Source organism: Pagrus major, chromosome 4, assembly GCF_040436345.1.
Source record: "Pagrus major chromosome 4, Pma_NU_1.0".
Lineage (NCBI taxonomy): Eukaryota > Metazoa > Chordata > Actinopteri > Spariformes > Sparidae > Pagrus > Pagrus major.
In genome coordinates, this window is record NC_133218.1 from 1,451,536 (window position 1) to 1,512,483 (window position 60,948).

Below are 60,948 nucleotides of genomic sequence, written 5' to 3' on the forward strand. Positions count from 1 at the left end.
AAGCGTATTCAGTCGGAAGCTTCAGGGACAACATTTCCATATTGTGTCAAAGGCTTACTTTTTTGTTGTCTAATTAAGTTATTTAAGTAGAGAAACAATTCCTGGAGAAAATGTCCAATGTTAGGTAGTGATTAAGAACATTTGTTTGTGAATAATAAATGGTGCATATGGAATAACGAAAGAATCTGGATTATGGTTGTTTTTAAGTGTTTTCGAGGTCCCTGGTTACCCATGGTAACCCTGTGTATAGTGTTAATGCTATAAACTGTCTACAGGAGCTGACAAAGGAACTCCAAATGATAAAGAGAGAAAAATCAGTTGTCACGGGCTAGAAATGAGAGATTTATTTCTGTGTAAAATCCAGGTCCCATCATTTAAAACCCAATTACCAGTGTTATTATTGTAAACAGCATATGTGCAGCCCTAGAATGTAAAGCTTTACTTGCATAACAACAGTAGCTCAGTGGGGTGGGGATTGGCAATTGCTCAATTTTATGGTTTTTGTTTTGTGTGAAAAACATTCGAAAACTGTAAGACACAAAAGCCAAAACTAATTAGATTTGAGTTGAGGTACTTTCATAAAATTATTAAAGATGTACTCACACCTCACACAACAACTAGTTTTGGGGAATACATTTTAATCAGAAAGGAAAGATCTTCATTGGCTGATTTTTTTTTTTCTGCCTAAACAAACTTAATAAACAAACTCTCTTTGTTTTCATGACTGAATAAACAAACTGACTTTAAAGAAAAACACAATTTCATACTGTTTTACTTTGTTTATATGTGGCGGACCCTTTCTAGCTTCAAACAGACCTTCTTTTCTACCTTGACTTCCTATGCAAAGTGTCACTCTGGCCGCTGTGCTCAGATTATGAAAAATAAATGAAAGTATCCTACATATTTAGGTAACATTTTTAACTCACAAAAATAAAACGGCATAAGCAGTGATTTATATTATTATTATTTTTTAAATTTATTTTTTCTTAAATGTTTTTTTCGCTTGAAATCCCTGGCGGACCAAATTGAACCTTGTCGTGGGCCAACTTTGGGCAGCCCCACATTAAAACCAGGAAAAGACAACCCTTGTGCCATATCACGATAAAATGATGTACAAAATCTAAGATGATTAATACTCTGATATAATAACAATAAAATATTGATGCATTTGCCAGCCATAAGTCTACATACTTTTACAGTCTGCCATTTTATCTGTGTTTCAGAATTCTAGTGTATGAATTTATCCATAATACAGTGCCCTCAAAAATTCCACAATGGACCAAAAAAGTAAAATCCATATGTACGTATGTGCATGTTTTTGTGCTTACAGTCTCATGGTGCAATCTTCCACATTCTAAAGATGTGAAAAATCACTGTTGTACAACTCAAAAGCTGTCAATGATGATGCAAAATGATGACGATTAGTGCAAAATCTAATTTTTCTGCTCAATACTGTTATATAGGGAGTAGTGACTGAGTGAACAATGGAGTGATTTTAGACACAGCTTAAAGAAGAAAACAAATCTGCAGATGAGGAATTAGAAAGAAGTGATCTTACTAGACCTTGTTGCCTGCTTGTCATCTCTGCTGCAGGCGATGGCTCCAGGCTACATTAGCCACGAGCATAACACACCTGAATCTACAACCACACTGTCGGTGGTCAAGTTGCATTGGATTATGAGTTGGATTATGTAGACACCAGGTTTTGACAAGTAAGGTAAATGCGTGGCTCTGCTGCATTGATTTCAATCTTTCTTTTTTTAAACTGTTCATCATGAGTCTGTCAGTGTCACAGGTGTTTAATGCTAATCTGTGGAATACTATTTAAGTAAACTATTAATCAATTTAGAGGGGACAAACCGTTTTAATCGTGTTTTAAAATATAGTGAGGAGACACTTTTAATTATATTTGTATCATGAGTTCATTCACTCCAAAGTATGCAACAACTTTATATAACATATTCACAGTGCAATATTCATTATTCTTTTCTGACCTGATATATTATTTCAGTGTAACAATTTAAAAGTGTTACACCCAGTAATACATTTGCCAGTTTATGTAATAATGTATCAAATTATGAGGAAAAAGTTGCATGCCAAAGGGGCACTGTGTGCAGTAAAGTCATCTAAGATTACAGTGTGAATGATTATTGTCCTCTTCTGACTGGTTTTCAGAGCATCGTGTGCTGCTAATGACATTATATTTCTGTTAGAAATGAAAATTCTGCCACTTATCAAGTGTTCTTGTGTGTGTGTGGCAGAAGTCCTCCAAGCTGTCGAGGATCTCTTCAGGAGAGGATGACCTAGAGAAGGATGGGAAAGATGACGACCAGAAGAGTGGCTCAGAGGCAGGAGACCCTGACAATAACATCATCCAAAATACCACCGACAGTAAGGTGTGATTCATAAACGCCTACATATTCAGCACTGATCATTCATTAGTGCTCTCTTGGCACATGTGCACAGGAACAGGCCACAGTTAAAGGTTGAAATTCCATAATGCCTGGCCTTAAATCTCACACTTTTTGAGTATCTTCCTAATTTTTCTGACCTGAAATAATTTAATACTGCGAATTGCAAAGCAGCTTTGTGAGGGTTAATTCTCTGTTGAAAGTCTCTAGTTGAATAAGACAGCTGCGATAACCTATTCGATGAGAAAGTTCTTCTCATTTCTCTGTGGATAACTGTAGATTTGAAAAACTACAGAACCACATAAAAGTTTATCATGATTTCATCAAGATGTTGTTTGAATATAGTTTATTGATTTTTAAGTTGCCAACTTTACACCTGGCCAGGGACCACTGATGAAAAAATAGCCACTTGGCTAATTCTGGCATATTTACTGTAATGTTCATCAATATGTATTGTCCCTGAGAAATAAACTAGTAGAGTAAAATAAGACAATAAAAAACATTAAATTACTATATCAGCATATCAGATTATCAGCGACCCACACATGCAGCCCCTCTTTGACTACTTTAAGCTGCTGCAATCAGGGATGTGTTTTAGATTACCTGTATGTAAAACAAGTAGAAGGAAGTTTGGTTTCGAGTCCACTATACTTGTGAACAGTCACAACACAAGATTGGACAGTTTACCCTTACCTTGTGTAGACACTCCTAGTCCGTCCCTTTGTAAGTGTTTTTTTTTTAATTTGTGTAAATTAATTGTCTATTCTGTTTGGGTGTACGCTTATGAATAACCCTTGAGGGACGAATAAAGTATTTTGAATTGAACTTATAAAAACTACATAGTGCTTATTGGAGTCCCAGAAATTTTGAGTGTGCACCCCGGTCCCGGTTTTTGACCTTTGAGTACTTGAGGTCACAAGAGGTCGCTAGCTATCTATTTCTGACTAGCAAGCTACAATAGAGTACACACACATCCAGACATCGGGGTAGTGTGTTTTTCAAAGTTTAAGGAAAAGTCAGCAGTTAAATACATTGCTCCTCTGTGAGGAGTCCGGTGTCTGTGTGTGTGCATCAGGGTTCATCTTACAATTTCAGTTTTTGTGTGCATGTTGATTGGCACTGTAAATTAAATCAGACAAATTCTAGTGAACCAAATAATCTCCTATCACCTACTTTATTCATGCCTGTATGTCAGATTTGTGCCACGCCTATTCTGAGGAAGCTGTCAGTCCCACATGGAGTCAGATCAGATCACAGTAAACCCAACCACCCTAGATCAGGCTCATTAGATTCCTTTTCTTTATTATATTTTCATAAAAATGGAAATCAAAGAAATAACAAAACTCTAAATGTAGTTCAGACAATAAAAATAGAAATAGATGTTAGCACAAAGCTGACTCTAACTTTTACAAACTACTTTTCTAAATTAATTTGACTTTCAAATTTACTCTGCTATAATGGTTGGTAAATTAGATAATTTGCCAACAAATGGAATGTGATTTTAGTCATTTAGAGTAGATGCATTTAGATTTTTAAGATAATACAGACACCAAATACTACTCTTTATCTTTATCTGGCAGATTAAATAACACCACAATCCCAGCTTTTATTTTGACAGTAGAAGGAAGGGTCTAAAAAGATGAGCTCCACTTCCAGGTCTATTTGTGCAGGTGCTCTCAGTTAAAGGAATAGTTCACTCTAGAACGAAATTCAGTCGTTATCGACTCACCCTCATGCTGATGAGAAGTCCAGTGTAGTTTCTTATTCCTCAAAGTGCAGCTGGAGACCCGCGGGGGTACCCTCCTGCAGCAATAATCCATATAACGGGCGTCAATGGTGTCCGCGACGAAAAGGTCCATAAAACTACACAAAAACTTTGTAATATTCCTCCATACTGCTCATCCGCTGCAATCCAAGTGTCCTGAAGTGGCGACATCCAGAGTTTACTTGAAACGATGTCATTTAGTAAATTTTTCTAGCTTAAACAGTCACTATGCTATATTTGCCTGGAGGCACGCTCCCACGTGCACGCGAGTCTCCCTCACAGCCGCTTGCACTACGGAAGCCGCGCCAGACAAGATCAACGAGAACTCGCGATAGATACACACCGGTATTTACATCCAGCTGTGAGTTTCAAAGTTTCAAATCACTAGTGCAAGCAGATCCCTCTTGTGTTTGTGTGTCGCTCGGTCGCTCACAGCTGGATGTAAACTGCACTTTGAGGAATAAGAAACCGGACTTCTCATCAGCATGAGGGTGAGTCGATAATGACTGAATTTCGTTCTAGAGTGAACTATTCCTTTAAAGTTCGATCTGAGGTTTCTCAGGATCTCAGATTCAGACTGCCATGAGTGAGAGCAAGCAGCGTTGAGCGTGAGAATCCCTGTTGCTCGTTCAAATGTAGTTACACAATTCCTCTTGAATGCTTAACTCATCTGTTACACTCATGATTCTGTCCTCCCTCGTGCAAAATCAAATTCTGTTTTTACAAATCTGTGCCTGTGTGTTCTCAAAGGTTGTCTTACAGGCTTAGTGCTACTTGAATTAGTTTTGTGCTCTCCCAAATCTTCTGTCATCAGTATCAGAGCAGCTGTGGGTGTTGTCCACCACTGGCCACAGGAGGCGCCTGTATACCATTTTGGCTGCACTTGAAACAATGCAGGGATGGGCCACCTTGTAGGCAGAAGTAAACAAGCTGTTATTACTGCAGTGGCATCTGTCCCTGGTATAACATCAAAATGCATGCCAAGGATTATACTACACACACTTTTGCTAAGAAATCTGCCAAGGACATGTCATTGAACCTGTTACATGTTGGAAATGTATTCATTAAAATGGCAAAAGATAAAAGCTTCTGAATTTAGTCAACTTTAAATGGAATGCTACATGACATTTCATTTGCTTATCACCAAAGCCACACTGACTTTTATGTGCTAAACTTAAACTTTGGGTAAAAAAAGAAAACAAAATCCAAAGATCTATGACCAGGGACAGCTAAACATCGAGCTGCCTGCCTCCTGGGGTGGCATGAAGTTGGTCTGAAAAGCTGTCTTTGGGTTGCCACTGTAAGCTCCCAGATATTTAGAGACCAAAACAGATAAAGGAAGAGTGAATACTGGACACAAACACAACTCTAAATGAATGCTAATGTTTCTCTCCATCTGCATGATCGTGAGTTGTTTCTGCAGCCCCCAAAAAATCAGGTGTTGAAAGTTTAACAGCTTACCATGAGATGCACATTTCATTATTAAATCAGTTAACTGTGTAATGTAAACATTGTATTTAAAGTACAACATGTTGTCTCATTTGTATGGTTTACTATTTGTCTATCACTGTAGTTGCTACTATCATTACTGAGCCTTCTACTTATAACACAGTTACAGTTATTATCCTATTTATATTTGTTTTAATTATTAACTCTTTTAAATAACTTTGCAAAGCACTTTAGTCTTCATTTTACTTAATTTGACTAATACTACTACCAACAATGCTAATAATAATTGTATTTCTTTATTATTGGTCCCGTCAGAACCAGCTGCTCATAGAAGAACATTAAGAGATGAGAGCCTGAAGAGGAAATCATTCTGTGTAGCTGTGATGTTGGAAAGGTGAATCTACAAAATGATTTCTCATCAGCACCATCTACTGGCTGCCATCGTCACCTCCACTTCTCCGTGGGACTTCCAGTATGTGTTTTGTGTGAAAGATGCACCCATACTGCTATACATAGCACTCATGTGGATGCCAGGTTATAACTGGGCATTATGTCACACTGTTTTTTCAGCACATAAACTTAGTGCCAATATCTGTGTCAGAAATCAAAGCAAAGCCGTTGTCATCTTTAAATCTCTCAATCATACATTAAAATAGTTAATCACTTTTATTGAGTGACTCTGAAAGCTTGTAAGTTTATGTTGTTGAATAAACAAATTCTAGGATATTTAAAGGGGCATTAAGTACTTGAAGACTTTTATCATGCTCTATTGGCTAACATTAGCACTGATAACATTAGCAGTGTTTATATAAAGCCTTTTTTCTACTAGGCTCTGACTGATAGCCCAATCAGAATAAAATGTTTGGAATTGTATACTCCTTTCATAACCTGTTAAGTGACACTTATTTATAAAGTCATTTGTGGGTAGTGTGGGTGGCTGCAAAAGTAGAACTAAATCTGTTGCGTCACGAGAAAACATTGCAGTAAAATGTCTTTCCTATCTTTTGCTTTAGTTCATTTAAAGGTCCCATGTTATGCTTATGTCCAAGCATCTGGGTGTCTACAAGAATAGGTGTAAATGCTTTAATCTTTAAAAAAAAAAACACATTATTTTTCTCATGCTGTCTACTGCTGCAGCACCTCCATTCATTCTCTGTCTGACCGCTCCGTTTTAGTGCCTGTTTCTTTAAGGCCCCCCCTCCTGAAAAGCCCAGTCTGCTCTGATTGTTCAGCTTTTAGAGTCCTGAGCAGGCATCCCACTACATTTCCACATCAGCTCTGTCTGTGTTTTTGCAAACATGGCCATGATGACGGCGGTGACTGTGTAGTCATCACAGCTTGTTTAAAGGAACAGTGTCTGAATTTGGGCTGTGTGCATTTCTGTGTGGATTGAGCATTTTCACCCTTTCACAGTATTTATGCAGCAGCTAGACCTGCTTTATAATAAAAGAAGACAGAAACGCATATCTCTCTCTATAGTATGGGATCTTTAAAGCCTTGACATAATAATCTTAACTCAAGGTCTGCTTCCTAACTTTTTTCAGAACTACTGTATCCCTTGTTGGCTCAGTTGTCATATAAAAATAAATTGGAAAAAGTCATTTTTGCAATTAATGATTGTGGAAAACATTTTAACTTACAGCCAAGTCACAACGCAAAGTCACAGTCTGACAATAGTAAGAGGTAGGCTAGCTAGAGTGAAGTCCAGTGAAGAAATAATATTTCCGAATGCTCAATACTACCATCACTGTGTTTTGTTTTAGCTTGAGAATGAGGCTGTTCACGACGTAATTTCTGTTGGTAAGCAGCTGAATATACCCTGTCGGCACTGAGCTAACAGAGAGACAAAAATGAATAACATTGTATGTACAGCAGCCCAGAGGGTAGCTCTTCTTTACTAGTTGTAATTTTGGATTTGTACTAAAAAGAGTGTAACAGATGTCCATTAAAACTTAATCTTCACAAAACTATTTTTCAGCAGGTTTCAAAGGACATGAAAAAAAACTAATGTCAGTAGCACAGCTTCTTAAGGTTTAGGCTAATAATATTTAAGTAAAGTGGAAATAGACAACTTTTTGACTTTGGTATTACATTTGGCACTGCAGTCACAAACAGTGTTAACAACATGGCTACCACTAACAGCTTGGCTACTGTCTAAGCAAAAATCCACCATAAGAATCCCAAGTTGACCTAGAAAGCCTGATCTCAGTGCTATGAAAAGGCAGAGCAAAACACCCGGTTGTATTAATGAGTAGGCAGGTTTCGTTACTTATTGATCTAGTAGAAAGAATGACCGTTTGAATCGTCTCAAGTCCCGCTGGTCAGGGGAAACATATCAGCGAGGAGACAGGCTTTGCAGACTGAAAAGCATAGTAAAAGCAAGACTTATATGTGATGGTGTCATTTTTCTACAGCCATTACACTGTGCAATCAGTATTTACTTCAGAATGATAAGTTAAAGCAAAAAAAGTTGTCTACTGCCAGTTTAATTTAAAAGTTTAATGGAGCAGATGAAACCTAAATGCCTTCTTACGTTGGAATAACTTCTTCAGCTGAAAGTTCGCTGGTATTTATTCTTAACCCTGTCACTCCCTACAGTACATGCGGTATACGTGTCTGTGCTGTGGAACAGTGAAAAAAATTGCTTACTGCCTCTTTAATTATTGTTGATAGTTATTTATTATATGTGCTCAGAAAGCCAGTTTTACGGTCGATTGCAAAATGTTTGTCACAATTAAAAAACAGTGTTGGTGCATCTCTACTCCGTATGTGACATGATATAATAGCATCATGTCACTACATGTCACATTTAGGCCAGATGAAACAGGGAATTGTGGTGGAATGGGTTCTTCCCAGTAGTTTATAATCATATATTGTAGATAGCCATCATTCAGTATTTATACTGGCCCATGCATACATATCTGTATTGTATCACTCATGATCACCTGTCACTGTGTTCAAATGCATTTGACCTCCATATATATATATATATATATATATATATATATATATATATATATACTCTCCTACCATCTAAGATATATGTTGGGTATTACAGTGTACTGATCACTCTAGTTGTAGCCTGAAATTGCTTTTTGCAAGGATAATTATGGGAGGGACATATGGAATGTTCTGTCAAACATTATCCATCACCCTATATGTTACTCTTTTATGTAACCAGAAAAAGAAGAATGGAAGTACATAGATCAATGTATGAAGTGTTGTGCACAACTGGGTTACACATTGTAACTCAATATTAACTATATCTGTATATTTTACTTTCGCCGTAGAATATAGGACCACTATTCTACTTGGACTGCTTTAGGTAACAGCTCATCTTTTTATGGAAAGTGATACATCTGTTCTTTTGTGTATCTGTGAAATAGATCACTGTATATTTCAAAGCTTTTTATAGTGGCATGCTCTACTGTTGTACTCCAGATCATTCTTATATTAAAGTGTCTGTTGGTTCTTAGTTTAAAATCACATATTTGTTGGTATGTGATGACTTAGAGGAAAAAGAACACACAATCAACCTCTTTCTGTTGCCTAGTCTCAACATCTAAACCTGACAGTCAACTGAACCACATTCATTTCTTAACTGTGAAAGAGCTGTAAAGAGGGTTTAATCTGAAAGTGGTGATGCTTTCTGAAATTGCCAAACCGATCACTTTCCCTATGAGAGAGTTGACTTAGTTTGATTTAAGTTGACACCAGAGTGCTCTGTCTTTTAACCATGTGCCAGTTGCCTTTACTTTGCTTCTTCTGTTGTTTTCATGAGATATCGACCTATTTATTTTTTAATGGTAGCTGACACATTCTGTACGTAAACTCATGTTTTTTTTATTTCCTTCAGATTTTTATTATGCTTGCATTTGGAATATTCTTTGCATTTTCAAGGTTTGTAATTTACTGTAAACTGTTTTTGCTGTTTATGGATGAGACTTTTACAAAATAAACTCATTGGAATGCATACTGAGGTTGTGTAGTACTCACTACACACAAACAAAACATGTTGCACGGGTATGAAATGGAGACACCTCTTACATTCTTTGGTCCTCTTCACTAGTGGGGGGAAAAAAAAAAGTTTTCCTGAGGGTGGTCCCGCTGGAAAAAGCTATCAATCCAATCAGCTTTGTCAGCCTCAAATGCATGTGGGCTCATCTGTGCTTTGAGCTTATATGAAACATTTAATCAACCTTTGATTAAATCTCAAATAATCACTGAGGGCTTGCCCCTACAGAAAAACCACACATAGCCTAATGTTGGAGTTTAGCATGATTAACATCATTTTGTTAAATCAACAAAGAGGGCAGCACAGTATTTCCCTTTGTCAGTGTGGCACCCTGAACATTTTATTAGTTCAGATTATGTCCAGAATTAGTATTTTATTAGTTCTTGTAATTAACTTGGTCCCCCCACTATTATTTTTCTGATTAATCTAATTTAAAATGCCTTGTGTCACTACCAAAAACAGGGGAAACTCACCTGCTTCACCTGAAGTACCTGTAGGACAATACCCGTTTTCGCCAGTAGGTGTCAGTATAGGCTTTGCAGTGTGAGTGACTGGCGCTGTAATCCGGGCAAACAAGGAAGTAAACCCAGTTGTAAAGTGTAGGACAGTCAAGATAACAGCACAGAGAGCCTATACTCACTCAAGACTGTCTTCTTGTTGTATTTGCAGTTTTTTTCTGTGCAATAAAGTCACTGGCACCTGGATGGACACTGTCATCATTGTGCAAGTGTGTAACATCAACAGCAGATACAATATGTAACCAAAGTAATAGTGGTGACAGTCTGATAAACCCTGACACCAGATTGGTGTGGATTTAACAGAATTTCTTACGATGAATGATTTTAGCAGGACGGACAGACCAGTCTGAAAATCAGCCGATAGTTATTACCATCAGTTTTATCAATATCCTTATGCAGTGGGACTATATGCAGATGACCAGGCCTGAGGGATAACTCCAGTAGAAATGGAGAGATTAAATACATGCGTGATTTGTCCAGCAATAATTGGAACACTAAGAATTAAACATTATGGTCTAGTTTATCCTCCTCCCCAATTGCTTTCCTGCAATCTATGAAGTGCCTCCTTCATAACAGAGGAAGTAAAGGCCTGTAGGCTGAACACTACCATGTGCTTCCACTTAATACACACTAACATTAGCATGCCAGCTCATGTCTTTCTAGGCATCTCACCACGGTACTACTTTGCCTGAGAAGAAACACTATGGACTATGGACGACACCACGATTTTTATTTTTTATTTGGTGAGAGCATTCAACAGAATCTAAGCCCAATACAACAGAAAATCATCAACAGACGAAAATATGAATTAGCCTACATTACCAGCAGCAATCCTCCAGCAGCACAAAATGTAAGTGCTGTGCACTTTTACGCATGAGGCACATCTGCTTAACTTCAGTGATTTTAAATCTCTCGACAGGCTGACAGGATCAGTCAGAATCTAATGTTAATGAATGTTCCTCTAAACATCCAAAACGTCACACACACAGTCCAGGTTAATAAAATAGCCATCATCCTGATAAATCCTAAACTCCAGAGGTGTCTAAACATGTTTATTTCAGAATGTGCCAAGAGATTTGCTGCAGTGACATTACTGAGGCGATAATATTCTAGTCTAGCAAACAAGCGACTAGTCTATTGTAGTCAATGCATTTGAAAAAAAGAGAAAAAGAGAAAGCCGTCAGCTCAGTCGGTGACTGACGCCTCATATGAGCTATGCTGGCATGTGGTTTAATACTTTCTGCTGTCTGATAACAGTTTAGTTATGCAAATAACAACGATGTCCTCCGTGATGATTAAAACAAGTCTGATCATTCATCTATATCAGCCTTCCCTGTCCTCAGCCTCACCGCCGCCTATGACTCAATGACTGTGCAGACATGCATGATCATGTAGCTAGTGATCAGTGTGGGGACAGAATGAACGGCTGGTTATTAACTTTTACATATTTCTTAATTTAATAATAAAAAATACTAAAATGATTTAGGGGGCTTAACTGGGGCTTTACAGATTTGTGTCGTGTAGCGCCGTCCCTGCTATGAACTGAATATAATGTCACACATTGTTAGTTGTAGGATGTGCATCATATACCGAGCATTAGTGATGGTACACACTGCATTATTCATTACAGCACAATTTATACACTGTGATGCACACTGTTATGATAACAGTGTGCAAACGCACAAACTGATAACAGTGTTATCTGTTTCAGTGGGTATCAAACATAAATGTTTGAATTGTTTTTTCTCCATTTTGTGGAGTGCAAGTCAAGTGCGTTTTAGAGGTGGAGTCAGAGTGAGAAGCTCCAGCAGGGCCTGTTTGTCTGCGCACGCCCTTCTCTAATGCGCAGTCTGCGCGCAGTGTTGGCCCCCGTCGGTATGCTCGTACTGACGCATGCGCAGTAGGTATGGAGTAATTCGGCGCTGAAAAGGAAGGAGTACCCGGGATACAAACCAAGCACTACTAGCTAGGAGGACAGCGGTGTAAAGTAAACACTGACTACCTAGATACTTTGCCTCCGAGCACTGTGACACATCGCAGAGTTGGGAACATGGCTGATAAAGAGGGTAGGTTCACTGAAACCACATAGCGAATGAAGCGGCGGTCCGTTTTCCCTGTGTGCGCACCGCTGCTGTTTGAACTCTGCCGTGGATGCTAGCATGATATGTTAGCTCAGGAAAGTCCTATCAGGAGGCGTGTTGGCTTTAGCCAGTCTGTATGTTCCTCTTGGTTGTACTTTGTTTAAAGACCGCCTGTCAAACCTAGACTCTGTAAGTTCAGTATACACCGAGGGCACCAAACCACGCTTATTTCAACTTGAGAAACTGTACTTTTTACGGCGCCACAACCCTCTTCACCAAAATACGCCATAGTGGGTGGTAGCGAGCAATACTCCAGCTCTGAACCCGTTGAAGATATCATAACTAGCTAGATGATGGGTAAGATAACATCATAGAATATCCGTCCACCTACTATTCTTGAACTTTTTGAGTGTCGTTAATGTTATGTTGTGATGTTGTCTTGTCTTTTAAGGAATCCATGAGCCCCCAATTGATCCAGTGCAGCTGTGCATTGTCAGCAGTACTGCTTATACTTCATATATAGCCGCACACTGATTGAGGTTAGACAGGTGGCAGGGTCCGCCACATATAAACAAAGTAAAACAGTATAAATTGTGTTGTCCTTTAAGGTCAGTTTGTTTATTCAGTCATGAAAACAAAGAGTTTATTTAGTTTGTTTAGGGAGAAAAAAAATCAGCCAATGAAGTTTCTTCAAACTTTATAGTGCACCTTTTAATTTAGTTTCCCTGAGAAGATACTTCAAATGGACTGAAGAAAATGTACACTAGCTTCCATAATTTGCGATTATACCTGTAACTTACACCGTGTTGTTCTGCTAAAGTGTATGACGATGCAGTGGAAGAAAGGGTCATCAATGAGGAGTACAAGATCTGGAAGAAAAATACACCTTTCCTGTATGACCTGGTGATGACTCATGCGCTGGAGTGGCCCAGCCTTACTGTCCAGTGGCTTCCAGATGTCACCAGGTATTTACATTGCTTCCATCTTACTGCTTATAAAACTGTGGTTGGTTAAATGGTTGGAATTCCATGTCAAAAAGTATCTGTCTTACTTTTCAATGATTACACTGTGATGCCCTAGCCCTCATTTGTTCTACATTCATATATAACAGAAACAAAATAAAGTATCAAAAAAAAAAGAAGAAGAAAATTGTGTGTCAAGTGACTCATTAAAGTCAGTGTCCACCAGATCTGGCTGCGTTCCTGTCTTAGAGACAAACCTTTGCCAATTTTAGTCATGTGTCACTAGCCCCATTCACACTGCCGTTTGCATGCGGGGATCCTGCGCCAATTCTCCGCATCCTGCTCTGTGTGAAAGTCTCAGATGCGGCGAGGGGTGAAATTTCGCTGCGCCTATGATGCGCCTCCGGAGGTAGTATCAGAGGCGCAGTATTGGCAAACTGAACCAGTGTGAACGGATAAGCCGGCGCGGCGCGAGGGCGTATCGGTCTGATGGTGTTCACAGTCTGATAACTAAACAGGTCCTTCACTCAACAAAATATAGAGAAATGACCCACAAAGCAACGTTACATGACCAAACAACAGTAATGTAGTAACTGGTCCTGTCTTTGGCAACTTATATGAGGAAAAAAATACAGCAGTTATACGTGGAGAAGTGTCTGTCATCCTAACTGTCCTCATTTCCACATTTCTGCCTGAAAAACAGCGTCTGTCCCCGGCAAAAACCTTTAACTCATCAAGTGTTTGTCTACTTCACTATTGTGTTGTTGTAGTTACTGTCTTGAAAAAAAACAGCCCTCCCGACCGAGACTTCAGTGAACTTTCCCCCAGAAAACAGGATCCCTCCCCACGAGTGAGAGAGTCAGACAGCGTCCTGTTTACTGATGGTGATTATGCAATTATGTAATTTAGAGCGAAAAACTTAACTTTGTCATTTTCCAGGATGTTTGGTGGGTACATTTTTAGATTAACTGGAGGACACCGGGGAAACACGTTGAAAAAAACACATAGACGTCATCATCATGACGTGTACCGTCACGCCTCTTTTGGATCCGCGGCGCCGGCTTTCTGTGTGGATTACACACTGGTGCGTCTTTACGCTGGAGCTGCTTGGTTCTGTGTGAAGAAACGACAGCGGAGAATTGGCGAACCGCCGCTGCGGCGATAATGCGGCGTCTCTGTGTGGAAAGGGCTACAGTCAACCACCTGCATTACCCGGCAGTTATTCAGAATCAGCTTTTTTTCGGCTTATGTGTACACATACAAGGAATTTAACTCCAGCTTTTATTTGCTGTCGGTTTCAGTAGAAATGGAGATCGAAATAGACATGCAGATAAAAACAAGGACATCAAACCTGAAAGCGAAAGCTGAAAAGTGAACAGTTAAACAAAAAACAAAAAAAAGGTTCCAGAGGATACAGCTCTAAGACTGCCACCTGCTGCACAATCTTGCAATTCTCTGTTCTCTCTCTCTTTTCATCCTTGCTGGCGTTTTCCTGCAACTTCCATTTCTTTTGGTCTTCTTTTCAAGTAAATTTATTTTAATAGCCGAAAATCACAAATCACATTGCCCCAGGGGTCTTTACAGTGTATGACAACCTCTCTCTTAGACCTCAAGTTGAATAAGGACGGACTCCCCAAAATCAACCCTTATAACAGGGAAAAGTTGGAAGAAACTTCAGAAGGAGCCACAGAGGAGGGATCCATCAGAATATACAGATTACCATTACACATTTCTGATACAGGGACGTTATAAATCAGATGTGATAAATCCTGTTGTGGTCCTCTGCAGGCCAGAGGGGAAAGACTACACGGTTCACAGGCTGGTTTTGGGGACCCATACCTCAGATGAGCAGAACCACCTTGTGATTGCCAGCGTCCAGGTACCAAATGATGATGCCCAGTTTGATGCCTCGCACTACGACAGCGAGAAAGGAGGTAAAAACACTGACGAGTCGGCATGAGTACTGCAGTAGAATACTTAAATATACAATGGAATATTTGCTCGACTATGAAGAATGTCTTTGTAAGGTCAAGGGAGTAGGTCTGCACTTGATACAATATACATTGTGTGCATCTGTAAGACACCCAACTATTGAAATCTTTAAAGTCATTGTAGTTTGCCATGTTTTGATTGGCTGGGTGGATGCTGCCTTTGTCAGAAACTGGTTACACGTTGATAATGCAAAGGAATATATGATTGACTCAAGACCAGATTCATGTTCCATTTAATTTTTATGCTGAAACTGTTCTGTCTTCCAGCAGGTATGTTGATGGCTACCCAGCTGTGTGTGAGTGTGCTGAAGACTCAGAGGTAGTATCATTATGTTAGTTTGGCCACTGAACAATCCAATGGTACAGTCTAATGCTCAATACACACAAAGCCAATCTAGCCATTCATATCAGAATAAATAGAGACATTGATATGTTAGCCGCTAATATGAATGAGGAAGTGGTATATATCATTTTAGATAAACACATTTATTTTTGTTTAGAGAGCCCTCATTATCTCTTCAGTCAGTTTATTTTTTCTTAATGTCTAGAGTAATAAATCAGCTTCAGACCTTATCTGTATTTATATTGACAAGCATGTATGGGCTATATTACAATAATTTTGCATGCTCTTGCAATAATTAATTGTTTTCCAAAGTCCTTATACCAGGTGTGCAAGCCTTTTACAATAAACCAGCCATCAGTCCTGTCACATCATTCATCCTCTCCTCTCCATCTGGTAGTGTGCACCAGTGGTTTAATCAAGACCACGTAAACTGAGATCAAGTTATGACCAAGAACAGAGTGTTTCGACACTGAAATAAGACTAGGACTTTGAGGGCTTTAGACCAAGACAAGACAAAACAAAATTCAGTCATTATCGACTCACCCACATGCTGATGAGATCTCCGGTGTAGTTTCTTATTCCTCAAAGTGCAGCTGGAGACCCGCAGGGGTACCCTCCGGCAGGAATAATCCATATAACGAGCGTAAGTGGCGTCCGAGACGAAAAGGTCCATAAAACTACACAAAAACTTTGTAATATTCCTCCATACTGCTCGTCCGCTGCAATCCAAGTGTCCTGAAGTGGCGACATCCAGAGTTTACTCGAAACGACGTCATTTAGTACATTTTTGTAGCCTAAACAGTCACTATGCTATATCTGCCTGGAGGCACGCTCCCGCGTGCATGCGAGTCTCCCTCACAGCCGTATGCACTACAGAAGCCGCGCCAGACAAGATGAAGGAGACTCGCGATAGATACACACCGGTATTTACTTCCTGCTTTGAGCGACCGCACGACACACAAACACAAGAGGGATCTGCTTGCACTAGTGATTTGAAACTTTGAAACTCACAGCAGGATGTAAATACCGGTGTGTATCTATCGCGAGTTCTCGTTGATCTTGTCTGGCGCGGCTTCCGTAGTGCAATCGGCTGTGAGGGAGACTCGCGTGAACGCGGAGCGTGCCTCCAGGCAGATATAGCATAGTGACTGTTTAAGCTAGAAAAATGTACTAAATGACGTCGTTTCGAGTAAACTCTGGATGTCGCCACTTCAGGACACTTGGATTGCAGCGGACGAGCAATATGGAGGAATATTACAAAGTTTTTGTGTAGTTTTATGGACCTTTTCGTCTCGGTCGCCACTTACGCTCGTTATATGGATTATTGTTGGCGGAGGGTACCCCTGTGGGTCTCCAGCTGCACTTTGAGGAATAAGAAACTACATCGGACTTATCATCAGCATGTGGGTGAGTTGATAATGACTGAATTTTGTTTTAGAGTGAACTATTCCTTTTAAGTTAATGTTCTGCGCGTTCAACAGGTGTTCTATACATTTCTTTTCCTGTCTCCCTCCTTTTGTTGCATTTTTGGATAACGAGCATTGGTGTTGACGATTCAAATATAAGCAGGTAACCACACAGAGAGAAAGGCATCGAGGCAAAAATTCAGAACCAGATTGATGTTCCTAATCTGCAGTCAAGGCTCTGCACTATTGGATGCAATAATTGGCTAAACTTCCAATGTCAGAACAATAACAATAATTTCTTTGTTATCTACCAATAATATCAGCCACTGTTATATAGAGTGGTGTAGTAATGAGTCCTACAACCCAGAAATTGGTTAGTATTTTTGCATATCCGGTTCCCTAATCTCAAAGTCTATGAACTTTTAGAATTGTTTTTTGATTAAATGCCTAAAATATAAATACGTTTTGTTCTACGAAATAAAATACATCATTAAATGTCCCACAATTTAATTATAAAGCTCTTACGTGTCTTAAAAACGGCAGTGTCTAAATGAGACTACAGAGGTTGTCGGGGACATTAAACGTCATCAGACTCATCTACTCACTAGTCACTAGTTACAGGCCGACTTTAGTTACAAACTATTCTAACTCTAACTTTACAACATATACATTGATCAGTTTATAGAAAAACGTGTATATAAACTATGTAGTAAGATGTTTACTGGTGGTGATGTTTTCTACCGCAATGTAGTCTGTTTATAGCCTAACATTAGCTTTTTACGTCTAGAGATTTAATTTAAGCTTTGAAAATTACAAAGTGGTGTTCATCTGTGAAGATTATCTTGATGAACAAAATGTGCAAGTATCTTAAACTTGTGTTTGCCACAGAGATTATTTTTGGCAATATTCCAAAATCCAATTAAAAAATCCCATAGGCTCTTTGTGGAGGGAACCAGGGCGATACTAACTTCAGGGTTAGCCTGCAAAAATATGTCATCCCTACAGCACTCTATTATGCACCTCAAGTGAAATTTTACAAATTGACCCATCACAAGCAAGTTTAACCAACAGTTGTCGAGTGTCTGGTGTCCATTTCTTAACTTTGATGTCATAACAGTCTGAGTGTGTTCTGTTGTCAGAGTTTGGTGGATTTGGTTCAGTGAGTGGGAAAATAGAGATCGAGATCAAGATAAACCATGAAGGAGAGGTGAATCGAGCCCGCTACATGCCCCAGAATCACTGCATCATTGCTACCAAGACTCCCACCTCTGACGTGCTGGTCTTCGACTACAATAAGCACCCATCAAAGCCAGGTTGGATCACTGCTGTTCCTATGTACTAATGACTACATGCACCTGAATGCTCACACTCGTATCAATCGCACCATATGTAGGTAATTGCAGTGTGTATTTATGTGTTTCAGATCCCAGTGGAGAATGTAGTCCTGACTTGAGGCTGAAAGGCCACCAGAAAGAAGGGTATGGCCTTTCCTGGAATCCCAACCTCAGCGGCAATCTACTCAGTGCCTCTGATGACCATGTAAGTCACTAAAAATACTGTGAGGTGGTACAGTCTGAAACAACCAATCATATTCTATGAGCTGATTATGTGTTTTGTTAAAGTAATGTTTCTCTACAGCTGTCAAATAAATGTAGTGAAATATTCCCAGCTGAAACAACCAGGAACTATAAAATGGAAGTACTCAAGTGAAGTTCAAGTATTTTAAAATTGTACTTAAGGACAGTACTTGTAAATGTACTTAGTTACTTTGTCTACCGTGCTGTGAGGTTTTAGTCTTTCTTGCATTTCATGCAGCTGTTGATTTCATATGTTAGATTTAGTGATCGTCGATTGTGAAATTTTGGGCAAATACTGATTTAAACTGATTTAAAATAACAACTTGGCTGATTGCCAATGCCAATACTGATGTTTTTTTGTTGTTCTTTATTCTTCGTTTTGTGCCAGGAATGAAAGAAATCTTTATTATAAAAACTAACTGAACTGCTTTAAAGTCACTAAGAGCAAAATCCAGTCATACAAATGTATAAAACGAACATAAAAATAACCTTCTGTCACATGAAAAAGTTTTACATTTTAAAAGTAACTGCTTTAAAAGTTGTTTAAAAGTGTGTACTTAAAAATGATCATTGTAGTGAGTGGATAAAAAATTGATTGTGTCCCTCCTTTATTTCTCTTCAGACGATCTGTCTATGGGACATTGGGGCCGGCCCAAAGGAAGGGAAGATTGTGGATGCCAAGACCATCTTTACTGGTCACACAGCAGTGGTGGAAGATGTTTCCTGGCATTTGCTCCACGAATCCCTATTTGGCTCAGTGGCTGATGACCAGAAGCTCATGATGCAAGTGACTGATACACATAGCTAGTCTCTTTTCTGGTTTTGTGAGTAGGGACAACAAATTAATCAAGTTAAAATTGCTCTTTTTTTAAATTTGTATTATTTCTAAGCAAATAAGTGATGTCCATGCTGTCCCTCCTTAATTCTCCACCAGATGGGACACGCGATCCAACAACACATCCAAAGCCAGTCACGCAGTAGATGCTCACACTGCAGAGGTCAACTGTCTGAGTTTCAACCCTTACAGCGAGTTCATTCTTGCTACTGGTTCTGCGGATAAGGTAGACAATAGGAAAAAATACATTTAACTGTAAAATTGAATAGATGGAAATTAATATTAAATACAAAGCTTGTTATGTTTCTCTCAGACTGTTGCATTGTGGGATCTAAGGAACCTCAAACTGAAGCTCCACTCCTTTGAGTCCCACAAAGATGAAATTTTCCAGGTAGGAACTTAAATTGCTGTACTGTACTTTAAATACTTAAAAGTGTTGTTATTATTTGTTAGTCCAACATAGTTTTGTATGAATGTACACAGATCAGCCACAACCTTAAAACTACTGACAGGTGATTGGGTCCAGGCATGTACGTGGACTCTTGACACACACCAAGTTCATTCCACCATGGCAACAACAGTCCCCACTGGCAGTGCCATTGGGAACTGTTGGGACTGCTGGGAGTCATTTTTCTGAAATGCTGCCAAGCTGAAATTTGGGGTTTAATTGTGCTTAAGGATATTTTTGTTTGCAAAAAAGTTCATGCTGACTCTCACTACATCAGCCTGCCAGTGACCAACTGTCCAATTCATTAGGTCCAATGGTCTCCTCACAACGAGACAATCCTGGCCTCCAGCGGGACCGACCGACGTCTCAACGTCTGGGACCTAAGGTAAGAAGTGTCCACCGTACCTCCTATTAGTTTCTAGCAAAATATGATGAAGTGCTAATTTAATGGCAAACAGTCTGATCACAACATAAATGTCCAAACTCATGCTGAAATGAAACTGTCAGAAACCTTCTGGGTGGGCGTGTGGCTCAGGCTCATCAAAGAACAACTCATGGCTGTCATGTCTCCTGAGAGCTCAGTCAATTGTTTAATCTCACTTGTCAGGACCACAAATAGTATTATAAATCAGTAGAACACAGAAAAAGCAACTACAGCAAAATCCTCTTCTGTTGAGTAAAATGAGTAGGTTGCATGACAGACAAAATACACTGTTTATGGCTTTGATATGGATCATGTAACAAAGATTACATCATTATCTTCAGATGATAGTTTAATAACTAAAGAAAAGATCCTCAATTTGGTTGTGTTGTTTACCTAAATTATTCTTAGATGTGAAGTTTTCCCACTAAATCTTAACTAGCCACTGATCGTCCCCTTAAATAAAGATCCATATAATGACATGCTATTAAATGGTGGTTTAGATGCCTCTATCTAAGGACCATACAAAGCTGTAGTGTTCATAAATGCCCTTCAATCTCAAATCCCAACAAAAAACTTGGTGATGGTTAGCCAACACTGCTCACACAATGTGGTGTTTTTATTAAAGTGGAAATCACATTGGACATATAGTTTGTTGATGAGTAACTATGCCACACAGACTGTTGTTTATTCTCTTCTTTTTTTTTTAGTAAAATCGGTGAGGAGCAGTCAGCAGAAGATGCTGAGGATGGCCCACCTGAGCTGCTGGTAAGTGATGGTGCTGGGCGGTATGTCAACTTTGTATGGTACATCTGTATATTTTAAAACGAGGTATAGGATGCTCTTCCATTGATCTGTTTTAATACACAAATTCCATTGCACTTAAAGGGGCACTGTGTAATTTGGAGAAGAAATTCAAACTCAGAATTTTAATATTTACAATATTAATGAGGTCATAATGCAATATTTATTTTTTCCATATGTGAATAAATAAGCTGTTCTCAGAGGAAAATAAGTTCCCAGAACGCTGTTTGGAGCTAGAAAGGTGGCAGGGTCCGCCACATATAAACAAAGTATAACAGTATAAATTGTGTTGTCCTTGAAGGTCAGTTTGTTTATTCAGTCATGAAAACAAAGAGAGTTTGTTTATTTAGTTTGTTTAGACTGCACCAACCCAATGAAGATCTTTCTCTGCTCATTAACATTTCTGTCCCAAAACTAGAGAGTGCTCCTTTAATAAACATTGAGTGGAAATGTTGAATATAAAAAAATAAAAAAGTTTTAAGTTTGGCTGATAATAAAAAAATAAGTAAAGACCTGTAAAACAATGTCTGCATTATTTTGGCTACTTAATTATTTTGGAGCTCATGGAAAGCGATTTTTTTAAACTCCCCCAAAACAAAACTTATATTTTCTCAAACTACAATAAAGTTATTTGATGCTTTAATACGTATGATGGTACACTTTTGTGGCCTGTGCAACAAAACTTTCAACCTGTAGCACCACTGCTAAGTGCCAAAAAACATTCATGTTCAGCCCAGCTGTTTATTTGATATTAATTTTCATCTCCATGTTGTGCAGCTGTATATTTCCAAACAGGGCAAAAAACCTGTCTTTGATCAAAGTGCTTGTGACATCACACATGTGGCTTTGACTTAGAACTGAACATTTAGACCATTGGTGGAAAATAAAGGTTTATGTTGTATATTACTGTATGATTTTTACTCAGTCACATTTAGCTCTTTCAGTCATCATGAGATCCATAGTTCTGACAGAAGCCATAAAATCTTCCATCACGTAAAAACAAAAAACATTTCATTTAATTTTTTATTTTACTGGATTTTCAAGTGAAAATAAAGAATAAAATTGAATTTAAAAAATCTGGTATTCCTGTCACTTTATCCAATCAGGACAGATTAGGTTTGCGGCTATGTCTGGAGATTACGCTGCAAGTTCATGTGGTGATATAGAGAAGAGGAAGGGGATTGCCAACTGCAAATTGGACAGGAAGTTGGCTAAAGCAACAACAACACTTCAAGCTGCTTTAAATATTTCAAAGTGTTGATCAGGTGTGACTAGCCAGTTTTAACTTCATCACTTTGTTGGTAATTCATCACATTAAGTGGTTGGTCAGTGGCATAATTGCAGTTAAATAAGGATGTGAAACAGCATCTTCAGTGTTTCTAGTCAGTTTCAGAGCTCAAACCTTTCACATTTGTGGGGTTTATTAAAGTGCCTGTCTCTAATTTCCCCTTTTTTCCATCAGTTTATCCATGGTGGCCACACAGCAAAGATCTCTGACTTCTCCTGGAACCCCAATGAACCCTGGGTCATCTGCTCGGTGTCCGAGGACAACATCATGCAAGTCTGGCAGATGGTGAGAACAGCTACCACTCTCACTCTCTCTCACACACACACACACACACACACACACACACACACACACACACACACACACACACACACACACACACACACACACACACACACACACACACATCTTTCTTAGGTTGTGAGGGTATGTTAGCTCATGTCTTTGCATATATCAGTTTGCATTCTTTTTACATTATCCAACCTGGAACATCAGGCCTCTGCCTCCCAGCTGATGAGCTGTTTACTATACTGTAAGATCTGTGGTACACCAGAGATATACATACACCTATAAAACATATTTCCTATTTTCTGTACACTTTCCAAAGAGACCTGAGCAGGATAAAGTTTGTGCAGGCTTAATGCACAAAGCAAGCGATACAATCAGTTTATTAAAACCAATGGCTGGTCACCAGCTCAGTACAGCTAAATGGCAGGTGTGCTTTTTATGTGAAATTAACAAGCCAGTGCTTTTATGTTCAACAGAACTTCAGAGTGAATTTAGTTTATCATCAGCAAAGTAGGCTGATTTTGAGATGGTTGGCTATGTAGCTGGGCAAGGCAGAGCACCAAGAGGCTCTTAATCAGGTGAGCTGCATCAGGCCAGCTGGGTCTACAACAGTGTTGCTGTACCATCAACATCATGACTGTGACCATGGTCATTAGTCTTTGGCCCCAAAGGTAAATTAGGACTAATTAGGAATTAGGAAGTGTTATTAATGCGATATGACGCCATCAAACATGCATTTTAGAATTGTTATAAATGTAAGCTGGTGCATGATGCAGGAGTTTTCTACCTGGAAGTCATTGTAAACAAACATTGTGACTGGTTCTGTAGTGCAGTGGTTGTAAGTAACTAAGTACATTTACTTTGTTGTATTTAAGTACAATGTTGAATTACTTTACTTGAGCATTTTTTATTTCCTGCTACTATTTTACATCTACTCCACTGCAGAGGCATTTCAGAGGTATTTTTAGCTGTATTTACCACTACTGTAAAACTTTGGATTTACTTGTTACTTTGATGAAAAAAACAATATATTGTTAAAGATTAACCTGTGGTTCTCAATCCCAACCTTTTCATCCTGTGGACCATGTGTTACTATATCAGTCCTCTGGACTCCTCTCTAAGTGAAGGCAGTATTTCTCTCACTGGAAATTATTCACTGGATTCATACATGTCAATATAGGGATAACTTTCATTTTACCAAGAACTAAACCTTTTACCTTTTATTAAATTCCTTCAGAGTCTTCACTACATTTGCTAAATTCTAAGTCTTGACAGAAATTGATGTAAACTGCAACTTGACTAGTTGGCAGAGGCTTATGACCATGAGGCGGAAATCCTAGTTTGACATTTAATGGCCCACTTATGAAAGGAAAGGCATAAAGACTTGGGGTGAGAACTGGAGGAAGGGATGAGCTTCATTCGTGTTGGCTTAATCAACTGAGGAAAAAGGCAGAGTGAACGCCTGACATGACTCTAGCTGTGTAGTGGTGGAATTAGTGCTGCTGAAATGAACATCAGACTGAATTTAACCCTTAAGAGGTCCTTAAAAAAATGTATGCATTTGTCCCTAATGACAAAAAATGTCACCTTCCCAAAAACTGCTGTAAAAATATTATATATTAATATTTTTTCCACTTTAAACAAGTCAATCTTTTTAAAACTACTTCAGCCTGAAATATACATATCAAATATTAATTATATTTTTTATTTTTTTTTACCCTTTAAAGGCCAGTATGTTTACATAGATCCACAGGGTGGTTCAAAGAGTGGGCCCTGAGATGGGCCCCTTAGATGGGTCAGTGATTGGCAGCAACATTGATCTTGATGCATTGTTATTTTTTTTGCTTTACACAACTCCACAGTTTTTAATTGAACAAAATCACAAAATGCATTGATGCATCATTATTTTTTCTGAGAGGCGGTATGGGTCTGGGTGTGAGAGTCCAGCTCACGTCCACACATCCCAAACTTTGCGGAAGGAAGCCAGCTTGTCATCACGGCAGCGGTGTCGAGGTTGGTTGTCGTCGAAATGCAGTGTTAGGCTGATGTGGTGAAACCTCTTGTGGGACATCGTAGCCTGGAAATTGCTCTGTCCTGATTTCTCACTCCAGATGCTGAGGGTTGATTCATATTTTGACCTATAAACGCTGTCCAAAATGAGCAACCCCACGTAAGCCTGCAGTTTCTCCTTGTCCTCATCTCGCCAGTCTGGGATTGAGTGTCTCCCATGCAGGTTTGTCATGGCCACAATATGCTGCAGGATTTCATCCGTCAGCAGCAGTTCAAAGCTGGATGTTGGTCACTGATTCGGGCGGCGGCATAGTGTGCAGGTCCCGGGATCAAACCACTGGCTGCTGGGACGTAGCGGAGCGTTGCAGTGTTTGTGGGAGACCAAAATAGATTTCAATTTTTTGAAGTCCATCCTGCCACTGCTTCATCCATCTCCCCTCCACTCTCATCTTCAGATGAGTTGGAGCTTGACTCCAGCTCATCTGTTTCTACTTCTGAGGCCTCATCTGTGTCAGCCTCAGAATCCTCGGAGGAGGATAAGGAGCCATCCTCGCACTCAGAGTGCATGATCACTTGCAGAGCCTCCTGTGTGCTGTAATGTCTTGCCATGTCCAAAATGACTACTCCTGCACTACTGCTCATACTTCTAACCATGGCTGCAGTGCACCTGCATAAACAACCTGAGTGAGAACCAAAGCAAAGTTGAATTTTGTTTTGGTTCTCGCGCTACTCATCGTTTTTATTATTGAATTAGTTTATAACGCAGAGTGTGGCCTTCTGAGAGAAAAGACTTGGACCTGGACACACACACAGACACACAGACACACATACATACAGACACACACACACACACACACACGTACATACACACACACACATCCAACATCAATAGCGACACACACTTATCATTTCAGTAGCAAGGCATCCTTGCAGAAAACAGTAGAAAGTGTGAAATTTTGCTGCATGCTTTGAATGGGAAAAAGTAGTGCCATCTGGTAGACAAATATAAAAATTAAAAATTGAAGGCTAGTAGTCCAAAATGAAATCTTGACATAAAGGAATGCATTAGTTTATGTTAAGATAAATGTGGGATCAAAAATTGCATTTTCAATGGGACATTTTTTGTCGTTAGGAACAAATGTGTCGGTTTTTGTGTAGCTTAGCCATTTTAGGCTAATTTAAGGAACTGAGATGACAATTCAAAAATTTCTTAAAAATGAATATCCTTTGGAAAATTTGAGCTTTATTCATTCAACACAGCCAACATGGCTTGAAAATAAAAAACTGAATGGCACAAAATGTCCCTTAGATGTCTTAATAAAGACAACAGGTGAACATGGAGGAAGTGTTGGGTTTGTATTAACTAGAGAACAGGGGGAACCAATGATCTGTCTCTGTCAGCTAATAAAGGCCTGGTTCTCGCTACAACCAAGGTAATGATCTGAGGTTTTACAGTATTTTGTCAGGCATTAATATTACCATGGCTTTGCTATGCTCCTTGTCAACCTAGTTTCTAATCGACAGTCAAATAAGAGCCGTTACCATGTTGATCTAGAAACTAAGTCTCCAGGTCAGTGTTGTTGCAGAACTGCCTGCTGCCCTTATCACAACTGTGAGTTTGTACTTGTGCATTTTGTCCTCTTGCTCCTTGTTCTTCTCCCAGGCGGAGAATATCTACAATGATGAGGAGCCAGACAACACCCCTTCATCAGAGCTGGAGCCTCAGGGATCGTAACCCAGCTGTGTGCAGGCACAATCCCCTCCACTCCCAGAGCTCCAGACCCAGCCCAGCCCAGCCCAGCCCAGCCTGTCGTGTCCCTCTCTAGTTTATCTTGAGTGTGAGCAGTGTGGAGAGTTACAGACCGCATGGACTCCACCTTTGCCAACAGTTGGGCTCCGGCTCATCCTGCTTTCACTTCACCATTGCCCAAAATCACTTGGAATAGGAGAAGAGGGGACATTTTCTACCTTCTCAGCTGGCAGTGTTTGGGGAATGGGACATTGTGGTAAAGGGGCTTTGAAAACTCGTACGAGCATAACATCTTTATGTGCACAAAGTCATGCAAGTTATTGTTAAGACCAGTTAATTTCAAAGGGCTCATGCAAGGAAAACCCAAAAGTGTTATTTTACATTTTGACTTCTGAGCAGCCAGAATTCTGTCATACCTTATTTTTGTTACAGAATGTCGTACTGACATGACACTTCTCAGCTGTCGTTTGAAATACATTCCCTGCTGTGTTTGCTTCCTGTTCATAAGGTACAGAAACTGTTCAGTGTTTGCCTTGAGTAAAACGTGTCGGACTAAATTAGTGCACTTGAGGGAAATGCACATCTTTGTTTTTACTCTCCTCCTCGTGTTCTTACATGTGAAATTGCCATGTTTTGTTTCCTGCGCCACAAATTGCAATAAAACTTTTATAACTTTTCAAAACTCAAGTTTTGCGTTCATGTAAATTTTACATGTCTTTAAACAACCTGGAACGTTTCCTCAAACTGAGGACTGGCTGAAGAATCCCATTAGTACACATTCACACCTCCTACCTACTTTACTCTTACACTCAGCGGAAATGACACAAAAACCAACACTTGCTTAGAGGAAATGAATCCATCATTATTGAAAATTCTACAAAATGTTTATTGAAAAGCAAGACAGTACTATAAGAACATTGTACAATCAGTGGGGGGGTATGGGCTCATTTTTTAAGTAAAAATAAAGCTCTCCGAAGCTATGGTGACTCACGCCTCTTCTTTCACAGTTAGTCTCACCTGCAGAGGTAGATTCTGACATTACCTGAGTCAGTCTGGGGCAACGCCAATGAAAGAGGAAATAGCTTACAAGTGTTCCTTCAGTTTGGGGCGCGACTAGACCTGTCCTCTAGCAAAAGAAAATCATGCAGACACCACCTTACTGTTTACATGTACTTCTGAATTGCACAATGTGAAGATAAGTGCATGACAAGTTCATAAAGGCCAGAAGTCACCATCTGACTACAACTGGACATTTTAGAGGACCTTACACATGGGTTATCTGTCAGCCAGTCAGTGTGTGTACATATTTGGAGAGGAATGATTTGTCGGTACCAACTCTATGGTTCTCACTGACTTTACAATTTACTGAGTTCAAAAAGGACAGCTGCTTTGAAGAGCTGATGGCTGGTGAGCTGAAACAACAGGTTAAACAGTGCTGTGGCAATGTGCTCCTGATCTTGGATCAGTCTTCTATTTATACCCACAAATAAGAGACTGGGATTCCAAATAAGGGTGCTAATGAAGTAATTGGAGGGGGGGTTAACACTGAGAATTAAAGGAACAGTTCACCCAAAAAATGAAAATTCAGTCATCTCCTCCCTGCATGCTGATGGGAAGTCAGGTGAAGTTTCATAGTCCACAAAACATTTCTGTAGGTTCCCAGCAAAACAGCGTTACAGTATTCTCCTAAACAAAAATGCAAAGTTTCACTGACTTTCCATTGATATGGGGGTGAGGAGATAATGACTGAATTTTCATTTTTGAGTGAACTTTGCCTTTAAGTCCTACATTCAAGATACTGGGCCTGTTGCAGAACAGTTGCTGCATTATGAGCTACTAAATGGGTAATGGAGCAGGCAGGGTTTAAGATCAGAGAATGGTGGCTCAAAGGAAAACTGTTCAATGAGAATCCAATAAGCAGACAAGATGCGCGTGTGAGTGGAACTCGATTTGACTTTGATGACAGATTTCCTACGTTCAACGCCTGACGCAATGACTTTCCTCATGAACAATAACTGCAGCTCCTGTAACAGCCCCTTATTGATATGCATCACTGATGGAAATCAATCTTTTTATTCAAATGCATTAGAAAAGCAAATCACATTCAGTTTTTTTCCAGTATAAATTTTCAAAAATGACAAGGTCCATTATTGTGATGTACTAAACATAATTTACAGAAAATAATTTGCCAGTGGACAATGGCGTTTCAGAACTCCCGATGTGCCTCTTCTTTGTACACCCTGTTAAACTGACCATATGAAAGTCAAATGACATGGTTCATCAAATTAAACATTGATTGCAGAGATGCAGACTGAAATCATGCAGAACATTTTGCATGTTTACTGACCTTTTATCTCTTTACATCACTTTAGTTGTCTCTCAAGCAGGCACCAAAATAAATATCCTGACCTATTACCTACTATTACTCATTTTATTTTTCATTTTAGGGATGGTGGGACTGTTTGAAAATCAGATTTCACCATTTTATAGGAAGGATACAAAACAGGTAAAAATGGGAGGTGAAACCACCAGAAAAATGTTTAAGTTCTAACCCCCAGGACTTCGGTCCTGGTTGATTTGGTGACACCTGTGCCAACCAAAATGAGATTAAGGAATAAAAATCTAAAATTCTGTCCAGAATCTACCACCACAGTGGCCCAAATGTGTATTTTGAATTCCACAAAGGTGGACTACAGACAAGTAGACCATAATGTTTAGAAAAAAATTACAAAATGCAAAGCCATCATATGGCTGTTGCTGGAAAGATTCCAATCTTAAACTGCAACAAATACTGAGGTTTGATACAAAATAATCTTACAGTTTATAACTTTGAAAACGACAGCTTGTGACAGAACTCCAACTACCAGCAATCCTCTTCATCAATCATCACAGGACTCAATCTGGTGGTGTACCATCAAGTTCATCCTTACTACAGCTTTTAGTCTCCTGACAGTCCACATCCTTGAGCCAATAAAGCAAATAGACAAAAACATACGAGACTATCCAACAGTGGATGGATCACTCCTGACTCTAAGCTCCAGTAAGAAGCGAGCTGTCAGTTAGAGGTCATAGCCGTGCAATGAATATTCAACTTTAGCCCTTTTCAGACGTCCATTTAACAGGCAGACTGAGGGAAATCTTAAGACCCATCTTGTGGAGAACTGGTAGATTTATAATGTAGCTACAAAATGCTGCTGCTGCAGCTGAGAGAAGATCAGCTCTGAAGGTGGTAACAGCCTGTTAAGACGAGGCCATTTCTTATGCTGGTTTTGGTAGAACACGGGGCCCAGGATGGGCATTTATACAAGCAGAACTTTTTTCAAGACTTAAACTTTGATGAGGGATCATAGAACCTCAAAAAGAGTCTCAAATAGAGAAAGCTTTCCTATTAGCCCTATAGTCACAAACAATTCTAAATGCCTCCACAAAGGAGATGCATTTAGCAGAAGTTGATGGAAAAAAAATGTCTTTAAATGTTTTTTCAAGTTAGCAACAAAGCTAGTTAAGTAGAGCTATCACCATTTCCAAACGCCAAGTTCAAACAAGTATAAACCGCCACATCATTTGTTTGAGTTAATTAGAACAGAAAGCCACAGACCAATCTTAAACTCTGTTGCAGAATTAATGTTGTTCATTCACAGCCTCCGTGACCTCACTAGTGATGAGCCAACAATCCAAACTGCTTCCACACATTACTTCCCAAATGTTTGGTGTCATGACTATCTTTTCAGAATGGCATGTTTTTGATTGTAAAGTAGATAGCCAGTTTACTTACAGAGCATGTGTAGGCCAGAGTGACAATGCATTTTAGGACTGAACTATGAGCATGGCCTGTCAGGCTAATTTTCAATTCAAACAAATCAAAAATCAAATTTTATGTTTTTCTTTTCAGATAAAGAGTGACAGCCCTGTGAGCTTGCTTGCTAACTGGCAATTAGCAAACCAAACAATACCACAATTGAGAAAAGAAAAACGTAACCACATTGTGAAATGATGTGATAAAAAAAAAAAAAACGAACACTCAATCCCCTGTGCCCTATACGAATCAAAAAAGCCAAACTGCGACTCTGCACTTGTTCTACACTTCATCTCACATCCCTTCTAGCTTCTCAGATCCCATTGTGTCTTTAAGGCTACATTAATAAGAAGTGACCGTGTGATATATGCCGATCACCCAAAACATTAAAACCACTAACAGGTCAAGTGAAAAACATTGATCATCTCTTTACAATGTTCTGCTGTGAGAACTTGGGCCCTGGCATTCATGTGGATGCCACTTGATACACCACCCACCCAAACATTGTCGCAGACCAATGACACCACCTCACTCTCCTCAGCAGGACAATGAGCCCTGCCCCTGCAAAAGCTGCTCAGGAATGAATGTGAAAGAGTTCAAGATGTCGACCTGGTTTCCCAGCCAAACAATGTATTGTAACATTACCAATGTTAATCACTTCACCTGTCAGTGGTTCTAATGTTGTGGTCGATCGGTGTACCTACCTTTGAATTTAATGCCTAGCATTTCCTCAGAGACATATAACACTACAGGAAGAGACCATGTGAAGAGAGAAATAAAAGGCCAATTTGACTCTGAACAGCCTCAATTTGACATCATGGAAATTCCATATGAAAATACAGTTATGATATAAAACAGGGAGTACCAAGTGCTCGCCACAAAGCCAATTCTTACAACCAATGTAAATGTGGGCCAAGTTACTGAATAGAATCCTTGAAACAATCATTTTATTCTTCTGAATCGCACAAAAAAAGATATGGGTTCAGTTTCTGCGTAGACACCCGGAGAGGAGAGTCTAGAATAAAAAAGAAAAAAAAGAAATCTATCTCCATCAAAGACGTTTTACTGGCTAGTTATGGAACTAGGCGGAGGTGTGTGGAGCCCTCCTACCACAGCCGTCTCACCTCCGCACACAGGCCATGTAGGCTCGTTCAGTCCTGCTGTGTGGGTGGTGTTTCTGCAGGCTGGTTGGTTGTCGTCGTAGCAGTAGTTGGTTTGTCAGTAGCAGCCGGTGTACAGCCCTGTTCAGGTGGTCTGGGAGCTTGGTGGATGCCCTCCGTCTCCAGCCTGTCGCCCCGTGGCAAGCCTTCCTCATCATCATCTTCTTCCTTCTCCTCCTCCTCCTCCTCCTCCACCTCCACCTCCTCCTCCTCCTCTTTGTCCTCCTCCCTGGCTGATGCTTCCTGAGGCTCGGCTTCAGGAGGTGCAGCGGTCCCTTTGTCTCCCTGCTCCTGAAGGAGGCTGAGTCGGTTGTTGAGGTCATTCCTCTCCTTCTGCAGAGCTCTGCACAGCCTCTCCAGCAGCTCCAGCTTCCCCTGCAGGGCCTTGAAGTGTCCGTCTCGCAGAGTTTTCTACAACACAACACAATAGAAAACGGACCTGATGATAAGATCAGTAGTAAGCTGAGCTTAAGTGAAGCTTATCTCATCAAATTGTTTCATGGTTTTGTTATACAGGAAATCAAAGGAAAACAAACACAACTGAATTCCCTTTTCTAGACAAAGAAAGTATACCACTAAGCTTTTTTGCTATGGCAGTAAGCTTCTTCGTGTTGGAACAAGATCCTTTATTTCAATTAGCAAAAGTAGTGCCCACCACAATGTCAGAATTCTCCACTAGAGTAAAAGTCCTGCATTCAATATGATTAATATAAGGAAAATGTAGAAAAGTTTAGTAGTAAGTAGGAAAATCTTAACCTGCAAAGTAGCCATTTCACAACAGATGTCACACTAATGTGAACTCATTTTTACAATTTTGTGAGCATGATTAAACAAATTAGATACAAGACGTTACTCAGTGAGCTTAAGAGCTGTTGATGTGTAACTTTATAATTTTGAACAGAGCAAGGCTAGCTGTTTCCCCGATTCCAGTCATTTTGCTAAGCTAGGCTAACCATGTCCTGACTCAGACACAGAGGAGAGGTTAAAAGCAGCATTTAACTCTCAGAAATAAAGTGGAAAGAACCCAACCGATATGGGATTTTTGAGGCCGATACAGATTTAAGAGAGGAATAAATCCACCGACTGCTGACATACTGAATTTTTGAGCCAAAGTAAAAAGAGACCCTTTTCTATGTGGATTGAGCACAGATTTTGAAAAATGCAGAATTAATGTGACATTCAAACAGATACTGTGTATATAAAATATTGATCTGAAAAGTGATTATCAACTATAGCTGTAAAATAATAAATGCAGTCGAGTAAAAAGTGCAATATTTCTCCCTGAAGTGTAGTGGAGCGGAAAAAGTAGCAAAAAAATTCCATTGAAATACTAAAGTAACGTGCCTGTAAATTGAAGTTAAGTACAGTACTTGAGTAAATGTATTTACATTACATTCCACCACTGCTCTCTACTAAACCCTTCATGCTGGCTTAACGCTTAAGATTAATGCTGCAGCTTTGTTCCAATTCTGAACCATTATTTCAATGAATTTAACTCCAATCAGAAAAGCTTTTTTCATTCTTATCATTTTTTCATTCTTATCATTCTATTCCATTCTTATCACTACATATCATCCTCCCAGCTCCATTCTCACCTATCCCACAATAATCTGTATGAACAGTTCCAGTCCGGCTTCCGCCCACTCCATAGCACGGAAACAGCACTTATCAAAATCACCAACGACCTCCTTATGGCATCTGACTCTGGACTCCTCACCATCCTCATCCTCCTCGAGTGCAGCTTTTGACACCATCTCTCACACCACCCTCCTCAGCAGGCTATCCTCCATTGGCATCACCCAGACTCCCCTGGACTGGTTCACATCCTACTTCTCTGGCCACACTCAATTCATCCAACTCAAGTCCCTCAAATCCACCCCCTCCTCTGTCACCTCAGGTGTGCCCCAGGGCTCTGTCCTGGGGCCCCTCCTCTTCATCATCTACCTCCTTCCCCTCAGCAACATCTTCCGCAAATTTAACATTCACTTCCACTGCTATGCCAATGACACCCAGCTCTACCTCACCACTAAACCTTCCCGCCCACCTCCCTCACCGAATGCATCTCTGAAATAAAAACCTGGTTCACCCAAAACTTCCTTAAACTAAACAGCAACAAAACAAAGGTTCTCCTCATTGGCACAAAATCCACTCTATCCAAAACCGACAGCTTTTCACTCACTATTGACAGCTCCTCCGTTTCACCCTCCCCCCAGGTTAAGAGTCTGGGTGTCATCCTTGACAGTACACTATCCTTTCAATCCCATATCAATAACATTACCCGGTCTGCCTACTTCCACCTACGAAACATCAACCGCCTCCGCCCCTCCCTCACCCCCCACACTGCCGCCATCCTTGTCCACAGCCTTGTCACCTCCCGCCTGGACTACTGCAACTCTCTCCTCTTTGGCCTCCCTCACAAATCACTCCATAAACTTCAACTGGTCCAGAATTCAGCTGCCCGCATCATAACAAGAACCCCCTCTATCCACCACATCACCCCTGTCCTTCAGCAGCTCCACTGGCTCCCGGTTCATTTCCGTATCCAATACAAAGTCCTCCTGGTAACATTCAAGGCCATTCACAACCTCGCCCCCCCATATCTGTCAGACCTCCTCCATGTTCCCACTCCCTCCCGCTCCCTCAGATCCTCCTCCTCCATACACCTGTCTGTCCCCTCCGCCTGTCTCACCACCATGGGGAGCAGAGCATTCAGCCGCTCTGCCCCCCGCCTCTGGAACTCACTTCCACCCCAACTCAGAAACATTGATTCACTCCCCCACTTCAAATCACAACTCAAAACACACCTGTTTAAAACTGCCTATTCCCTCTGATGCCACTTGCCCTGTCCCATCCCTTCAATCTATTGTAATTGTTCTTATTTGGTGTGTTTTTTATTGATATTGATGTTTATTCTTGATGTTTTCTTTTATCTCATTTGTGTACGGTGTCCTTGAGTGTCCAGAAAGGCGCCTTCTAAATAAAATTTATTATTATTATTATTATTATTATTATTATTATTATTATCTTAACAATATTTCACTGTTAATGTTTAGCATTAACAACTATGATAAGTTCATTGTAACAGAGTAAAAGATGGGGATGTTTTTTATTTCCTTTCCATCATAGCCTCTCACAAATTAGGTAACCAACGTACAAAGATGCTCTGATGCTTGCTGCTTATATTTCAATATGCTATGTTACTACTGTACTAACAAACTCTGGCTGGGTGCTACCGCGCTAACATGGCAAATAGATGTAGTAAGTGAGTGAGATGGTGACAGTTGTCAGAGGAGAGTAAAGTATGGGCAAGTGGTTCATATACTTTCCAGCATTGCATCTCATTACTTAGCTCTCAAGTAACAATGCAACATTAAAGGGGACATATTATGCAAAACTCACTTTTTCCTTGGTTTAGTATGTATATTTGCGTATCCGGAGTGCCTCCCCACCCCTTAAGCATAAGTTTCGACAACTAAGTCAATATTTTGTACCTGCCGGAGTCAGGAAATGAGTCTCTAAACGAGCCATTTGGATTTCACCCGGACTGTTACGTAACAGTCCGAGTGATTTGAATACTCTAGCCCTCGCGCTGGCTATCTCCTCCCACATTACGCCAGCTACCTGAACGAGGATCCGCCATTTTCTCGTTCTCGCTTCACTTGTACGCGACAGCCTGACCACTACCATGTACAACCCGAAAGCCAAGCACTGCTGCTGCTCTGTCGTCGGATGCACGGATCCTCCTGTTTCGCTACATGGCCTCCCTACCAAAGAGGATATCAGAGCGAAGTGGCTACATTTTATTTATCAGGGAAACGTCCCAGCTTCAGTGAGCAAAAGCGTTATGGTCTGTGCCAGTCACTTCACGCCAGACTGCTTCAGCAACCAGGGTCAGGACTGGATGCTGGACTGGCAACAAGATTGTCCCTTAAAAGATGGATCCATACCCACTGTCAATGATGGAACTAAGTATTTAAAAAACAGTGTAGTTTGTGTTACTTTGGCCGTTTAGCACATGAGCTAACGCTAACCGTCGATGTAAATATGAGGCTGAACTAACATTACATGTGAAGTTGTCAACGTTGGGCTTACTGGCCGTAGTATTCACGATAATGTTAATGTTACCAAACGTTAATTTGTCATATCAGCACTCTTTTAAAACATGACAGTGAATTGAGAAAATGAATTAGGATATTGAGATTTTATCGCTTCTAACCGGCCGGTGAACCACTGCTCGGCCGTGAACATGGCGGAGGAGACGGTGTGAAATGTCTCAGTTGTTAGCGGACGGTGAGCTGCTGTTCCGCCGTGAACAAGCAGAGGAGATTGTATGAAATCGTCTTAGCTGTTCGCGGATGGTGAGCTACATTAATTCATTAGCATGTTGTGCTAAAGGACAGTGACCTGCATGTTACCTGCAGTAAAGCAATCACTACTTTGTTTTGGAGCCAGGGACAGGAGTTACCTGCTACATGTCTGCTGTGCTACCATCAGTTATATACAGGCATGGACACAGAAAAGTTGCTTCGCAAATGTGTATAGCTCGTTGCCATGGTCACGCGATGCCGTCCCCCCTTTTTCCGCCCGGCAGGAGGAGGTGGGCGGCGCACGCAGTAGCTCATTAGCATTAAAGGGAAAGGCACTCAAACCGGCCGCTTAGAGCAGGGCTGTGAAACTGGTGTGTAAACACCCCTGCTGTGCTCAATCCTTCGTTTTTTTCGACCAAAGCATGTTACTATCATTCCATTTAGACATCAAGGAACCATGTCAACAAGCAGAAATGAGCATAATATGTCACCTTTAAGTTAACACTCAACACTTGTCTGAGACTCAAACCACCACACAGTTGTCTGCTCAGCTGCAAAAAGATGCTCTGGCGCTTAACTTTTAATCAGCTACATTACTGACTGTACTATAGCTGGCTAGCTAGCTACCTTGCTAACATTAGCAAGCGATTCCCATATAAGCTGTTAGGACAGGGTTAATGTTGTATTGAAAAGGGAAAATGATGGGGTCATTGTTTATTAACTTTCCAGTTAGGAACTTACCGTGAAGACGCACTGCTTCACTTTGCTCCATCTGTACTACTGTCTAATCAGCTGTGAGTCGGAGTGAGATCTGTATGCGATGACACCATTTTAAATGACTTCAGGAATGGTTTTCTGCACTATATGGCTTGTAAAATAAAGTTTTCATATCAGCCCTTATTGGAAAACATACACGCCAATACTGATACGTCTTTAATAGGCCCACTTAAGGGCCATACCGGCCGATAAAATCGTTCAGGCTCTAAAAATGATTAGGCATATTTTCCAAAATTAATCAATTATTTTGAATCTTCTGATTTTTCTTGCTCTGCCAAAGCAACCAAAAGCTAAGTGAAGAGTGTGGATCATAAACATCACCTCCTCAGCCATCTGCAGCAGGGCCTGGTTGTTACTCTCCCATTTGGTCCTCCACTGTGTCGTTTCCTTCTCCAGCTTCTTGATCTTCTTGGTCATCTGGAGGAAAATCCAGACAGTTAAATGCTAGCAGGGCAACCAGTGAGACACAACCAGAAGAAACTATCCAACAGGAAGTCAGTCTGTCATTGACAGATGACAGGTGGTGTCTCTTGCCCTCACCTTCTCCATCTCTTGTCTGAAAGTGGTGAACACCTCGTTGCTTTTAGCAAGAGTGCTCTGAAACTCCTCAAACTTGTCCATGTACAGAGAGAGCTGAGAGAGATAAGAGTCGTGGTTATTTTCTAAGGTAAATACAAGGCTTCTACAATCTATTTCCTGTAAAGAGCTATAGTGTTTTTGTCTGCAGTGTTCATGAGCAATCCATCAAGAAACTGTCTGTGTTCTTACCTGTTGTTTGAGTTGTGTTTCCTGTTCCTTCATCAGCTCACACTTCCGCCTGGACTCTGTGGCGTCCTTCAGCAGCTTAAGTATCACAGTACAGTCAGTTCTACAGCTCTCACAGGTACAGCACACACTTTCAGCAGTACTGTTTCATGCCAGATTTAATTTCTGTTCATTTGCTGGCTATTTACATCTGAAAACTAGAAGAGACCACGAGAAAAGAATAGGCCCAGAAGATGTACTCACAAAGTCTCTCTCTCTCTGCTGCTTCTCCTCCACTTCTTTCATCATCTCAGTAATTCTCTGCAATTTGGCATCCATCAGTTGCTGCTGCAGCTCCTTGTGCTTGAACACCTTGTCTATGTGCTGCGAGAGAGGTACAGCAGAGTTGCATTATGCTGCATAATAAACTACTGTGCAAATAACAGAAGATAAAATAGAAAAGCAAAATATGCAAACTAAACAACTAAACCTGCTATATATTTTGTGTTGTGTTCTTAACGAAAATGTTTCCAACAATGATCAAATCAGAGAAATCTGTAATTCTATCCAAATTAACAGTGTGGTTAATTTGGTTGTCTGCTGCTATAACGGGTAAACCCAAGATGATACATCAGAGTGTGAGGTAGGAGGTCGCCGACTGTGACTAAACATATCGTAGAACTAAAATACATTACCTCGTCGGTCAGATAGATGTTCATCAGAAATGGTGGTTGTTTCACATTGAGGACAAGAACTCCCATAATCACAAGCTACTCCATGACATCATCAAGCTCTCGACAAAACTCTGAAAGGTGGTCTTCAGGACACTTCTTTTCCAAGTGAATTTTTTTGTGACTTTCTGTCATTTGTACCTGCAAGTGCTGCATTATGTCGATGCAGTGAGTATGGCATGGCGCTGTAACGTAATCTTCACAGTGCACTGGGAAAGGCACTGTTAAAACAGCCAGGGAAGAAGAAAGGAGCTGCTATTTTCTTCTCATCTGTGTTTTACCTATAGCAACAATGTGTCACCTGACGCCATTATTTTTTCCTCACCGTTATACCAGGTTAATATTGTTTAGCCTACAACCGAGCAGTTTCTTAAATTAATGTTACATCACATTGGGCCAGGGCAACATGGCTGAAGTGGAATTTTTCTGTTAAATGATTCGATGTTCATATGTCACTTGGTACGCTCTCCATTATCAAGGGATATAACAGGCTGTTTATGAGTCTATCAAGCATTTTATCGAACTATTTATTTATTGCTATCGATGACATGTCTATTGCTGATACATATTGCCAACATTACATGCCCCTACATCACATCATCACATGAGTGTTCAGGTTTACATATATGGTGGTTCTGTTATTTGAACCTGAACCAGTGCTGTCAACTGTTTAATCTGCTCATGTGTCAGCTTCAGTGTTACAGACTCTCCGTTTTTACCTTTGTCCAGAGTCCAGATATACCAGTATACACTGTGTTTATGATTATCAAGGGGAACTTAGACCATTTCTCCAACAGGATAGTCAATACAATAGCTTACACTCATCTTCACAGATTCTCTCAAAGATAGAAGAACTATACTGTAAATGAAAACAATAGCTTTAGTTACAGTATTTTTGATTAGATTTTTAAGAACGTTGCTGTTTCACTGTAAATTAACGTAGCTAGCATTTAGCTTTTAGCTTGCTTTTACGGTGTATTGAGCTTAATGTTGAACAGACATCCTTTATTTTTTAAATTAATCTGCTTTAAAATGATCTTTGATGTTCTCCAATCACAATTATTAGAACTAGAATACATTCCCTTAAAAAGAGTTTGCCTGAGCCACAAAACATGCACGTGTGCGCGCATGATCAGGATGGGGCCACCACCAGGTTACCTTATCTTCCCTTTAAATGTTTTAATCACCACTGAAACTAAATAAAGTTTATTGACACGTGTGCACGTGTGGTGGCCAGGACAGGACGGGCTAAGGTTAACTCAACAAACCAATTAAGGGACTTCCTGGCAGCCCTACCTCCTCTCGGAGCTCGTACTGCTCAATGAGCTTTTTGAGCTTCTCGGCCAGCTCCATGTTCTCCTGCCTCAGCTTGGTGTTGTGGGAGCTATGCTGTTCCATTTGCACCTCAATGTCGCTCAAGGTCATCTGGAAGTGGAGCATAGCTTCCTTCCGCTGCTCTTCGTACTCCCTGGACCGCTGGGCATTTTCCTCCTATCAGGTGACATGAGTGGGAATGACAGGTCAACAAGGAGTTTAAGAGAGGACAGGGGAGGAAAGGGAATCCTTCACAATGGCAACAAATTACACAATATAAGCAGGGAAGTACTGAACATTGGAGAGCACAAATGTCAACTTTCAAAATAACACTCCTGACAACTGTACTGGTCATGAACTTATGTTGTGAAAATACTTGTGGTTATTTGCCTAATGACAGTGCAAGAGCTGCTGCTTATTGTCAAGCCACAACAGAAGATGAAAATGACATTGATGAATCCCCAGCTAAAGTAGGATGAGATGTACCTTAAGGGTCTTGTTGTGTCTCTGCAGCTCCCTACACAGACTCTCCAGCTTGCTGCGGGCCAGGATGGCTTTGCTGTGCTCCCCCTGCAGGTGGATCTTCTCCTTTACAATCTGAGACTGCTTCTTCTGCAGGGCTTTCAGTCGCTTCTGCATGCCGCGACTCTCCTCCAACTAAACACACAACACAGATTCAACATGAAAAAGATTACATTATGGTTAAACTTAATGCCTTACGTGGATGGCATTAAGGGAACAACTCCCATGTTAAAAGGCAATTGCTCTTATACCGTTAGTCTGAAAAGGTAGGTGGCTGGACTTTGATCATGGATTACTTGGACAGTTATCTTCCCAGCCTTAAAAATGTTCAGGATGCTTGTAAAAGATACATATACATGAACTTCCATATATATATATATTTTTTTTATTAACCTAACTCACAAATCATCCCCAAAATCACATAATTAATGAAAAGGAAGAAGGAAATTAAATACACATTTCACCGAGCCAAATCATCAGTTATAATGCGACTGTACTACCATTTTGTTTTCACTTCACTTTAGCGTGTACATCTTAGCCGTTTACTGGTTGTCACGCCCGGGTCACACTGCCTGCCTCTACCTGAGCGTCACAGCTACCTCGCTGAACTACTACTGCTTGCACACAACAACGCAGCACAGTCACCACAGACAGTGTTGCTACTGCTAGCCTTATCTTTCTACATCAGGGGTCTCAAACTGCGACTGTTTCCACAAAATTATTTCTCATTTATATTTTTATTTTTACCCCTTTATATGCAATTTAAATAAAAACACAACTCTATTTAAAAAACGCAAGTAGGAAATGCAATGTGTTAGCACCGCTGCCATTGATCAAAAATGCATCTACAGAGCAAAATAACGGTCATTTTCAGCATTTGTTGACAGTGGTTCCATTTTAAATATGTCAGGGAGTAGTTTTAATGGACAAGGACCTGCTTGATGAAGAGCTGCAGGCAACAGGATGCATACCTCCAAGTTCTTGGGTGAGGTAACAACTCCTTTTCCCTCATTTAAGTTATCTATTATGACTGAGTTTAAATCAGACATATTGCCAAACAAGCCCTTTTGCTTTGACAACAAATCCTCCTCCATCATCTTGTAAGTCACTCCTTACTCTCTGCATGCTAAAAGTTAAATGTGACTCCTGTTACTCCGAGCTGCGACTCTGCTGCTGGCCCCGCTGCTGCATGGAGCAGACACCTCCAGCAGTTTGTAATCGTAGTCCGTCATTGGACTATTGATTTTTTAAATTTATTTTCATCAAGTTAAATGTAATCGTACAATGCAGTCATCATGTTCACGGATATAGTTCACACTTGCATGTCTTACAAGAGAGCAAGAGAGTCCACGGATTTTAGCATTTTTCAATTGTCCCTTTTTTTGCTTCCTTCTCAGGGGAAAATACAGTAAAATACACAGTTGGTAAAGAAAAACAAACAAAGAACCAAAAAGTATGCTATGAATTAATAGCAACAGTATCTCAATGTGAAGAGAGAGTCTAGTAAATCACATTATTTGAAAAGATATGAAATAACTGGTGCCCATTTAGTCAGCAATATATCTGTTTTTAATTGCAGTCTAGCAGTTTTATTTTCTATATATATATATATATATATATATATATATATATACAGTGAGGAAAATAAGTATTTGAACACCCTGCTATTTTGCTGTTTCTCCCACTTAGAAATCATGGAGGGGTCTGAAATTTTCATCGTAGGTGCATGTCCACTGTGAGAGAGATAAACTAAAAAGAAAAATCCAGAAATCACAATGCATGATTTTTTAACAATTTATTTGTGAGATATAGCTGCAAATAAGTATTTGAACACCTGAGAAAATGAATGTTAATATTTGGTACAGTAGCCTTTGTTTGCTATTACAGAGGTCAAACGTTTCCTGTAGTTTTTCACCAGGTTTGCACACACTGCAGGAGGGATCTTGGCCCACTCCTCCACACAGATCTTCTCTAGATCAGTCAGGTTTCTGGGCTGTCGCTGAGAAACACGGAGTTTGAGCTCCCTCCAAAGATTTTCGATTGGGTTCAGGTCTGGAGACTGGCTGGGCCATGCTAGAACCTTGATATGCTTCTTACGGAGCCACTCCTTGGTTTTCCTGGCTGTGTGCTTCGGGTCGTTGTCGTGTTGGAAGACCCAGCCACGACCCATCTTCAATGCTCTGACTGAGGGAAGGAGGTTGTTCCCCAAAATCTCACAATACACGGCCCCAGTCATCCTCTCTTTAATGCAGTGCACTCGTCCTGTCCCATGTGCAGAAAAACACCCCCAAAGCATGATGCTACCACCCCCATGCTTCACAGTAGGGATGGTGTTCTTCGGATTGTACTCTTCATTCTTCTTCCTCCAAACACGCTTAGTGGAATTATGACCAAAAAGTTCTATTTTGGTCTCATCTGACCACAAAACTTTCTCCCATGACTCCTCTGTATCATCCAAATGGTCATATGCAAACTTAAGACGGGCCTTGACATGTGCTGGTTTAAGCAGGGGAACCTTTCGTGCCATGCATGATTTCAAATCATGACGTCTTAGTGTATTACCTACAGTAACCTTGGAAACGGTGGTCCCAGCTCTTTTCAGGTCATTGACCAACGCCTGTCGTGTAGTTCCGGGCTGATTCCTCACCTTTCTTAGAATCATTGAGACCCCACGAGGTGATATCTTGCATGGGGCTCCACTCCGATTGAGATTGACCGTCATGTTTAGCTTCTTCCATTTTCTAATGATTGCTCCAACAGTGGACCTTTTTTCACCAAGCTGCTTGGCAATTGCTCCGTAGCCCTTTCCAGCCTTGTGGAGGTGTACAATTTTGTCTCTGGTGTCTTTGGACAGCTCTTTGGTCTTCGCCATGTTACAAGTTAAAGTCTTACTGATTGTATGGGGTGGACAGGTGTCTTTATGCAGTTAATGACCTCAAACAGGTGCATCTGATTCAGGATGATACATGGAGTGCAGGTGGACTTCTAATGGGCGGACTAACAGGTCTTTCAGGGTCAGAATTCTAGATGATACACAGGTGTTCAAATACTTATTTGCAGCTATATCTCACAAATAAATTGTTAAAAAATCATGCATTGTGATTTCTGGATTTTTCTTTTTAGTTTATCTCTCTCACAGTGGACATGCACCTACGATGAAAATTTCAGACCCCTCCATGATTTCTAAGTGGGAGAAATAGCAAAATAGCAGGGTGTTCAAATACTTATTTTCCTCACTGTATATATATATATATACATACATACATACATACATACATACATATATATATATACAGCTCTGAAAAAAATTAAGAGACCACTGCAATTTTTTCTAAAGTCAGCATCTCTACATGTATGACAGCTATTCCATTCCAGTGTCTGTTGAATTCCAACACAATCACACCTCATTCTACTTAATGAGGTACTGATTAGATGATCACTTGTACCCAAATCTTATTTAACGAGGGAAAGTATAAAAAACACTGCTGTGGTCATCACTATCCTCTTGCAATAGGACCAGCTGGAAGGCAAAAACAGTGCTAGTAGTACCTCAAAAGTAATTGGAATCAAAAAATAATTGACCATGCCAAAAGAGTTGAAAAGAAAAGTTTTGAGTGAGGAAAAGAAGGGTTCAATTCTGGCTTGACTGGCAGAGGGATACAGTGAGCGTCAGGTTGCTTCCATCCTTAAAATTTCTAAGACGGCGGTTCATAAGACCAAGGTCAAACAGCAGACATTGGGGAAAACAAAGCTACAGACCGGCAGAGGGCAAAAACGATTCTCCACTGACCAGGATGACCATCAACTCATTTGAATGTCACTCAGCAACCATAGGATGACATCAAGTGACCTACAAAAAGAATGGCAAATGGCAGCTGGGGTGAAGTGCACGGCGAGAACAGTTCGAAACAGGCTCCTAGAGGCAGGGCTCAAGTCGTGTAAAGCTAGAAAAAAGCTCTTCATGAATGAGAAGCAAAGAAGAGCCAGGCTGAGGTTTGCAGAAGACCATAAGGATTGGACCACAGAGGACTGGAGTAAGGTCATCTTCTCTGATGAGTCCAATTTTCAGCTTTGCCCAACACCTGGTTGTCTAATGGTTAGATGGAGACCTGGAGAGGCCTACAAGCCACAGTGTCTCGCACCCACTGTGAAATTTGGTGGAGGATCGGCGATGATCTGGGGGTGCTTCAGCAAGGCTGGAATTGGGCAGATTCGTGTTTGTGAAGGACGCATGAATCAAGCCACATACAAGGTTATCCTGGAAGGAAACTTGCTTCCTTCTGCTCTGACAATGTTCCCCAACTCTGAGGATTGGTTTTTCCAGCAGGACAATGCTCCATGCCACACAGCTAAGTCATTCCTCTGGAATGTGATCAAGAGGAAGATGGATGGTCACAAGCCATCAAACAAAGCTGAGCTGCTTGAATTTTTGCGCCAGGAGTGGCATAAAGTCACCCGACAGCAATGTGAACGACTGGTGGAGAGCATGCCAAGACGCATGAAAGCTGTGATTGACAATCAGGGTTATTCCACCAAATATTGATTTCTGAACTCTTCCCAAGTTAAAACAGTAGTATTGTGTTGATTATAAATTAATATGAACTTGTTTTATTTGTTTCATTTGAGGTCTGAAAACACTGCATCTTTTTTGTTATTTTGACCATTTGTCATTTTCTGCAAATAAATGCTCTAAATGACAATATTGTTATTTGGAATTTGGGAGAAATGTTGTCAGTAGTTGATAGAATAAAACAAAACTGTTCATTTTACTCAAACACATACCTATAAATAGCAACATCAGAGAAACTGATAATTTTGCAGTGGTCTCTTATTTTTTTCCAGAGCTGTATATGCAATATAATATTCTTAGTAATAGTCCCTTTAATTGTTAAAATAAAAAAAAATTCAAGAAGTAGATGGTGAAGCACATCATTTTTGCTATTCTTTGTGTTTCTGTAAATAATGTCTCAGTTGGAGATATTGAAAGAAAGCATGTGCTGAAAGATTATATTTATACTTAAGTTGTTCAAAAGACATCAGATCTCCTCCTTCAAATAACTGACCCAACATAATTAAGGGTCCTCTCCTTCCACTTATGAAACCCAGCCTGTAGTGTGGAAGGTAAAAAAAAAATAACATAAAAACAACAAACAAAAAAAACGATATTACGCGCATTTTCATTAATTTCGTTGTTGACATGGGGAGATTTAACTTTTTCCTCACTTTTGACCATATATTTAAAGTAGTTTTCACTCACTGATTACTTAATATATTTTCTCTCCAGACAGTTTTATTCATAAATGGGATTGTATCTAAGTACACTTTTGGACAGTAACTCGGTTCCAATCCTACCCATATAGTATCCTTATCTTGAGACAACCATGCTACCATTGACTTAAGCTGTGTACCAGTTTGGTAAATTTAGGCTCTCAAATTCTTTTAAACATAACAATTTTTTTTATTTAATTCTGGGTCTTTTCTTTTGCCACATGAAGCTAGATAGCCATTTATTAATTATTTTAAATGTAAAGGTGGGTAGCTCTAGGGTTAAGATTGGAACAGGAAAAGTAGCCTTGGCAGTATGTTCATTGGTATTGTTTACACTCGCCCAACTAGGGATAAGGGGAGGACTTCCCACCTACTAAGGTCATTTCTTATCTCGCCCATCAGTTTTCCATAATTAGCCGTAAACAATTGTGAAGTTTCAGAAGTTATAATTATCCCTAGGTATCTCAACCCATTGTTAGACCAGCAAAATTTAACATTTTCCTGACAATTTCGCAGGCCATTGCCCCACCAGCATCATCGCCTCTGACTTTGATTGGTTAATTTGGTACCCTGAGAAGTTGCCATATTCTTTTGGGAAGAGAGTTAAAGGGGTTGCTAATGTACAATGTTCGATTAATTGTCCACTTAAAGCCAAATCTTATGTTCTGTTTGACTTGCATCATTTATGCCCCTGATGTTATTATTTTGTCTAATTAAAGCAGCTAGCAGTTCAATATTTACGGCAAAAAGTGATGGACTGAGGCAATCTCCCTGTCCGACCTCTCTCTCAAGGCGGAAAAAATCGGAACACCACCCATTTTCTCTGACACACATCTTTGGATTTTTGTATATAACCTTGACCCAGTCCACTAACATTGAATGGAATCCCATCCAATGTGTTCTATACAAAAATTTCCAATCCAAGCATTCTTCTAATATTGTTGGCTCCCTGTCAACCAGGAATGAAGCCAGACTGGTCTGGATTAATTAATTTTGTTATAATTTTTTGCATCTTTTTTGCCAAAATACTGGTCAGCAACTTTTGATGATTACACAGCAGGCTAATGGGTCTGTACTCTTCACAGCACATCGGGTCTTTGCCTTCTTTGTGGATGACCGATATGATAGCCTCTGACCACAAATCTGGTGGGTCACCTTTTGAAAAGGGTATGATAAAAAACTCTAGTTAATATTGGCACTAGTTCGTCAATAAAGCATTTATAAAACTCTCAAGGGAGTCCATCCGTCCCTGGAGATTTGTTGTTTTTCTTTTTCTTTTTTTTATGGCTTCTTGTATTTCTGTTTCTGTAATCTCACATACCATTTGTAAAGCTTCATCTTCTCACAGTGAGGGCAAATTTAGGCCTCAAAGCTGTCATTTATCATTTTAGATTCAGGTTCTGCATATAGTTTTTTGTAAAATGATGCAAAAGCATCTGCTATTTCTTTCGGTTGCCACAATCTTATTAAGTACAGGATGTAAAATCTTTTGAACAACATGACTAGCCTGGGCTTTATGGATTTGAACTGCTAATAGGCGACTAGCCCTGTTACCCATCTCATATTTCTGATTGGAGAATTTCAACGCACCTTATGCTTTATATGCAAGAAGCTTATCCAAGGTCTTTCTAGTTTCTTTTAATTAAAGCAAGGTATTACTAGATCTTGTAGTCTCATGCTCTATTTCCAATTGCTTTATTTCATTCTCTAACTTTGCTTGTTCGGCGAATCGAGTTTTTTTGGTCTTGAAGCAATCTGTGTCATTTCCCCCCTCATAACTGCTTTAGCCCCTCCTCATAGGATTGACGGAGTTACTTCCTCATTGTCATTTGTCTCTAAATATTCTTTTAAACATTGTTTTAAATCGTGCTCTACTGTTTTATTGGTCAGTAACAACACATTTACAAGATCTTAAAAAAAATGTCTTTACCTAAATCCATATTCAAAATGACAGGGGCATGGTCAATCACCATTATTGGTTGAATATGGCAATCTATGACTTTATGTAGGTATTGCTGCAAGAGACAGAAAAAAATCAATCCTGGAGTAACTTTGATGGACATTAGGGAAAAAACTTAAGTCCTCCCTGTAGGGTTTTTAAACCTCCATGGGTCGATACGTCCCAATTCTGAAATCATGTTAAGTGTTTTTGTATTTTGTGATTGGGGTCCTCCCTCATCTGGTGTTCTATCTAATCTTCCATCTTGTACAGCGTTAAAATCCCCCCCAACCACTATCATGCCCTTAGCATTGTTGGCAATAATATTTGGGATTTCCTTAAAGAAACTGATTATATTTGTTTGGAGCATATAAATTTAAAAAAACAATCTCCATCTCCCCTAATGTACTTACTACTAGGAGAAACCTCCCCAGTTTATCCTGAATATTTTTTTCTGAAGAAAAAGCCAATGTTATATTCATTAAAATCACTACTCCCCTTTTTGTTTTTAACCAAATGAAGCGCTATATACTTGGCTAACCCATTCTCTTTTTAGTTTTTTTATGTTCTCCCTCTAACAGGTGACATTCCTGCAACAAAGCTGTAGAGCATAGGTCACTAACAGGCGGACCGTGGTCCGAGTCCGGACCCAGACGCCATCCTATAAGGACCTGGACCTATAGTCAATAAATTATTTAAGTATTTTAAATTTTGACGTGGCACTTCTATTTTGACCGGCGCAGCTTTTCTAGATTTTACTGTACTGGTTTAGCGGATCAGGAAATCCACTGACCAATTGCATGTGAGTTAAGCCATCCCACGTGATGCTACTCAGCCAATCAAATCTGTGCATTCCAGGCAATAAACATTGCAACTCTGAATACAGAGAGATGAAAGAGGTGAGAAGCAAGTGACAGACGGAAAGACAAGTGAGCAATACAGGGAGAGAAGACAGAGAGACGAGTGAGCTGGAGACAACAGAAAAATAACTACACATGGCGCTCTCTAAGAAGAGAAAAGTGGACAGCGAAAACAGAGCTTTCAACCCAGAATGGACAGACTCATTCATGTTCATTCTTCCCACTGGAAGCACAAAACCAGTCTGTCTCATATGCTCAGAGACCGTGACACTCATAAAAAGTGTCAATGTGAAACGCCACTATGAGACAAAGTCAAAAATTTTTGACCAAAACATACCCACTCAAGTCTGAACTGAGGTCACATAAGCAGTCTCAGAGCTCAATATGATTTTTTTTCATCACAATGCATCATAATGTCTAACTTGCGTTATGATTTAGGGCTGCCTTTCTCAAACTGGGGTACTCCCTCTAGTGGTACACGGAGGAATCTCCAAAATAGCCTGCTTTTAAAAAAATCAAATAAAATTAATTTAAAAACGTATAATACTATCAAAATACTATGACAAATGAAATGAAAACACCGTAACCGTGAGATAAATGAAAATGGGTTTAAAATAAGTTTACCCTTAACTGTATTTTTTGGTTCAATACGCCGGTCAGCCTGCTACGTAGTCCGGTTGTGGCGCGCACGCCAAGCCGTTACAAGGTGAAGAAAAAGATCGTTAGCGGAGGAAGCTAAAAAGAGTTAAAAACAATGCAGTCGTGGCTCCAAACAGGATCTCTTCTGAGGAGAAGTCTGGATCAGGAGGATAATAATGTTACGGCAGAAACGGCAGTGGATGACAGTGATCACAGCAGCATCCCTGAAATATCCACAGCACCAACAAGCTGCAAACAGCAAAAAACTGTAAGAAAATATGACGCCGGTTACATTAAATTTGGATTCAGCTGGAGCGGGACGGAGGACTTGCTCTGTGTGCGTACTGTATGTGTGTGTGTGTTTTAAGGGTGTCACGATTTCGATTTTAAATCGAAATCGATCGAAATTAATTCACAATCTCGAACTTCGAATTAAAAAAATTAGGGCTGTAATCTCCTAGTCGACTGGTCGATTTATTGGTCGATACGTTCTGGCTCGACCAAAATTTTGATTGATTGATTTTTGGCGTGTTAATTACATGCTGCTATGGCAGTGCGGGTCATCTCCATCCCAATGCTGTGTGTCCTGCATATGGCATATTTGACTTCATCAGGAGGAAAGTACCAAGTGCTAATGGGGGTGTTTTCAGAGCACCCCTGTTTCACAGGTAACAGTGTGTCTTCAGAACACCCCCCTTGTTTTCACTATTTTGGATTAGCCCAACCCACTACAGACAAACAGATTGAAGAAGTACTAGAAGGCCTAGGTCCGGTGGTTTGTTAAATATTTATTTATTTTTAAGCTTTTCATTTACAGTCATTCCTATTCTACCATGTCAAAGACATCAGCAGTGTGGCAGCATTTTATAAAAATAGAAAATGGAAAAAAAGTCGAATGCAAAGTTTGCAAACAACAGTTTGTATATCACAGCTCGACTACAAACATGGCATATCACCTAAAAACGGTAAGCTGACTTGTCTGCGTTAGGTTGCTCCGTCCGTTTTAAGTATATGAACATATCAGAATTGGCATATTTCAATGTTTTAGTCTAATAATCGTTTTATAACTGCAGGCGCACCCGCCCGCAACGGCAGCATCCCCTAGTTCGTGTCTCAGCCACGAAGCTGAGCTCCTGTGTTCAGTCTCGCTCTGTGCGAGGACACGCGCAGAGTGAAATGATAGTGTCTGTCAGTTATTCTAACATGACAAAAACAATTGTCTAAATATTCCTCAACAGTTCTTGTGCTGATATCACTAGTTGACATAGTATATTTTCGGAAATCATGGGCTATGATATTGCGCAGATGCACGTGATGCAAAACGCTGTCTACCAAGAGCCAACCCCCATTAGTCGATTTTTAGTCGAAATTTCACGGCTTCGGTCGACCAAGGATTTCTTTGGTTGATTACAGCCCTAAAAAAAATAGAATCGTCGATGCTGCCACGCCCCCATGTTACGTCCGGTCGGCTTGCCAAGGGGAAAAAACACACGTATTGAAGTGCTGCGAGTCAACCTCCTCTAACTTAGCTACCAGCTAAGCCAGTAGCTATTAGCTACAGCCAGTCAAACGATAGCATGGTGTTACACCATTCCTGCTCAGCTCGAAGAATATGGACATGGCTGTTTTATTCTTTTGTTTGTTTCGTTGTGAACTTGAATGTCATCTTCTGTGAAGAAGACTGCAGTTACAAAAGAGAAACTAGATGGCAGGTTATTTTGTTTAAGTTTCCAATTGACTGAAGATATAAGTTATTGTTACATTATGTTGTTAATAAATGTTTTAAATTTGACAATGTAGTGTGGTACATTGCTAACAAAGGTCAGATATTATATTGCATAAAAGTCTAGTCTAAAAATGGCATAGCAACCTGTGCTTTAAAAAAAAAAAATGTAAAAATCGAGAATCGAATCAAACCGTGACCTTAGAATCGAAAATTGAATCGAATCGAGGATTTCGGAGAATCGTGACACCCCTAGTGTGTGTGTGTGTTTGAATGAAATGTGACTTTACAGGGACCCACAGCTGGTACTGTTAATGTTCTCACTTGCTCTGTGTGCGTACTGTATGTGTGTGAGGGGTTGCCCCTGCATTATAGTTGTGTAAAAGAGTTTAATATGGCGTGATATTTATGCCACATTTGTGAAGGAAAAATGGGAGATTTTGAGCACAGAACAATATATTTTGCAGGCACATAAATTATATTTTGAAGAGAAAATATGTGCAAGCAAAACATAATTTCATTTGAGCAAACAAAAACATATTTTGTGCTCAATAAATGTATTTGCATGTTTGCTTTTATCTATTTTAATGCACAATAATAACCTCTGTGCTCTCAAACTCTTGCTGGCTACATGCAACCAGTGAGTAGACATCACTTCAGTCTACACAAAAGCTGCTAGGAGACGCTAAATACTGATTTGTATTTATCCATATAATGAATTTCTGAGAAAACAATTTCATTTGGATACAACTGCTATAGCTTCTTTGACAGTTAAAATGATACATTCGGGCGTTTCTACTCTCGAATGTCTGGCTGTTCAAATAAAGATATTCACATGTTCTGCTTACCAGGTCTGCATACTTCTTGCACAAAGCAGCCAGTTTCTCCTCAGGAGTGGCAAGGGAGTTCAGGGCTTGCATCAAAAGAACAACCTCCTTCCCTGGAACATAAAAAACAAAAGGAGAAAAACTGAGTTTACAGGGACACTTTCACTGTACAGCACTGGTGCAGCATTATATTACATACCTGATATATATATTTATTTCTATTGAGCTGAGTGAGGGGCACCCTGCATTATCCTTTCACCGTGTGTTTTGTGTGTTTAATTACAATTGAACTCCCTGCCACATGTGTCCTCTTTTCGTTCTAATACACATTATCTGCATGTTGAGTTATGATTATTTTCAATAAAAACTTAATAAAAGGAACTGAGGTCCTAGAACTCTGTTTGGTATAACCTGACATCTCTCTACTCTGTAGCCCTGTTCAGATATGGTTTACATAATATTGCGGGTAAAGATGTATTGATACCATTTTTTTCCTTCCCTATACCAATTCTGATATCTGAACTTTGTGAATTGGTCATGAAGGTTCTCAGTCACACAGATAAGTGCTGTATCGTTGGCAACTGGACTAATGGCAAGAAAATGAAATAATTAGTATTTCAATAAATTCTCTATTAGTTTAATTGTTCTACTTGGTTTGTAAAACTGACGTAACAGCCTCTGTATGATGGAGATATGCTTTAAAATAAAAAAGTTGCCCCTTTGACCCCCTTATATTTTTGGATGTAGATGGGGCCATAACAGTCACAACGGGAAAGTCCAAAAAGCTTGTTTTGATGATGTGGACGAACAAAAAAAACCTTCTGGAGGAGAGTTTTGTGGTCAGGTGAACATTTAGATTTAACAATTAGATTTAGATGTAATATTTAGATTTACCATTTAGATTTAGATGTAATATTTAGATTTACCATTTAGATTTAGATGTAATATTTAGATTTACCATTTAGATTTAGATGTAATATTTAGATTTAATATTGAGATTCAGATTAAATATTGAGATTCAGATTTAACATTTGGATTTAGATTCAATATTTAGATTTACCATTTAGATTTAAATTCAATATTTAGATTTAACATTTAAATTTCACATTTAGATTTAGATTCAATATTTAGATTTAACATTTAGATTTAGATTCAATATTTAGATTTAACATTTAAATTTCACATTTCGATTTAGATTTAATATTTAGATTTAACATTTCGATTTCGATTTAATATTTATATTTAACATTTAGATTTAACTCTAAGTGCTATATCATTGACAAATGGACAAATCATGTGGGCTCTGAGTTTCAGGGTCGTCCTTAACGACTCTGTAAGGACACTCCCACACAGAGCTTAAAAGCCTGCAACTCCCCTCCAGTTAGTTAGAACTGAAGAAGCCTCTTGGATGAGAGGTGAAACGTCTTCAAGAAACTAAAACACATCCAGTTGCTTATGATACAGCACTTAGAATTTGTGAATTGGCCACTAAAAGTACCACTCTGATACAAGTACATGAAAAAGACTTACAAAATAGACTTGTGTTCTCACCAATACCAATTCCAGCATTTTGCTGAAATTGGAAGAACCCTAATTGCGGGCATCAATTATCTGTTGAAGTAATATCTGATGAATGATCCATTCATTGCAGTGAATGCTGCAGTTCTGACTTGGCAAATTGATGTTGTCAGTTTCACAGAAATCTGATTTACTGTAGGTGCTAATTAATACATGACACTGACATGCTAACATTGCCATCACATTTATGTAAAGGGGAGCATGTCTCTTAGTGCTTGTAAGATACATTTTACTGTTCCTACCAAAAGCCTTGTCATCTCCAGTCTTGGGGTCTCCTCCGGGGTCAAGCTCTGCCTCCACCAGGTCACTGGGACTGTCCTCTCTGCCTGGAGTCTCCCCCCTCTCCTCCTCAGCACAGCACAGACCCAAACCAAACTCTGCAACCTCCTCCTGATAACACAAACCCAAGTGACTACAAAACAGCTTCAACAGCTCTTTTAACCAGGCAGGGATTCAGTGCCATATTTAATGCTCCTGCAGGGCAATGTTACTGACTGCATACCTCTATCTCACTTTTGCCACCCTCAATTTGCCAATAGGTCTGAAGTTTCAGGCAGATGACTTCTGTCAACTCTGCGCTGCTGTAGGGATGGGTATCTCACCTCAGTACGTTTCTGGTATAGATGTGTGCATAGCACAGAGGATTGAAACGGATAGCTACTGAAATGTCTGCTAAGATTCACTATCAGACAGCTTGTGATTTGGAGGCAAAACTCTTGTGTCTGACTGTGTAATAATAAGCATACCAGGAACATTTATCTTTTCATTGTATGTAAATATTTTAGAATGATGAGTGTAACTTTCTGTTTATAGCACAGAGTATTGAAAACTGACAAGTACTGAAATGTCTGGTCAGATTTGTTATCAGACACTTCCTGACTTCATTCCAGCAAAATTCTTACATCTGAATGTGTTTAGACAACATTGAACATATTGAGAATGCTTGCTTGCTCTTATTTAATGAAAAAAGGGGGTTGTAAAAAAGTACTGTGCTGGTGTTGGTAACAAAACTCAGGCATTGTAATAGCACAACTAATTAAAAGTAATGTTGCTTTCAGAGAGAGTTGTAGCTTACCAATTGCTACTTTCAACTTATTATACATTACAAATGGACACATGAAAGTAACATTAGTGACTAGTAAGAGAACATCCACAAAACACCACACACACACACACAAAAAAACATGTTGATAGTGTTTACCTGACATGGGCTGTCCAGGTCAGGAGGAGAATCACTGCCTCCCACTATTCTTCTGGTGGCCACATCAGTCTCACAAACCTCCGTTGTCTCCATTAGTCCAAGCTAGAAATTCATAGTAAACCAAAATTGTGAGTGAAATATAAATGAAATTGTACTGTGACAAAAAATAAAAGGCATGGGGCTTGTGGTGGAGTGGATCAAATCAATTTATTTATATAGCCCAAAATCACAATCACATTGCCTCAAGGGGCTTTACAATCTGTACAGTGAACAACATCCTCTGTCCTTAGACCCTCGATTCGAGTAAGGAAAAAATTGCCATGTTGATGGAAAAAAACCTTTTAACAGGGGGGAAAAAAAGACGATGGAAGAAACCTCAGGAAGAGCCACAGAGGAGGATCCCTCTCCCAGGACAGACAGACATGCAATAGATGTCGCATGTACAGAAAAGAACAACAAATCACAGTTAACAAGTTGGATGTGCTGCTTCAGGTACTTGTATGCGATAATATACAATCCAGAATTTAATTTTCTTTTCCTCTCTCTCACTTGCTCTGTCTCCTCTGTACTTATGTATTCCAAGTAGATCTGCAATGCTTAGTGGGATGACCGAAAGAGACAGTGTAGCCAATGTATTCTATTAGCCTGGCAAGCTAATGATCAGTAAAATGAAGATTGGGCAAAAATGTATCTTCAGATGTCAAGTTGGGTTTCAGTCAGTCAGTCATCTAATTTGAGATTATGTATTTCAAAACTTTGCCTTGAAGGTGTTATTTGTATAATATGGTCACATCCGAAGGAAGTTCCAAAAATATAGGGGGCAGCATATCACCAGTGCAACTTGTTGCTTTCTCAGCTACCCTTGGCTGTAGCTAGCTACCTTTAGCTAATTAGCTCATGGCTCAGTTAGCTGTGGACCCAGTCACACAAGAGTTTGCCTGGATCAAGACCTTGGATCACAGGGGGAATCACCACAGGCAACAGAGCTCAACTAAAACGGGTTTAGCAGTCTGAGAGTGAACACAGCTGAACACCTGACTGAGACTGAACACAGCCTCTGAGACTGACGGTCAGTTAGAAGATGGGGATACAGAACGCCGATTTACAGCAGCTCTGATCAGGACTATGACTCCGGGACAAGACAACACGGCAGGCAGGGACAGGAGAGGCATGAAGTGGCAGAGGAGAGAGAGAAAATCAGACATCAGCAGCAAGTGAAAACAGCATGTAGAGGCAAATATTTTCACATCTTACTCTGAGAAGTGAGAATTTATTTTGACTTAACCTGAGATGATTGTGGAAAGACAAACCAAGACTGGTAAGTTTTATTTAATTTAAGTTGAGTCTGAATTAAGTATATTTTGTGATAATGAGGCATTTCATCTGAATTCGGTAAAAGAGAGAAACTTACTGTTTAGTAAGAACCCTTACTGTTTAGTAAGGGAAATAGATGCAAAACTTCCTTTCTTGGGAATTTGTGAGTTTATTTTGTTCTTCTATTACACTAAAAGCTAAGTGGGTTTGACAAATGTAGTGACTGCCAATGGCATATACTGTATCTCTCGCCTCTTGAGGTACAAAGTTGTTAACTTCAGAAGACAACTCTGCATCACAATACATAAGTATGACATAGTGTCAACACTGTTGTTTCTTCACACTCTGTTGATAATGTTAATTTTTTTGAATGTTTTAAACTAAATTTTGGCCATATCTTAGAAATTATGGTATTAGGTATTTGAAATAAAACGTAAAGAGATAATTAACTTATTTTAGTAACACTTTTACTACAAAAAACACAAAGATCAGCTTTCAATTGTAGTGTTGTGTCCTAATTACAAATATATCTGACAATATTTGTGGCAAACTATGGACTGTATCTACATGCATGCCGAATATACAATTATTATTAACCCTTCCCTTCCCTCCCCTCTGTCCAAGAACTCTTCCTAAGCCGCTGCAGGAGCAGGGCACTGAACATCGTCAGGGACCCCTCCCACCCTCTCCACACATTCTTTGAACTGGTCCCATCAGGAAAACGGTTCCGGAGTCTAAAAGGCCGAACAAACAGACTAATCAACAGCTTCCTTCCACAAGCTGTTAGATTGCTGAACTGCTGATCTGGAGCATGCACACTACTGCACTTCATGAGCCTTAGTCATAGTTTTAAATTATTATAGTAATGTATTGTGTGTATTTATTGTGTTCATGTTGTGGGATCCCAGAGAACCGCAATCTCATTTTTGCTGCACTGCTTTTGTTGGTACAGCTAAATGACAATAAAGCTTTGATTGATTGATTGATTGATTGATTGATTGATTGATTATCAGATGGAGAAAAACTCTGACCACTAACCTTTTTATCTATTTTTTCTTTGCTTGACAGATATGGGTTTCTTTCCACAACTACCCAATAAAAACTATGCAGTGTTTCTGGTTGGGCTGACCAAATAAATCCTATATATATATAAAAAAAACAAAGACCCGATGGCAACACCTTTGTGTTGATGTGTTACGTTAATGAACAGCAGCAGGGCTGACGATACATTAGATTCCTATTCCAGGAAGCCATGCATGCAGTGCCGACTGTCAAAAATGAAACCTCTCCAAACGTTTGCTTAGCCCATTTAAGTCATGTGTGGCTATTGCCATTTGGCTGAACCCGACAGAGATAATTAAGCCCATCACTTTAATACTGTCCTAGCAATACACAAAGACTTAACCAAGAGGCAAAAGTCAACCACGTGTGTACAGCAGCGACAGGACCAAGCTTGTCAGTCGTCTCAGGCCTACAAACACGTTTAGTTTTCAATCCTTCGAGGTACGTTAACGTTAGCTAGACAGTTAGCTGTTAGTTTAGCACCCTCGCACCAACATTCACATGAAATGATTTCAACAGGTCGAAGACCGCACTGACAGTTAACACCAAGCTAAAGCTAACTTGCATAACGTTACGAGATACGGGTGAAACAAAAGACAGATAACAATTACAAGTTAATGGCAGTCTAGCTAGCTTACCTTGTCGGGTTATTGGAGTTTATGATGTAAGCTGACAAAAGGAACGATGTTAACTTTTTAAATTACTAACGTTAATGTAATCCATCCTGTCAAACACTATTATAACGTTATGTCAGTGTTGCTGTTGAGAATGGTAGTACGCTATGTGATTGCAGTGAACGCGGCGTGTATTATGGACTCCAACAGGTCTTTCATTATCAGAGCTACCTTCACAGCAGGTTCCTGCATTACCATCGACTGACAAACACGCAAGGCATGTAAACCTGGCAGCTATAACGTTAGCTGTTATGTTATTTCCTGGATATGAAGAACACTTCAGGACAATCGAAGCGAAACAGCGTTCATGTGACCCATATCCTCTCAAATATACACAACGGCGTACGTTTAACATTAGTTGACGGACTTTTCTGTTGATCTCTGGTAGCAATAAGTTGGCTACCGTTAATCAACTTCAGAAAGTTGAAAAAAATGCAGAAATCCGCGCCAACATAAGTATAATGTCTAAGCCGAATTGAAAACGCGTGCATATTCATTTAAAAAGCATGAAAGGCAGTGTATTATCAGCCATGTGGTACTGCATATTACTAGCATAACCGTAAACCTCCGACATTTTACAGGGAGTGTGGTGTGACGTTCCATCGGCTCAGGACAGAACGGCGCGTACGGTTTCTGTTCGTGTTAGCTAGCTACTTAGCCAAAAGCAAAGGCATTTTATTTTTTATCCCTCTAACTCTTAACTTCCGTTAACATATGCCTGTATGCATCTATTCTGTTATGTCAGGTGTTTGGACTGTAAAGAACGCAGCTGGTTAAGGTTTAGCTTTCTCAGGTAAGCTAAGATTGTTTTGCTATTGTTAGCCTGTGCTAACAGCTAGTCGGCGGCTAGCCCTGCTGACTAACACTAGAAGTGAACTTTACTTCGGCAAATACTAAATGTGTAATAATGAATGTAAAAGCTACACACTAAAGATGATAGTGGCACGTGATATACTGCTTTGAAATTATATAAAATCAGCACGATACAACACCAATACAGCAAATATGTTTCTAAAACAGCTAAAGCGTTTACCTGTGTGTTTTCACTGTGGATGCAAGCAGGGCACAGTTATAAAGCTAGCTTCAGCTGTCAGACAACAAGTAAAACGTCCGGTTAAATATTTTCAAAATAAAACCGTTGTCAGGTCCATTTTCATCTCATAGTTGATAGTGTGTCTGTTTTCCTGTTAATAAGGCAACAGAAGAGATGCGATTTTCCACCCTTTCTACACTGTTTTTAATCCAAAGGTTTACTCTTGACTTTGCAGCAGTTTTTATACAATGATCATCATCACCATCATTATGCTTGCTTGTGTGTGATATAAATAAATAACATTAAATATTAAGTATAATTATGATAGATTTTACAGCAAACATAATCATACCGACGCCACCATACCCATATCATATGTTATTGTAGCCCTCTTCTGCACCTGCTTTTAACTTGACTTTCCCCCCGCTTTTAATTTGAAGATGGCACCCTCGTGATTGTGGTAGTAATGTGACTAACTTGCTGCAGTTAAAAGTCAAAACCAAAAGCAAAAATCTCTGAGCTCTGCTCCTCTTTTTCCCGGACGTCAGAGAGGGAGGAAAACAACAGTTACTTAATACCCAATCCAAACAACATCCACAATAATTATTCCCTTACTTACTTTGTTTACTTACTTACTGAATTATTTTTACTACAATGGCCACAGACAGTATGCATAGAATAAGAAACTAATTTTAGAAATCAAAGGCAGGTATTCACACATGGCTCAACAGGCAATTAGACTATTACTGATCCCACAAAGGGAAATTAAAGTCTCAGAGTTTTATTGGTAGGCTACATCACTGCGTAAGCTCTTGCAGTGTGTATGAAATGGTGGATCTTACCTTTTAGTGTAAGGCACAATGTTTTTAATGTGCTACATGTATGATGCAGTGGTTCAAAACATTTACCGAGGCCTCAGTATTATGCTCACATCATTAGGACTTTCTCATGAGTCTTCCCTGTTTCTTCAAATTACATTATTAACACAACTTTTTAGAGAACTGGAGAAAGTAGAAATCTCCCTCGAAATTGAGGACCATGATATACTCATTTATTTTACTAAGCCGTGAAGTTGCTCCCTGTATGAGTTTGTTTTATATTTTAAAATGCCAAAGACTGACATAAACGTAGTAAGATCCTGCTATAAGGGATTTGGTACAACTTTTGCACCATGCAGTTTAGAAGTAGATCTATTACCAGACTAAATTTAGACTTTCACCACGCAAAGGAGGTTTATTTTTTTTCCCGTGTACATTCTTTTGTTGGTTGGTTGGTTGGTCAGCAGGTTTGCACAAAAATAATTTAAAAAACTTGGATGGAGGATGGGTCCCAGCCCAGAATAGATCCCATTAACTTTTGGGGTAGAACCAGATAAAGGGACCGATCAAGGATTTTTTTTTCTCACCTTCTTTAAGGTACAAGATCATTTTAACAATGCAAGATATGGTGTTTTAAGACATTTTTGTAAATTTCTCAGGGAATAATACATGGATAGTTATGAAAAAATCAGATATATTTAGACGGTATCTAGCTGGTATCTAAGTGAGTTCAATTTGATGCAGATCCACAGACTAATCTGGATCCAGTGGATTTAAACGTGTTTTATTTGTTATTGGATGGGGCTAAATCGAATTAAACAGGACTAGAGGGCCTTGCCGGAAGTATGCGCTCTACTGGGTGCTATTATAGATGACAATAAACTTACACAATCCACAATCAAATAATGGACAATATCTGACCGATAATTTCACATGATTGTTTTATGAAAATACATTTCTAAGCTGTATTTTATCTGTATGTGGTGAGCAAAGATGGATGAATTGATATCCATATTCTTTTTCTTCTGCCACCTCTGTTGGGTGCCCAGCCATCAGAGTTTGTAAATGGCTTGTCTCTCTGCTGCCTTTAGAGATCCAATGATTATCTCTAACAATCACAGCCAGTCTCGCGGTGTCCTTGAAGTTTGGGTACAGGTCTAAAAAGAGTGATTAAAATATATGCAGCAGGCTGTTACATCCTGACATTTAGTCGCTAGTTTGGGTCTCTTATTCAAACACTCTGGACCGTCCTAAAACATGCCCACTAGCATGTCATTATCAGACCCTCCTTGCCAGGTAATTGCTGAGTCTTTCAAAACTCCACGCCCCAGTTTGTAACACAGGCTGTATGTTATAAATTTGAATTCTCCCTTAAGAAACAGAATGTTTTAAACGGAACATTGTTCACTGTAAAGTATGAGGAAATCTGGGTATATAGACTACACCTGTACTTTATGCTCATTGTAAGAAGCTCATTTAGAAATTACTATTTTTGTTCAGGTCCTACACTCATTCATTCACTTTTGTTCTAGCATGTTGCATATTCCTAAAAAACATTTCAAATATCACACAGCACATCTGGGGCCTGGTAAATTAACTTAAGGTTAATTTATTTGTCATTCTACAACAGGGTTGTACAACGAAATGTAAGCTGTAGTCCCTTACACAAGAAATACTATTTCTTATAGTAGAGTGGGGAGGATGAGTCCAGGAGTCTCACAGCGTGAGGAGTGAAGCTGCTCTGTAGTCTGGTGGTACAGCAGCAGATACTTCTGTATCTGTTGTCAGGTGGCAGCAGGGTGAACAGACTGTGGCTGGGTGGGTGTTGTCTTTTAGTATCTTTGGGCTCTGTGCAGACATCTCACTTCAGTGATGTCACTGATGCTCTGTAGATGGTACCAGTGATGTTCTGGTGGTTTTAATCAGCTGCTGTAGAGCCTTCCTGTCTGTATATAATGTACAGAGAATGGGAGGTACTCTCTAATTATATTTCTATGCCACATACCTCTGAGCAGTTTAATCTCTCTATGACTCTAAACATTGTTTATGTTTGGCTTGACTCCATATTTAGAACATCAATATTAAATCTGGTGTTATAGGAAATAATGAGGGGTCAAAATGCCTCCTGGGGTACATCAGGGTTCTCTCTGATTCAGGGCTGTTGTTCTTTTCAAGAATAAAATCCAAACTGTCTCCTCACTAGCAGTGAGACCAGAGGTTGTTGGATTCTTCAGCCATGACTGAACCTCCACAACCAACCGAAGTACTAGTCTGGTAAATCTGGAACATTTATGAAACA

General features: G+C 39.7%; 3 protein-coding genes across 5 annotated transcripts in view; 2 read left to right on the forward strand and 1 right to left on the reverse strand.

The window, feature by feature from the left end:
• The window catches only part of hdgfl3 (HDGF like 3), an 18,378-nt gene extending 11,152 nt beyond the window's left edge, over positions 1-7,226 (forward strand). The window contains exons 5-6 of the mRNA XM_073463744.1: positions 2,262-2,396; positions 5,941-7,226. Coding sequence (XP_073319845.1) covers positions 2,262-2,396; positions 5,941-5,967 — 162 coding nt within the window. The 3' untranslated portion in view covers positions 5,968-7,226. The remainder of the gene's footprint in view (positions 1-2,261; positions 2,397-5,940) is intronic.
• Positions 7,227-12,094: 4,868 nt separating this feature from the next.
• rbbp7 (RB binding protein 7, chromatin remodeling factor) lies at positions 12,095-27,049 on the forward strand. Of its 2 annotated transcripts, none has more exons than XM_073465079.1 (12): positions 12,095-12,224; positions 13,060-13,204; positions 14,990-15,135; positions 18,078-18,254; positions 18,365-18,480; positions 19,141-19,301; positions 19,453-19,579; positions 19,667-19,744; positions 20,110-20,186; positions 20,933-20,990; positions 22,489-22,599; positions 26,276-27,049. In XM_073465079.1, the coding sequence occupies exons 1-12, from the start codon at positions 12,209-12,211 to the stop codon at positions 26,345-26,347; spliced, it is 1,284 nt and encodes a 427-aa protein (XP_073321180.1). In that variant the 5' UTR covers positions 12,095-12,208; the 3' UTR covers positions 26,348-27,049. The 2 variants fall into 2 exon arrangements, with proteins under 2 accessions (XP_073321180.1, XP_073321181.1); XM_073465080.1 differs by having other exon boundaries at positions 18,081-18,254.
• Positions 27,050-27,224: 175 nt separating this feature from the next.
• txlng (taxilin gamma) lies at positions 27,225-57,876 on the reverse strand. 2 transcript variants are annotated; one of them, XM_073465077.1, is made up of 11 exons: positions 57,832-57,876; positions 53,749-53,850; positions 52,790-52,937; positions 50,991-51,082; positions 39,678-39,848; positions 39,174-39,368; positions 37,411-37,530; positions 37,171-37,245; positions 36,943-37,035; positions 36,724-36,819; positions 27,225-31,729 (listed from the first exon to the last, which is right to left on the reverse strand). In XM_073465077.1, exons 2-11 carry the CDS (start codon positions 53,839-53,841, stop codon positions 31,310-31,312), a joined length of 1,503 nt encoding a protein of 500 aa, XP_073321178.1. In that variant the 5' UTR covers positions 53,842-53,850; positions 57,832-57,876; the 3' UTR covers positions 27,225-31,309. The 2 variants fall into 2 exon arrangements, with proteins under 2 accessions (XP_073321178.1, XP_073321179.1); XM_073465078.1 differs by lacking the exon at positions 57,832-57,876 and adding an exon at positions 56,763-56,876.
• Between the last annotated feature and the right edge of the window lie 3,072 nt (positions 57,877-60,948).

Coding starts and splice junctions, on each gene's coding strand:
- rbbp7 (XM_073465079.1), top strand. Junction 19,302..19,452: donor GATGACCAGAAGCTCATGAT/GCAAGTGACTGA, acceptor ATTCTCCACCAG/ATGGGACACGCGATCCAACA. Junction 20,187..20,932: donor CTCAACGTCTGGGACCTAAG/GTAAGAAGTGTC, acceptor TTTTTTTTTTAG/TAAAATCGGTGAGGAGCAGT.
- txlng (XM_073465077.1), bottom strand. CDS start 53,841: ATGGAGACAACGGAGGTTTGTGAGACTGATGTGGCCACCAGAAGAATA. Junction 52,938..53,748: donor ACCTGGACAGCCCATGTCAG/GTAAACACTATC, acceptor TTGTGTTATCAG/GAGGAGGTTGCAGAGTTTGG. Junction 36,820..36,942: donor TCAGACAAGAGATGGAGAAG/GTGAGGGCAAGA, acceptor ATTTTCCTCCAG/ATGACCAAGAAGATCAAGAA.